Genomic DNA, 70,677 nt, shown 5'->3' with positions numbered 1-70,677 from the left:
ACCCCACCCCCTGGACCTTGAGGGGCGCATGGGCTGACTTCCACCCCAGGCCTGCCGGCATCTTTGCCCAGGGGCTTTCTCCACCCACCAAAATCCTCATCATCCACTCACACAGCAGGCAGGAAGTGTGGGAAATTAACACCCTTGGGAGTAGCCCAACCAGTGACTGATGGGAATGGGTGTATAGATACCCCACCTCCCTCACCCCGCTGGTGGGATGGCTCTGAGGTCCCTGAACTTCACGGTCTCCCAGAGCTCCCAGTGGGATTGTGCCCCCCAGTTGCCCGCAGTTCGCACCTTGCACTTGAATCCTTGTCTCAGGATCGGCTTCTGGGAGAGCCCAAAGTAAGACAGAACCTCAGCAGGACACGGTAGGAAAATCTTGGGGCAGAAAGGCTGAGTGGTTCCCGGTTCTTTGTGTGTAAGGAATTCTCAGCCTGTAGCAAGCTTCTGCACAGGTTGCTTGAGCATAAATTAGAATAGTGTTTATAACACAGCCCGGGGCATAGTACAATACTCCATATCACCCACCGATCTGAGTAAACACCACGCTGATAACCATGCTGTTTGGCCGGCTTCAGGCTCGCAGCTGAAAGCATAGTCCACTGATTTGTCATCCTGCGCTAAATATAAAAGAATTGTGGCCTGAGTCAGAGTTATTTTCAGCACTGTGTCTTACTTTGCAGCCATTGAGGGATGCTATTCAGAGAGCCACCTTCCTGGAGCCTGAGGTCAACCCTGGTGGCCCCCACATTCCGAGGACAACTGTCCAACTCCTCTCCCGGGGGAAACTATCTTCTCAACAAATGCTGACTGATTGCCCAGCCTCCCCCGAACCCACCAGGTCTCGGCTTCTGTTCCTGGCTCCTCTCCAGAGCTGGGAGCTGCGTCCCTTCCCGGGGCTGAGTTGTCCTCTCTCAAAAGCCACAGAATAGGGAGAGGGGAAATAAAGACACACCAGTGTTTTCATTAAGAGCCTGCTAAGTCCTGCCTCTGAGATGTATTAATCTTCACAAATCCCTTCCTAGGAAATATTCTTTTGATTTACTTATTTTGATTTTTTTTTAATGTTTATTTCTTTTTGAGACAGTGACAGAGCACGAACGGGGGCGGGGTAGAGAGAGGGAGACACAGAATCCAAAGCAGGCTCCAGGCTCCGAGCTGTCGGCACAGAGCCGGACGCGGGGCCCGAACTCACGGATCTCGAGACCTGAGCTGAAGTCGGACGCTGAACCGACTGAACTCCCCAGGCGCCCCGAGAAATATTCTTGTATTTCACAGAAAACGTGAGACTTGGATGGCCAAATAACTTGCTCAGGGCTGCGTGACCACAGTATGGGAGGCCTGTCCCTCGTGTTGCTGTGTGACCTTCCTCTTCTGCCACCACCACCGTGTCTCTTGGTACCAGGAATTCTCCCTATGGCGGGAGGTGGGTGCTGTGCAAGGGCTCCCGGGTCAAAGAAGGGGGCACGGTGCCTCTGCCCCCTCTGGAGGGGACCCTGCTTGTTTTTCTTCGGGGGCAAAGAGAAGAGAGAGCGGGTCCCCTGACTTGTCAAGGACCCCTGCCCCTGGTCTGCTCAGCCTCACGGGCACCCACCCACAGCTTTTGCCTGCGATGCCATGCTCTCGCCACCTTCCCCCTCCCCCTGCTGCTGCAGAGGATGTGAGCATGAGACGGTGGCTTTTGCCTTCTGGGTCGTGCCCTCACATTTCGTCAGGTGCCTTTTGAAGAAGTGACTCGAAAGGTCCGTGGTGGGGATGCCAGGGGAGAAGTTTGTGAGGAGGGTCTTTCTGACACAGCTCAGATCCTAGTGCACCTACTCCCTCCTGCCTGGCGCTCTGCTCCCGCAAAGCCATGCTCAGAGGCTTGCCTGACCACTTCCGCTGAGACAGCCCCCCTGACCTGCATTCCAACAGCCATGGGCATTGTGTTTATTGAGCCTTAATTCTAGGCTCTGTCTCTTGCCTGCTTGAAAATATCCATGACTCCCAACTACTCACAAATAAATACAGAGATTCCCAGCATTTTTTTAAAAAATTTTTTTATGTTTATTATTTTTGAGAGAGACAGAGCACTAGCGGGGGAGAGGCAGAGAAACAGAGGGAGACACAGAATCTGAAGCAAGCTCCAGGCTCCGAGCTGTCAGCACAGAGCCCAGCGTGGGGATGGAACTCGTGAACCTCAAGATGATGACCTGAGCCAAAGCCGGATGTTTAACCGACTGAGCCACCCAGGCGCCCCTGAAATTTCCAGCATTTAAGGCTCTTCACCATCTGTCCCAAATGACATTTCCTCGGCGTATCCCATAGGACACTCCCAGGCCCCAAAGTTTTAATCCTCTTACCCACCTGTCCCCTCCACTCCTAACACCTGCTCCTCGTCCCGCCAGACTCCAGTCCATCCTGTGAGAACCCTGGCAGCCCCACCCCCACCCCACATGCTGAACACTGCCATCACCCCATCTTCATTCCCTTGATATTTTATGCACATAGCTACTGAGAGAACCTGGCCATGTTTGCTGTGAGCCCAGCGCAGTGCCTGATGTGGGGCAAGCCTTGGTCAACATTTAATTCAAAAGTTCTTACCCTTTTTGTGCGAGAGACTACCTGGGCATCTGGCAAGCTTGTGGAGCCCTTCTTAAGAGTTCTGCTTTCAAATGCATAAGCTAAAACACAGAGGATTGCAAATAAAACCGATTTCACTGAAAACATCAAGATATTTGTGAATGAAATCTGTGATCTAGTAAGTGATGTGCTTCTGGGTTAAGGCATTAAATAGTAGGGCTATCTGGTGGTGGGTTCTGATGATTGTCGTTTCCAAATAGGAGCATACACAACATTGCAAAGCATCTGCAGCAACTGAATGTGATAGGAAAATATCTGCGGGAGCTGTAATCTTAGGTGGAATCATGTGAAACTGCCAAGCCAGCACCAGTTTTGAGCGACAAGAACCGTGATTTCCTATGGTTGGGTCTCATTCTATTCGGGTTTATTGGCTACACTCATCATGGAGGGAAATGCTCCATATCAGGTAGAAGTGAATAAAATGGAAGATGATTTTTCCTCCTCCAAGTGCGTGGACCCTTCGAATTCTCTCAGGGACCCCTTGGGGGAGATACGTTGAGAGCCCCTGGTGGATGACCTTGCGCCTGAGGGCATCTAACAGGCGTGGGTCTCTGCCCCCTCCCTCCCCGCAGGCTCCCTGTTCCCGCAGCTGAAGCCCTCGGAGGGCGTCTTCAAGGTGATCTTCTGGCTCGGCTACTTCAACAGCTGCGTGAACCCGCTCATCTACCCCTGCTCCAGCCGCGAGTTCAAGCGCGCCTTCCTCCGCCTGCTGCGCTGCCAGTGCCGGCGTCGCCGGCGCCGCCGTCCCCTCTGGCGCGTCTACGGCCACCACTGGCGGGCCTCGACCGGCGGCCCGCACCCCGACTGCGCTCCCGGCCCGGGCGCCGCGCCTCCTGGAGCCCCGCTGGCCCTCACCGCACCCTCCGCCCCCGGCTCCCCGGGCACGCCCGAGATGCAGGCTCCTCCTGTCGCCGGTCGTCGCAAGTCGCCCTGCGCCTTCCGCGAGTGGAGGCTGCTCGGGCCGTTCCGGAGACCCACCACCCAGCTGCGCGCCAAGGTCTCCAGCCTGTCGCACAAGATCCGCGCCGGGAGCGCGCAGCGCGCAGAGGCCGCCAGCACCCTGCGCGCGGAGGTGGAGGCGGTGTCCCTGGGAGTCCCCCACGAAGTGGCCGAAGGCGCCACCTGCCAGGCCTACGAATTGGCCGATTACAGCAACCTCCGGGAGACTGATATTTAAGCACCCCGAGCTAGGCCCTGAGCTAGGCCGGGGAGCGTGCTGGGGGAGGAGGAAAGGGGCTGGGGGTGCGGTGAGGGGAGGGCAGGGAGGGAGGCTGGCTTTGTTCAAGAGGCCGGTGCGGCATCAGGGACCCGGACACTGATCAGGGCGGCTGCTCTCTGGCCTCCCTGAGGAACTGGGGCCGGGGTAAGGCCTTTGAAAGTTGACAAGTTTTGGCCCCCTCCTGACACAGGTGCCCGGAGCTCCTTCTTGAAGAGGAAGGGGCTTCGGGCTCCGTGGGGTCACTGGCTCCCAATCCCTGTTTGAGAAACACTGTCCCATCCCTGCTCTGAACCCTGGGTAGACAGCCTCAAGTATGGCCAGGCAGGCCTGCCTCTCCTGGGGAGGAAGGGGCACAGAGGCCCTGCTTGGCTCTCTCCAACGCCTCCCCTGGGGAAAAAGTCCGTGGGGCCAAGGCTGCTCAATGGACACAATTTCTCCTTACTGCCGACTGGAGGAACCCAGTGGACCTGCCAACACCACCAACAAACTTTGGTGGCAGATTGGATGACCATCGTACAAGCCTGTTGTATTGACCCATGGACCCACTCCCCCCTACAGAGGCTCTATCATGCATACCCCATCACCCGGCCCTGCCCCTCATTATGTCCAAGGGCCTTACTGTTTACACTCTGTACATAGTGCCTGTGCCCGTCACTTCTTGCTGGGATCTGGAGCCATCAAACGGGAAGAGCTTTGTCATTTTGAGACATATTTATTGGTAAGAGTACTTCTATTTTGTCCAAACTGTGCAAACTGTCCCTCTTTAGCTTGTAACCCATAAAGAATTACTTTTTTTTTTTTTTTTCCTAAAATCCTTCAAGTTCTAAAGCCCCACAACAGGATAGATTGGGTCTGCATTCACTTTCTAATTGCAACTTAAGGCCTCTTCAACTGATGGCTGCTATCCTCTGGGAATTTTAGCATGACCAAAGGACTCAGGAGTTTGGTGGCTTTTAAAATTCACATGATTAGTCTTGGGAATCAAACAGTAATCATAAGCATAAATTTTCGCTTTGTCAGTCTCCCCAGATGTATCTGTGATGCTCTGAGGGCCTCAGTGAGGAAGGTGGCCATCAGTTAAATGGGTGAAACATTACATGAAAAAATATACAAGCCCATGTAGACAAGTGTACATGATGAGTGAAAGAACACCTACCTAGGAACCATACTTGTTAGCTTTGAGTGAAATGTCCAGCACTTGTCACATTCTCAAGAGACTGCAGGTAATCTAGTCTTCGGCTGGATAATATCAATCACATACATACAACCAGAGTGGGGGTGGTGACTGTGGTCCCGTGGAAAGCTGGTTAGGTGATACCCCAGGGTGTCTGGAGTGGGGATTTTCTAAAACTGGAAGAGCCAGTTGCTGGGCCCCATGTGGACCAGTAGTTTGAGCCAGAAGTTTCCATCCTGTACTGAGGAAGTAGTCTGAAAGGTGCTTGAAAGGTCACCACAATTTTAGACTTCTCACCCCAATTTTATAAGGTAAAAAGACTGCCATTATTGGTGCCCAGGAGCAGACATTTCATACTGTGGGTCTACAGCAGGGTCTAGATCCTCAGGCCTGGCATCCCCCGAAGGCCCAGGAAGGGCAGTTTAAGGTGGGGATGCTGGGAACATGCTGCAGACCCCGAAGAGGGCCCACTTTACAGCACATTGGCCACGCTAAAGCTGGGGACACTGGGGGACAGTCCTTGCTCTTTTCTCACCAAGGTGGGGGCCATTCCTCAAATCAGGGGTCAACGAAGGGACAGACCCCATTGTCAAAGAACTGAACATTGGGCTCCCGGGCAGGGGTTCAGTGGCAGGGGAGGATCTCTGAGCAGGTAAACATGGGCTCCCACATGCCAGGGCAGGTAAGCCCACAGGAGGCCAACAGCGGGGACAAGGGAGCACGCTGGGGAGGGAGCCTTCATAAGGGGAATTTTGGGGGGTCCTCCCTGTCCTGTCGTGGTTAACCCATTAGGCATGCAGGCAGGTGGGGCTGGCAGCTTGCCCAGTACTTTCTCCAGGCACAATGACTAATCAGCAAGACATGTCTGATGTTCAAGTCTCAGCTCCCATCTCCTGGGCACCGAGGCCCTCTGCACACAACTGTTTCTTCCTATACCCCCATACCAAGCCTTCAGGAGATCAGGGAGAGCTGCAAAGCCCCCAGAGAGGCTGTGCCACAGCTAACGCACTGAGTTGCTGACCTTGGTGTCAGGACATGCCAAAGGGTCATAGAGTAGACACATCTGATTAGAGATACTGTCTCTTCGGTACATAGAGAAATGAGGACGTCGTCTCCGGGAGGCCCCCAGGAAAGGTCAAGGTGGCTGGGAGAATGGGAAGACTCTCAGCACTGATTAGAATGGGAATAAGAGTTCCTTTACACAATCTTCAAGAAATGGGATGAGGCCTTCAGGGAGTTTGTGAGTGGGAAATGGATGGCCCTGTGAGATGGGACAGGGCAGAACGAGCCTCCAAAGACACTGGCATTTGCCTAAGCCCTTTGCCCCCACCATCCTTAGAAAGTCTCATTCCTGCTTCCCACTCCGGGCCCCAGTCCAGTCTGCCCGCCCTCCCCATTTGAGCTGGGCTCTTGCCACCCATCTTGCCTTGCTTCCCACACTCTTTCAGGGACCTCTGTCCCCAGCATCCCCCAGAGCCGCTTTTGCAAGTCACCTGGGACGTCTCATTTCCCCGACCTCCTCCCTCTGTCTGCCACAGTCCACGCTGGTGGCTGAAATGTTCTTCTCCGCACCCAAGCCACGCCCCTGGGATCTCTTCTGGTTCCCTGGCCACACACTCTCTCTCTCTCTCTCTCTCTCTCTCTCTCTCTCTCTGCCTCCTGCGCAGGCGCCTCTCTCTGCCATTATATGTCCCCCAAGGTTTTCTTCTTCCTCTTCTCAACTCTCCACATGATCTCATCCATTCCAAATGATCTCAGTGACCACTTGTATATAAATGGCTCCCAAGAGTTTGTCTGTAGCTCCAGATGTGTGTTCACCCTCCACCCGCCTGGGTGGATCCCAGACACCCCAAATACCAGGCCACTCACCTCCTGCAAGGTCATCTCCTCACCTCCATGTGGGCAAGACAAGGCCACTGGTGCTGAGGCCACAGGCTCCTGGAAGCCCTGAGCCTGCCCACCTTCTTCCCAAGATCTTTCCAGATCCCCTAACCCAAACGAACCCCCACGTATCCCTCAGCCTCCCTGGTAGCTTGCACCAAGGTCATCCTGGCTTCAGACCCACTGCTAGAATCCGTACTTGTGCATGGGGAGAAGGCCGTTCCCAGAACTGCTCAGGGCTGGGTGTAAGTGTTTGTTAAATCCTGGATTGATGGAGCTGGCCAACTGACCCTTCCCTGGGACACTGCCCCATTGCCCACCTAATACTCAACACCACTGTCTCACCCCTACTGGTTCCGCCCATCCTCACAAGGCTGGAGCCTGTGTCCTCCCCCAGCCAGACAGCCAGCTGTGCCTGGACTTCTGCAGGAACACCCGCTCTATGTGCCTTCCGACCCGCCACCCCTCCACCTGGAGCCCCACCCCAAGCCTTTAGTGCCTCCTGCTCCAGGCGCTGACAGGTCCTGGCAAAAGGTTTGGGACCTTGGTCGCCCTCCCTTCGCGACCTGTCAAAGCCCCGACTCTTCAGTGCCCTCCTGACCCTGTTTCTATTTCCATCCTGTTACACCCCCAGGGACTTACATGTTCACCGTCTACTTGGAAAGAATTTCCTTTTTTTCTTCTTCTTCTTGTGGCTCCAGCGAAGCACAAAACCAGATGCTGGTAAAGGCTAAACCGCTCCCGCAGCCTCTGCTCAGAAGAGCTCTCTGGGAGCCCTGTGGACTCAGGTGGTGTTGGAAGCAGGGTCTTTGGGCAGAGAGGCTGCTCTGGACTCTCCTGCAGTTTGGGGCTGGCTCTCTTCCCTTCCCCACCCACCCCCTGGCAAGAGCAGGGAAACAAAAGGCATGCTGGACAGGACCCCAGCCTACATCCTCAAATTGCTCTGGTCTGGGGAGGAACTAAGCAGGAAATGCAGGATGCATTTGGAATCCAGAAGAACTCCAAGAACTGGGGCCATGACAGCCTGAGCTCTCAGAGCCGGGATCTGGAGGGAGGGATGCATGGGAGGCAATTCCAGGGACCTCCCCCATGACATTTATGGGCGTTCCCTCCAGGGGTTCATCATTCACATGACTCCACCATAGCGTTGTGTCAACCTCTTTCTGTCCTGCCAGAAACCACAGAAGGGGTCCTCAGAGGGGCCAGATTGGCCCCACTCACCTCTTGGGCCAAGCCCCAGAGGTCATAGGTCACTGGCCAGCCTATGGATTGGCTAATTTGGGGTCGAGTCTGATCAGCTGGGCAGGCAGGCAGAAGTGGGTCAGATCACGTGGTATAAAACACAGCTGTCCAGGTGCCAGTGTCCATGGGTGGAGTGATATTCCCAGATGGGCCGGGAGCAGACAGCCATGGACATCTCTAGCACGCTGGAAAGGTGAAGAATGCAACTGCAGGTAACGAGGACGCTGAGGGACAGCTGCTTAAACATGGGGCGTCGTCTTTCTCACTTGACAAGTTACAGGGTGGGTGGCTGCGGGCATTGTTCATCGCAGACACAAGCTCTGCCTCTGCCTTCTAATCTCTGCTGTGTCGACTCACATACTCTCTGTTGCCTGATCATGATCAATGTTTCCAAAATCCACATTCTTATTCAAGACAGAGAAAAAAGGAGAAAAGTCTGCTTTTATCAAGATAACAAAAAGCTTTCCCTGAGCCCTTCCCCCAGCACACCTCCACTCAGCTCTTATGGGCCAGAACTGAGTCCTATGACCACCCTCCAAGGGAGACTGATGAAGTCAAAATAGGTTGGATGCTTGGCAGCGAAGGTCCACACTCACGTGATTTTGTACAGCCCACAACCTAAGAATGAGTTTTACATGTTTCAGTGGAAGGGGTAGTAAAGTGGTTGAAAGAATATGTCATGATGAGAAAATTACGCAGAAGTTTCCTCTTGGCTCACAAAGCCCAAATTTTACTATCTTGCCCTTTACAGGGAAAGCCTGTCAACCCTTGCTTTAGGGCAACAAGGATCCCAGCCTCCCACTGGGCACACTGCTATTCTGAAGAAAATTGGAATTCTGGCATTAGGAAGAAGCAAAGAATCACTATCCAGCAGTCAGGCTCAGTGCCCACTATCTATGCCAGTCAATACGTTTCAAGCCCGCATCCACTTCTCTAATCTGCAACAGCATAAGCAAAGAGCTCCCCCTCTCACTAGGAACCTGACAGAAAGGGGTTTTTCTGGAAGCCCCCAGCCTTGAGGACATCTTCCCAGACTGGCCAAATGTGTAGGATTTGGAAAGAGACCGGTGAAAAGGAAAGGGAGCTACTAGGCAGGATCAACACTGGCTGTGTCTCAAAAGGCTCAGTGGGACATTATTTGCTCAATGAACTTGCCCCCAGCCAAGGTGCCGGTTCTTAGTATTACAGGTCTAGAAAATGGATCCAGTTAGGGCTCCACAGTTACCAGCCTCCTATAAGCTGACACAGACAACCTAACTCACTAGGACATGAAGTTCCTAAGCCCAAGACCAATGTGCTCATTTTTAATGGAAAAATATAGCTGTATGTTTACAAGCCAGTGTCCTCGTGATGACAAATGAACTTGTTGGGAAGCCAAACTGTGGTCTGAAAGTCCCTTAGTGCATTCAGAGGCTGAGCAGGGAAGTTAATAGAAAGAGCTGTTGATTTAGTGCACCAGGCATAGGGCTCCATCCTAGTTCACACATTCACCTCCTTGGGCATCCTGCCTGTTTCCATGATACATCCCTCTTCAAGCACCCATCCAAACGACTCATGCCTCGATCCCAGCCTTTTGTCTTTCTCTGTGCCTTTAAGTTCACTTTACCTATCTCCAATCTCATCCATCATGGACCTGTTTCAGTCTGGAACCCTCAGAAACCAGCTCTCAGGGAACATCCCATGGTCGTCCTAGTGGGTCTACAAGCACCAAATGCCTGGACCTCTTATAGATCAGGTGGTTGGTGTTCCTCTAGCTTCAGATGTGAATGGCACAGGTGGGGCCCACATGCCCTCTGATGCGTTTCAACCAGCTAGCACCCACCAGCCAATAACAAATGGCCAGGCAATGGTCATTGAACAATGCATGCATTTGATAATATTTACGGAGCACCTACTGATGTGCCCCGTAGATGGGGAGACATCAGTGTACAAAAGAAAAAAATTTCTGTCTCCACAGAGTCCTCATTTCAGGAGACACAGAAGCGATGGGTAATAAACAACATAAAATATACAATAGGTGTATATGTATGTAATAGGTGGTGACAGGGAAATGTAACAGGGGAAGGGAACAGAAGTACTGAGGATGGGGGAGATCGCCCTTTTAGATCAAGGACGCAGGGAAGTCCTCAGATAGGAGGTGATGTCTGAGAAAGGGCCTGAAGATGATAAAGGAGTGAGCTATGCAGACCTCTGGGAAAGAGCATTCTAGGCAGAGGGAGCAGCAGGTGAACCAGTCCTGACTGAGGAGGGGAGCTGGTGTGTTCAGAGGTTCGCGAGGAGGGCCGAGTAGGCAGAGCGTATCAGGCAAAGGAGGGGAGCAGGGGCTGAGGGTGCCAGACGCAGCAGGTGATGAGTGCCAAAGCGTGCAGGGCTGTGTAAGTCACAGCAGGACCCCGGCCTTCCAGGTGCGGAAAAGTGAGTCGGGTGGTGCCTTCGGAGGGCTTGAGGAAAGAGGAGACAGACAGCATTGGACTCTCGGTGAACAGGTCACTCTGACTGCTGTGTTGGGATAAAAAAGCAAAAGGACCAGAGCCGAAGCAGGAGACCAACTGGAGAGAGGTGACGGCAATAATCCGGGCAGGAGATGATGGTGCTGTGGCCACTGGCCACAGGGATGGAGAAGAACAACAAAAAAAGGTAGATTCTAGAGATTCTGCAGATGGCAATTCCACGTGCCACACCCACACTCAACATTCCCAAGCTACCATCTAGACCTGCTGTCTTGTCAAGAGTCCCTAACAACTCAGGAAAGTTGTTTTTTCCTGCCCCTCTTCTATCTGTCTCCCTCTATATTTAAGCACATTCTCAAGTCCTATTCTTGGGTTCCTTTTCTTTCCCTGTTGCCATCCACAGGAACATCCATGTGCCAAATTTGCATTTCCAACCCCAACACTATCTCTATAAGGTTGACTGTGGTTGTCCGTACACAAATTTTCTCCTGACTTTACTGCTGAAAGTCATACACACTGTTGGTGTGGGAAAGACTTTTTAAATAAGTACAGTATTTCCAACTTAAGATGGCATCCTGTCAAGCCCTTAAGAGCCCTCCCCTTAAAACACCAACAAAGACCTAAAAAGAGGATAGAAATTCAAAACAGATCTGTAGAGTAAGGATATCAGTCAACCATTTGTAAATTCAGCAAAGACTTCATGCTCACTGGACTGTCCAGGTTTGTGGCTCTGGGGTCAAAAGAGACCTGAGAGCAGAGTAGGACAGCAGAGCTTCTCAGATGTTCCATTTGATGGAAGAGGAGTAGCCATCAGCTCTGAATTTCTAGAACAAAGTTCTTCCTCATTAGCTGAGAACTGGGTAGTTTGGGATAGAAGATCTCTCCTCAGTCTGATAGAACAGAACTAAAAGAATGCCCACTGACTTCTGTCTCCTCCAACTCTTTGAGCCAGAGTCAAGCCATGAAATGCATCCTCCAGGGAACTGAATCCCTTGGCCCGTTTCTGCCAGGCCCCTTTGTGGGACTGAGCCACCCTTGTACCCTGGGTGGCTCCCCCACCTATGGGCCCACTGCTTGTTCTATCATCAGTGCCTAGAAATATCCCCTTTGGGCTGAGTGACTCCCCAGAGAGAGGTGTATCAGTCAGCTATTGCCACAATAATGCTGCAAAACAAACCACCCATAAATTCACGGGTTACAAGAGCAAGCATTTGTATTTCTTGTTCATGTGTCTGTCTGCAGGTCCTAGGTTTGGTTCCAGGCTTCTATGGACACAGATCTATTCCATTTTTCTCCATACTCTCCAGGAAACATCAGCTATCAGGGGCACATTCTTCCCATGACAAATGGCAAGTGCATGAGAAGTGAAACCCAACTGTGCAAACGTTTAAAACTTCTGCTCATATCACATCATGTCATGTCTGTTCACGTTCCACTGGGCAAAACAAGTCAGATGGCCAAGCCTAAAGTGATTATGCAGGAAAAGAAACTCTGCTCCCAGAGGGAAAGGAAAGTGATTGAACATTTGCTGAATAATCTTCCACTCTATCACAAGTGGCTGGGTTAGGACATCAACATATGAATGTTTGTGGGGGACACAATTCAACCCATAGTAACCTCTTTAGTGGGAGGAGATACAAAGTCACGTGGCAAAGCATGGGGTCACAGGGAGGAGGGAAGAACTTTTGTCATCATCTACCACAGTGGCAATACCAATCTAGTTCTTGCTCTGAGCCTGAACAAACAATGGCCCAGACTGGAACACCCACTCATGTGGCCTAGAACAAGGACCCCACCACCCCAAGCCCCAGGTTCCTCCGTCTGTTACTGGGGACTTACATTTTCCATGAGAAGCAAATGAGATCCTATTGTACATGTGTGTTGAAGAAAAGAGTTATAAAGAGAGACTGTGGTTTTCTGACCCAAATAGGGTATCATACAGGCATAAAGGCAAGAGGCAAATATTCCCAGACATGAATGAATGAATTCTTCTTTTAAAACAGTACCCTTCGAAAAAGCCCAGTCAACATAAACACAATGAAAAAGAATAAATCTGAAACAAAAAGGGGCTATAACTTAAGTCCCAGAGAATACTGTGAACAATTTGAAAGCAGTAAATGTTTAAACCATCATGAAAAGGCTGATTTTCTAAGAAAATATAAATCACCAAAATTGCATCCCCCCCCAAAAGTAGAAAACGTTAACAGAATGTGATCATAAAAGAAATTAAAACATCAAAGTTCTACTTCCAAAAAACCCAAATGCAACCAGTTTTGCAAGTAAGTTCTTTAAACCTCCAGGAACCATATATTTAACATTCTATACACACTTTTCTAATGCATATAGTAAAAAGATGCAAAGCTACCCAAATTATTTTAAAAGCCCAAGAGGGGAAGAAAGAAAAGCCCTGGAAAGCCTAAGATAAAAAATCTTAGGTCACTTGTGAACATAGATGCAAAAGCCTAAATAAATATTTGCACGTGAAATCCATCAGCATATTAAAATAATAATATGTCATGACCAGTATGATAGATTGTATTATAATTATGAAAACATTTGCTGCCCCAACCTGCTGGGTACTTTTCTGCAGGAAGATTATATGCCTATTCACTGACATCAAGCAAGTTCAGCCACTGATTTGCTTTGACCAATAAAATGTAAATAGAAATAACATATGCCACTTCTGAGTAGAAATGTTAAGATGTTCCAGTATCTCTCTTTTCCATCTACCATGAGATGCTCCATCAACGTGGGCCCTAGAATTAAGAAGACATGAAATCAATCCTTAGTGCTCATATGTCATGAGCAAGAAATAAACATCTGTTGTAATTCACTAAGATTTAGGGATTGTTTGTTACCAGAGCAGAATTTAGCTTAAGCTGACTTCACACCAAGGTGAAGACGGTCTCCAAAATACAAGGAAAACATTAGAAATATTAATGTAATTAACACATTAACAGATAAATGGAGAAAACCCCTATGATAATCTCAATTGATACCAAAAAAGCATTTGATAAAATTCAATATTCACTCACAATAAAACAGTTACAAACTAGATCTTGAAGGGGATTTCTTCAACCTGATAAGAGGTACCCACCAGAAACCAAAAGCAAACAGCATACTTAGAAACTGCAGAAGCATTCCCATTAAAGTTTGGAACAAGGCTATGATCCCCTTATCGCTCCTTTACTCAACATTGTACCAGTAGCCACACTTAATACAGTAAGGAAAGAGAAAAAGACACAACAGGTACGTTAACAGTAAAAAAAAAAAAAAAAAAAAAAAGGACTATCAAATTTGGCAAGTAATATGACCTTCTACCCAGAAAACCCGAGAAAAGTCCTGGATAAATAATTGAAACTAATAAAAGAGTTTGCATTTAGCCAAGTATAAACCCAATATTCAGGAATAGCCTTCCTATTCCCCAGCAAGACAAAAAATCAAATAATCATTTGATGGCATTTCATATCAGTGGGGAAAAGGTGGACCACCCAACAAGAAATAATCGGGATAAGCAGCCAATCCCTGCCTCATACCACAAGTCCACTAAAGATCTAAACACATAAAATAAACGCTTAAGAACTCTTTTTAAAAAACACAGAATCCTATCTTCACGACTTGGGATAGAAGTGCATATTCTTAAATAGGTTACAGAAAGCACAAACCATAAAAGAAAAGATTCATGAACGTTTGTTCTTTCTGAATTTAAAGCTTCTATATGTCAAGAGACCCCATAAATAATGCAGCTGACTGGAAGAAAATATATGCAATTCATATCATGGACAAAAAGACTAACCCATGGCGGGGGGGGGGGGAGAATTTCTAATAATCACAAGAAAAAGTATCACTAGTTGGGAAATGCAATTAAAACAAAAATGAGACACCTGGTTTTACCTACCTGGCGACAAAAAATAAATAAACACGAATTTTTCATTACACTGAGTGATGGCAAAACGGCGTAGATACAAGTGCTCACATACCCCATCTGTGGGAGTGTAATTTGGCAAACCGCTTTTCAGGGTAATTTGGCGGTGTCTTCCAAAACTGAAAATACTTACACCCTATGATCCAGGGACCTTTACATGGTGCACACTGAGGCATTGTCTATGGTTATTACAGCATTGTTTATAATAACAAATAACTAGAAACAAGAAAACGTCCATCCTTGGCAAAGGGGATACTTAAGTGAAGCATGGTCATACAATGAAATGTTATATATCAGTTACAAGGAATATATAAGATACATAATTTCAACAGAGTTCTCTTTTTGTTGTGTGAACAAAAAGCTAATTGAAAGAGAATATGGGGGCACCGGGTGGCTCAGTGGGTTAAGCATCCAACTTTCTTTCGCTCAGATCATGATCTCACCATTCATGAGTTCAAGCCCCGCGTCAGGCTCTGTGCTGACAGCTCGGAGGCTGGAGCCTGCTTCGGATTCTGTGTCCCCCTCTTTCTCTGCCCCTCCCTCACTCGTGCTCTGTCTCTCCCTCTCAAAAATAAATAAACATTAAGATAAACTTTAAAAAGAAAGAGAATACATACAGGGTAATTCCATTTATCTAAAAATACATACACATACAAAATACTATATAATTTGCATTCACATATTACGTATGTAGAAATGTATTTTTATATTTTGGTAGGACAAACACCAAATTCTTAAGATGGGGGATCAGAATTAAGGAAATGGTCACAGGAAACTCCAGCTTTATCTGTAAAGTTCCTTTATTTTTAGGAGAATATTTTCACAAGTACTTGTGTCACTAAAAACTAATTTTTAAAAATCTGAGAATTTTCGGGGGTGCCTGGGTGGCTCAGTTGGTTAAACATCTGACTTCAGCTCAGGTCATGAGCTCACGGTTCATGAGTTCAAGCCCCACATTGCGTTCCACGCTGACGGTGCAGAGCCTGCTTGGGATTTTCTCTCTCTCACTCTCCCTCTCCGCTCTGCTCCTCCCCCACTTGCGCTTTCTCTCTCAAAATAAATAATAAATTGTAAGAAATCTGAGAATTTTATATCAATTATATTATTACCTTCATCCATGTAATAAACTTTTTTGTAGCCTTGTTAAATACTTGGATGCTATGGGGATATGAAGAGGCAGTCACTGTGAACCACCTAAGACACATGATCGCGTTATTGGCAAACAAGGCAGGTACAATGATGACAGTAAAAAATCAAACTGAAGCGCCTTGGGAATTCAGAAGACAGAAATCTACTTCTAGAAGGGGCAGGGAGTTATGGATAAGACAGTAAAATCACCAGAAACCTCATTAAAGGGGATTACCTGGATGCTGAGTCTTAAAGCTTTGGCAACCTGGGAGAAAACCTTGAGACAAGCAAGGGATAAATGACACCTTCTTGTAGGGAGACACAATCGTAAAGACAGCGGATTTCTCATCAGAATCATGGAGGCCAGAAGAAAGGCACAGCATTTAAGTACTGAAGAAGCTGCCCATCAGAATCGTACATCCAGTGGAAATGTCCTTCAGAATGAAAGGGATGGGAGGAGGCTAGAATGATCCACGTGGTGATGAAGACAACAGTAAGAACTCACACCTAACACAGATACGGATAGGTACATTAAAAAATACTCACAGATGTGTAGATACATAGGTTAGTATACACACAGCTCTGTCAGCCGAGAGGGCCTAGAAGCAATGATACCTCCGTGGCACAAGCACACCTAATGCCCAAACCTTGGTTTCTTTTTTTTTTTTTTTTTAATTTATTTATCTTGAGGGTGGGGGGAGGGCAGAGAGGGAGGGAAAGAGAGAATTCCAGGCAGGTTCTGCACTGTCAACACAGAGCCCCACACAGGGCTCTAACTCACAAACTGTGAAGATCATGACCTGAGCCGAAGTTGGATGCTTAACCGACTGAGCCACCCAGGCGCCCTATCAAAAGGGCTAGGATTCCGTACAGAAATGTCTACTTCTATGACTAGGGCAGGATGTCACAGGATGAGCCTAGAATATCTTGTAGTGCCAGAAAGTAAAGAAGCACTCCAAAAAAGAAAAACAAAAACAAAAACAAGCCACACACACATTGATGGGGGTATGTCCAAGGGACATAGGAGTCCACTGAAAGATTTCCCAATGATCAAAGCTGGAACAATATAATAACAAGATTAAGTAGTATTGGACAATCCAAAGTATAAAATAAATACCCATGAATCCATTCGGATACATAAAAATAACTGAATTAATTAATAAAGGATTGGGATGGGGGGAGACACAATGCTCCTGGGCAGAAGAATCCCAAATAAATTAAGGTAGATACTCTAAAGAAGGGGAGCATCACTCCTTACTTGCGGCTGCACAAAGTGACTTCTTTCCAAAGAGCAGAGCACGGAAAGGAGGAAAAGACTAACTTCCCGGTGCGGAAACCTGACAAACACAACCTCAACCAGTGAGCAAAGCTCATACCAACAGTCCTAAGTCATGTTGATGGTACCTACACTTGACACGATGACATAGAATGGCACTTGACTTCTGTGGTTTTCCTCCCCAAAACCTGCAACCCCAGTCCAATCATGAGAAAAACATCAGAAAAATTCCAGTAGAGAGGTAATCGTACAATATACCTGGCTGCATTCCTCAAAATTGGTAAGATCATCAAAAACAAGGAGAGTCTGAGAAAATGTCATGACCAAGAGGAACCTAAGGAAACGTGACAACTAAATATAACCTAGTATCCTGGGTGGAATCCGAAAAAGGGCATTAGGTAAAAACTAAGGAAATCTGAATCAACTAGAGACTTTTGTTAATAATAATGTACCATCATTGGTTCTTTGGTTGTAACAAGCATACAATATTCATGAAAAAATGTTAATAATAGGGGAGATGGTTGGGGGAGGGGACTCTATATATTTACTTCTTCCTACATCTGAAACCGTTCTAAAATAGTCTACTGATACCACAAAAGAAAAAACCCCTGATAGAACGAAAAGGATACATAAATACAAAATTCTAATTAGACCCTTTAACACTATTCTCTCAACAATTGCTAGAACTATATAGAAAATCAGCAAGGATATAGAAGAAACCAAGAATACCATCAACCAACAGGATATCATCAACATCCACAGAACACTCCATTCAACAATAGCAGAAAACACATCCTTCGCAAGCCCATAAATCATGTACCAAGAGAGCCCATATGCTGGACCATAAAACAAACTCCATAAATTTAGAAGAGTTTAAATCATACCGTCCAACTTTGTTTGGGAAACCAAATAAGTCACATTTCTCTTATTCATTCGTTCACTCATCTACTTAGTGAATGTATTTCTCAAAGCATAATTAAATCTTCTTTGAGGCTGGCATACAAAAGGAAAGCACTAAAAGTCTGGTAGAGAAACGGAAGAGAACGGGAGGGTATGGAAGCCGGGAGGGAGGGAAGGAGGGAGGGAGGGAGGAGAGAAAAAAAATCTCATCTCAGGGCCAACAAGGTCCCTTTTTACTGTTAAGAATGAAAAATAAACGATACTCCAGAATAAGTTACAATGTTATCTTACCCACTTACTCAACATAAATTAAAGGTATTTTCTGTGATTTGTTGGGAGGTCTCTTTGTTGTTGAATTCAGAAAAGACCACAGAGAATCCAGGGCACACACGTTCTCCCTGCAGCCAAGAGGGCTATAGTCCTATATGGCCAGCAGATGGCGCCAAAGGACAGGTTTCAAACGATGAGGTGGTCCTCACTTCAAGAGACCCTGGAGTCAGCAGGGATCCTCCCTGCCTCTGCTAGCCTTAGTGAGAAGGGGAGCCAACCCAGCCCTTCCTGTGTGTGTATGTGTATGTGTGTGTGTGTGCAACCTAAGGATCCCCACCACCAACTGCTAGGGTAAGGATAGTGAGAATGCAGAGAGCAAGTGTAGAAACACTAGCATGAAAGGAAGGCAAGGGAAGGTGGTAGAAAGAGGAGAGGGTGATGGAAAGACAAGAGCATCTTGAAATGTGGATGGGAAGGATGGAGAAGAGAGAAGGGGGAGAGGAAAAGGTGAGGCAAGGTCCCTGAGTTTGGAACATGAGATGCACAAGTGGAGGGTCACATACTTCCTTTGGGGTCAGGGATGGGGGAGTGAGGGGGAGGGATAGGGGTGGTCCCTATAAGGATGGGTGTTTAGATTAGCTATTTGTAGACCTGCAGAGGAAGTTGCCTCCAATGGCTTCTAGTGAGCCTATGAAGAAGGACACTTTGGGAGACATTGTTGTCTGTTGACAGTGAGGAGACAGGGGGGTGCAGGGGTTGAAGGGGAGAACAAACAAGGGAAATCTAAGAGGGTTGCCTCAAAATTGCTCAAATACTGAGCTCATTGAAATAAAACATGCCTGACATTTTGCATCCCCTAACAGAAAGCCAGGGTTTGAACACACCTGCAAAATCAGCGTCCAACAACCACTGCCAAAATCATGAAAGGTGAGAGATTTTGTATCCGCATCTCCAATTAAACAGTGTGAAGCAACCCCTTCCTTTCTTACATTAAATGCCTACCATCAGCTCAGATGTCCTGGATGCCACCTTAGGGCCACAAGTCTTCCGTTCTGTTGAGATTAGATTACCCTGCCCAAATCAAGAGCAGCCTCAACAAACGGCACAGCCAGTCATTATGAGAAAACACGGCCTCGTGTAACTCTACCATTATGTTTGGCAGACCATTAATTAGGCAGGCGGTTCTCTAGAACTGAACCAGCAGCCCACCTCACTCTGCACCTTGGGCTTACCCTTGGGCTCGTCTCAACAGGCCCAAGTAAGTCAATGCAGAGAAACTCAAATCAGAGATGCTTCTCTCCTACCTTTGTACACAGTGCAGACATTCCAAGTGGCTCCCACGAAGTAGGAGCTGTTAACCTGTCCCATAGCAGCAAAGGTGGAGAGGCACGATACTTGCCAAGTACCCAGGCCCCTTGAAGAAACAATTCTGAGGCTTCCACATGGCCACAACTGAAAGCCTTGCTCATGAAGTCACTGATGCCCACAGCACAAGACATCATGCAACTCTCCTACTAGAATCCTATGGCCAGAAAAGAAATTTCCTCTCACGTGACCTTCTCTAGGTGACAGGAAATGTACAGCAGGCGTTGACGTGGGTGTTGGCCCGAGCATGCCACATTTGCCACCACTGATAGAGTCCTTTGAGTTTCAATCAAGGCCAAGGCTGCTTCAGAGACTTAGTCACAGCAAGGCATTCATCCCGTGTTCCCGGTGCATCTAATCTGTCTTGCTTCTGAATGGCCCTTGCATTTATCTGCCTCAAATATGTGTATTTAATGTTTTATTTATTTTTGAGAGAGACAGATTATGAGCTGGGGAGGGGCAGAGACATGGAGAGACACAAAATTCAAAGCAGGCTCCAGGCTGTCAGCGCAGAACCCGACACGGCACTCGAACTCGTGAACCATGAGATCATGACCTGAGCTGAAGCCGGACGCTTAACCGACTGAACCACCCAGGCACCCCTGCCTCAAATCTGTTTTTGAAGCTGCCAATCATAAATGCTACCCACATTAAATGATTGTTTGATAGGGAGGCAGTACCCTGGAAGGCTCTGGCAAACTCTCCAGGGCCACCGCTCCCATACCTGTTCCCACCTTTCCCCCAGAGCTGTTCCCTTCCCCCTCAGATGGCATCCCCTGCAAGCTGCATGGCCTTGCACAATCCCACACTGTCCTGGGAACCTCAATTTCCCCTGCTGTGAAACAGTCCCCACCTCCCTCACATGGCTGCAGGTGCCTAGATGAGGGGACACAGGCAAGGAGTCTGATAAATGGTGACATACTAGTAAACACAAGGCCAGTCCTTATCACCAGGCAGCCAGAGGGACATAAGTAGGTCCTTCCTCCCTTTATCTGCTCTCAGGATGTCATCCCTGTTGCAAGGAGGAAATTTGTTGGGTCAACACAACCGTATATTTTTGGATGGAAGGGTGGAGGGAAGGATGTCCTCAGACTCTTTTTTAAACTTCATAAATTGAGTTATATCACACACACAGAAAAGTGCATAAACCTTCAGTGTGTAACCCAGTGCATTTTTACGAACGTATACACCCATGCAATCACCACCCAGATCAAAATATGGAATAGTTCCGCAACCAGAAAGCACCCCTGTACTCCCTCCCAGGCACTGCTCTGTCCCCTCATATCTAACACGATAGTTTTATAGGTTCTTCAACTTCACAGAAAAAAAAACATACAGCATATAGCCTTGTGACTGGCTACTTTCACTCAACATAATGTCTTTGAAATTAATCAATGTTGCAAATATCAACTTGTGTTTTTCTATTGCTACGTAGTATTCCATTGTATGGAGGTAATACGGTTCGCCTGCTTTACTATGGATGGACATCTAGCCGCTTCCAGTTTTTAGCTATTACAAACTATGTCGCTATGAACATTCTGGTACATAAGTTTGGTGGGCATATGCATTCTTATCCCTTGGGTGGGCACACGCCAGTTTCAGTAGAATCTGCCACAGAGTTTCCCAGTGTGGCTTGCCCATTTCCACTCTCTCCAGCAATGGCCTCAGATTTCTTTCCTTTTCCTTTTTTTTTTTTTTTGGTGGCACCAGCCTCTTCTTTTCATGGTTCAATAAATAGAATGAGCCTGCAATGTGGAGTCAGACCTCCATGACCTTGGGTGCCATTACTTAACTCTTGTAAGACTTGTCTCCTCATGGGGATAAACTGCCCTCCCCAGCCTGAGTTGGCATCCATATCAAATTAAGAGACCCATGCACCCAGCATTAACAACTAGCACCTTGCCTGGCAGGTGGCCAGCTCTAAGTGACTATTCCCTCCCTCCCCGCTACCCACACCTGAAGCTCCCCAGCGTGCAATCATAGAATAAACATTTATAGCCCTCTGACCCTCATAGAGTCCTTTAAAATTCCCCTGCCAGTGAGCCTCAGAATCTACCTATTACTTTCTTCCCCCATACTTATGTGACAGGCCACTTCTACCCATCCCACCACAGTTAGTGGGGAAAATCCAGGACACGGGGAGGGTGCACACTGGATCACTGCCTCCCAAGGCCAAGTTAACAGAGGATGCTTCTTGCAAAGCAACTCTGGGCCAGGAGGGAGATACACCCCTGGACCAAAGCAAGGTCCAAATTTACGTGGTCTGTTTAAGTGTTGTTACGGAATGATCTCCAAGATACATTATGTTGACTAAAACAAGCAAAATGCAGGACAGGATGAATACTTGGTCACTTTTGTGCGAAAAGGAGAGAGCAGGGCCCATCTTTATATTGACATATCTAGAAATGGCACACAAGGCACTAATCACGTGGGGTGTGGGGAGCAACAGTGGTACTGGGGGCAGGTGTGGAGGGAGGGGTCTCCACGGATCCTTTCATGACTTTGAGCTTGAACCACATCTTCAGCTGCTCCTATAATTTTTATACAGTTACAATCTTTTAAGCTATGTGGCAGGCGATTATGAACCCCTGACCTAAACTCCAGGGGGGACCAACCTTGGTGAAGCAAGGACACCTGTTAGCTGTGTGGGCATGGCGGGTGTGCATGCAGGGAGGGTGTGTCGGGAAGTGCAGGTAGGCATGTGTGTAGGCGTGTCTATGTGTTAGACATCTCCACCATAACCCAAGGAAACAGGGGACAGGATGTAGAGTCCTGTTAGGGGCAGTGCCTTCAACTTGTGAGAAGGGAGCCCAACCTAAGTGCACACAGAGTTAGGCCGGGGGAGGGGGGGGCGGGGTGCCGAACCTGGATTTCCACAATTTCCTCCACCACCCAAACCCCCCAAGTCTATACAATTCAAACTCTATCATTAGCAATCTGGAGTCAAATCTGTAGTAATACAATGACTAACTGTTCTTTAAGGTTCTGTGCATGTGTATGTCAATGTAGTTGTGTGTAGCTGTAAGGGTGTGGGGTGCTGTATCTGTGTGGGAGTGAGTGTATGTAGGTGTGTGGATGTACTGTGTGTGCACACAGGTGAGTGTATGCATGTGTGCACACGTGTGCAAGTGACTGTATGTATATGTGATGTGTGTGCTTTCACTCAGTAAATAGCAGAAAAGACTACTCGCCCCCTCTCTGCCCCCCGTAAGTGATAGGCCCTTGGAATACAGCAGGTGAGAAATACTTAGGTATATCACAAAAAAAAAAAAAAAAATGGCCACCCTATCCACCTTCCCAGAAGTCAACAGCAGCCACCCCAAAGGTCAGACCTAGGGCCCCACAGCCAGGTGACACTGACTGATAATTAATGCATCTGAGGTTGGCATGGAGCCACAACAGATGTCCCCTCCCATGGAACTCACCTTCGCTCCATGTGGCCATGCCACCCAGTAGGGCTCTGAGTAGTCCAGCAAAGGGCCGGTGGGCAGACACAGGCCCATCCTGAAGGAGCTGAGCTGAGTAGTGAGGAGCCCTTATCCCTGAGGGGTCTCGCCGGCAGGAAGGCAAACAACCACAAACAGATTGAGGTGAGGGGAGACCCCTTCCAGTAAGGCAGGCACCCTACCTTCTGGGGGCACAGCCAGGCCACAGCCCTCCCACCATCCCCTCATTCAAACAGGATATGCTAACACAAAGTACAGACACACACATAAGAGGCTGAGGTAAATGGAAGAGACGAGCTGAGGGGTACGGGAAAGGCAAGCCTCTTTTATTATCCCAAAATGCAAAGTATTGAAGGCACTTACAATGACAAGGCAGGAGGGGAGGGGAGGCACAGGGAGGTCAGAGGTCAGAGGTCAGAGCACAGAGGTAAATCAACGGGCCCCACCCTGGTCACCACCCCGCACAGAGAAAAGGAAAAGCTACAGGACCAGACCTGAAGCCAGTCGGGGTGTCTAGCTCTACGAAAGGTACAAATCCATTCTACAGTGGATTAGGAAATTAGGAGCACACGGCAGCAAAGGGCAGGGCTGGCAGTCACGAGTTAGTGGCTCTTTAAGGAACACGCTCAGGAGTGAAGAGGGCCCTCAGGTCCCCTGCTGGAAGAGGTCCTGGTACATCTCGATGAGACGGGCAGCCTCGCGCTGGCCAGAGAGCAGAGCACCATGGGTGGTGGAGTAGTACTTGCGGTGAGTGGCCTCACCCGAGAACAGCACCTGCATGGGCTGGGCCAGGGGATGGGGAAGTGAGGGGGGAAGAGCAAGAAAGGCTAGGAGGCTACCTGTCTGCCCCAGGAACCCCCCCATCCGTACTACAAGTCAGAGAGCAGGCACCTGAGATGCAGGTATCGCTGCTTCCACGGGATGAGGAGTTGCCCATCCCACCTGGCCACCTTCCCCTGCTTCTTCCCCAGACATCCAGGTCTCAGTTCTTTCTGCTCTGAGGCTGCTAGGAGTCCCAGATCTGCAGTCTCAGAGGCTCATGGTGCCTCTTACTAGTGAACTCAGGGCAAATGGTTTAACCTTCCTAAGGCTTGATTTTCTCATCTACAAAATGGGTTTATACCACCTACTTCTGATGGTGGTTGTAGGGATTCATTGAAATAATGTATCTAAAGCACTTAGAACCTGGAAGAACATAAGCACTCAATAAAGTTAGGCGGTAATTTAACAAACCTTTATGGAGCCCCTATTAGGGTCCAGGGACTGTTCTGAGCACTTGGAAGATAAAAGGTGACCGGGCTGCTGCTTTGAGGAGCTTCCTTGCTGGTGGGGAAGCCAGACACGAAACCCAATTACTAAACGGCGTCATGTGTGACTTGATGGGTGTTTGGGCAAGGTGCTGAGAGCCCAGAAAAGAGGCCCCCTGTAAGGGGGATTGCACAAAGCTTCCCAGAGGACAGGACCTTTGGGCTGCTTCTCAGAAGATGCTAGGTAAACAAACAGGCAAAAGACATTTCAAGAAGAAGGAAAAATGAGGGCAAAAATGCACCAAAGCAAGGGACAGTGAGAATTTTGGTACAGCCGGGGCTCCACCTCGAGAAAGCAAGCTGTGTAGGTAGGGGTCCAGGCAAACTACAAGTGCTTGCATTCCAAACTTGAGTTTGGACTCTTATCCCACTGCGTCTCAAACTGAATGTGCAAAGGCACCAACTGGGGATCCCGGTAAAATGTAGGTTTTAATTCAACAGGTCTGGGGCGCACTGAGAGTCTGCATTTCTAACACACTCCCACATGATGCTGATGCTGCTGGTCCGCAGACCACTCACTTTGAGAAGTGCAAGCTTTAACCCACCAACAAGGAGCCCACAGAGGTCGTTAAGCCGCAGAGGGGTGGGGGGAGGTTTATCGTGGCAGAAGTAGGCGAGCTGCCTACTCCCACATCCATTCTGCTCTTTCTCCTCGGTAACAAAGCCCTGATTTTTAACTGGATTCATTGCCATCCAGAATAAAAATGACGCATCCCAACCTCTTTAGCAGCTGCTACAGGCATGTGACCAAGTTCTGGCCAATCAGTTTCAAGTGCACTGTGGTTTAGAAGCACTGACTCAGCCCCAGGGGTCCCTCTCTTTTGCCTTGTCTGCCCTGAGAGTGGCAGCCTCACAGCCCTCTAGAACCACAAAGTGGCCTTGAAGACGGAGCCAGGTGCCAATGGTACTGGGTCCTGATACCTACCTCTGGATCTCCCTTTGTGTCTCCGTGTGATAGAAGCAAACTCTGTCTGCTTCAGGCCCCAGTTACTTTCATGTTGTTTTGCTTTTTGCTGGATGCACTAGTCCTAACTTGATGAAGGTGACAAGAGAAGGTTTGCTTTTCAAGAGGATGGCTGTAGCATCTAAGGGCCTTTTCCTCTCTCCCGCTGAGCACAACCAGGCATGCCCAACACACGCTGGAAATCTTCTTCACCAATTACACCAAAGAACTGTTTTAAATATAATCCTGCTGGGTTTTAACATTTTTTTTTTTTTTGTATGTGTCTGCTTGATGGGGGAAACTTGAAGTCCGCTTTGTAAAAACAGAAATATATACAATTTTTTTCTCAGATTTATTATGTTTCTCTATTGTTTATTATATAGTTGATATAATTTAGGGGAGGGTCAGTACTCTCAATTTTATTTTCTGAAACATATTAGGGGGGAAAAGTAAATAAAACATATTGGGGAAACTTACTCCTACCGAATGAGCGCTGTCCAACAGAACTTTCCATGGTGCTAGAAATGCTCTATAGCTACACAATCCAACAGCCACTAGCCGCACGTGGCTATCAAACTTGAAATGTGGCCAGTGCGACCAAGGAGCTACATCTTTAAATCTATTAATTTAAATCATAATTAATTTCAACTAAATGTAACTAGTGGCTAGAGCATAACATGAAATGGCTCAGCTTTTACAACCTCAAGAAAGCTTTTAATATCTGTTTGATTCCATTTTTTCTTCCAGATGTGAAGTGCACGTGACCTTGCTTTCTCCTTCATCATCTCCTTCATCACAGGAGCTACACCGTCTGCCTCAGCTTGTCGTCACCCCTCGGCGGAACACCACCCTCCCCCTCCCCCCCCAACCAAACCCCCATACAAAACCCCTGCCCCCCCCCCCCCGCCGCCCCCCAGGACCTCCTCACCCTGCACCCCGCTCACCGCCAACTTGGAGCTCTCGGTGTATGGCAGGGGCTTGGCCAGCTTCTCCACATCTGCCCCACTAGATCCCACCTGCGTGTACGAATAGGAGCCTCGGAAGTAGGGGTTGCTGCCCCAGGCCGAGCGCAGGATTCGCCGAGGTTTTGGAATGTTGGGGTTCCCTGTTGGGAAGTCGCAAGAGCCGAGGGGAAGGAAGATGATAAATAGCTGCACACAGAGGACACCCCTGAGCGGACAACTGGCACTCCACCTCCCTGGCTGCAAGGCCAGCCCCCGCCAGCAGGCAGGGGGACGCAGGAAGAGGGGTGGAGAGGCTGGGGGCTCTAGCTGTTGGCCCTTCAGTGCCTCCCTGCGGACCGCCCAGCAAAACAGCTCATCTCTCTGGGTCCCTCGATTTCCTATATGAAAAACGTTCAACTCAGAGGATCTGACAGTGACACACAAATGCATCTCACAGCAGGGCAGTATGGGTAGGAAATGGGCGATCGGAGGTTTGGGGGTGATACCTGAGTTTTTACCGTCAGCCCTTAGAAGAAACACAGCACCCACGGTTTTCAGGGTTTCAAGTTCCAAAGCGCGTGCGGAGGCGGGGGGGGGGGGGGGGGGGGGGGGCTCTCCCAGTGGGCACGCCCCTCAGCTGCACCATCTGGGGATTCGGAAGAGCCACCGCAGGCGCAGAAGATGCAGAGGGTGGCAGAGGACCGGGAGGGGGCAGCGGGCGCCGCGGCGCGGGGACACACCTGTGAACTGCCGCAGCATCTCCGTGCAGATCTCGGCCACCGCCTCGTCGTCGCACTTCTCCATGACGAGGGCCTCCTCGCCGCAGATCCAGCCGCTCAGCACGTGGCCGTAGCGCTCGGGCGGGTAGAGGACATCGAAGCCGCAGATCTTGCGGTACCAGAGCTCAGGCGGGTAGGTGAGGGTGCCGCTCTCCGCCTCATCCTCCCACACAAACTGTATGCTGTTGCACTCGGGGCCCCAGAAGGGCTCCTCGAATTCCAGAAAGATCTTGTCGGTGGTGCCGATGCCCAGGCGGTGGATGGCGGCCACCTTCTCGGTGGGCAGGCCCGGCCGGAAGAAGCTGGTGTACTGCCTCTTGAGCACGCCCAGCGACACGGTCACGATCACGTGGTCCGCCGGGATCACCTCGCAGTCCTCACACTCCACCAGCACCGGCCACTGCTCGTCCTCATCCCGCCCATCCCCCCGGGGCTCCTCTCCCCCCTGGCCGCCCTCCCCGGCGTCAAGGTTGTGGTCACCCTCGCCCCGGGGCTCAATCTCAGGACCCCGGGGGCGAGCCGAGGCCTGGTCCCAGTGCACACAACGGACGGGTTTCCCCAGCTGGATGACGTGGGCGGGGATGCCCTCGGCCAGCAGCTCCACAACCCGAATGAAGCCCGAAGGGATGATATGGTGGGCCCCGGGGATCTCGGTCCACTCCCCAAAGGCACTCAGGGACACATCGTCCATGCTGTGCGAGCTACTCTCACAGCTCTCCACCTGCGGGAAGAGCCAGAGAGGAGCCGGGTGACCACCAGGTCTCAGGCAGGGGTCAGAACGGGACCTCAGAGCAGCCCTGCCCTCCTCGGACCCAGATGCCCCAGGATCCGTCTTCTTCCCTCTGGCATCTGTATTCAACAAAGTTCTGAGAGGACAAGGATACCTTCAGGTACTGCTGGATCATGGCGAGTTTCAGGCACTTGGTGGCCTCAGGGTCGTCAGGGTCATCCCTGATGCGGTTGCGCACCTCCTCCCGGGTGAACACCCCCACGCTGTTCTGACTCTCAGCATTGACTGGTTTACCATGCCGGAAGAACTCCTGGGTCAAGTTATAGACCTGCCAGAGAAACCCCAGGAGACTGAAAACACACCTCTCTTCGCACCTCCCTCCATCTCAGACCAAAGGACCCCAGCTCAGAAGTCCCCATGTTCCCGATGCTCCCGGATATGCTGAGCCCGTGGCTCCTCATCCTTGGTGAATCAGTGTGGCACTCCGTGCTGCGCTCAGGCTACACCAACAGGGCCAAGGTTCAGGGCTGGCAAGCCGTCCTGGACAGCCAGCCAGCTTACTTGCTTCCAGATCACCATCTAAGGCCCCGTGGGTCTACGAAGGAGGGACGGAGCCCTGGAGGCTCTCCTGCAGGGCCCTTGCTGAAAACCAAGTAAAACGTTTGGTGCCTGGTGGGAAAGGAACCGCCCCCTCAAGGGCGCTATGTCCCCTAGCAGGCCACCCACTGCAGAACCTGGGTCTGCACACCTTTCACTTTTCCAAGAACCAAATGCCCAAACCCTCTCCCTGCCACTCCTGCCCAAGCGTACCCTCTCCCAGGAGGGCAGTCTGGAACTGCTGCCTGGACAGTGTTTGGAGGAGAGGGAGCAGGAGGAGCCCTGAAACCTGACCTCCCAGGAGCCCCTCCCTGGCCCTGCTCAGGTCCACACAAAGTGCCCCTTTACTGCAGAACTCAGACATATTTAAGCAAGATGACCATGTTGGGGCAGGGCATGTGGTGGGGAGGGAGGCTCCAGTGTCCCAAGGAATGAAAATACATTTCACAGGTGTATTTTGGCAAGAACTCCAAACCATACCTTATCAACAGAAAGCAACAGACAGTCCCTTAGAGCGGGGTCCTATTATGTCCCATGCCTGCCAGGCATGTAACTCCCACCAAACACTAGGCAGATCTCCCTGAAGAAACTAAGCCAGTCCTGGGCCAGTCATGGCATCCCCAGAGGGCAAGGTCTGAGTCCCAACATTCACTCAACAAACTTTTACGGGGCCATGCCAAACACAGATTGTAACGGTGAGGAAGACGGACACAGCCCTGAGCCCCTGCCTTCACTCAAACTGGGGAGATCTCATAACTGGGCTGTTTCCACAGGATGCGCTGTGACAGGAAATAACCCTCAGGTTTTGAGATCAACACAGATGACCTTGGACAGTTGGCAGTGAGAGACAGAGGAAAAGTATTTCAGGAAGAAGGAAGAGCATACTAAAAAATGAGGGCGGGGAGAGAGAATGTAAGTGACTCAGTCTTGCTGAAGAGGGCAGCGAGGAAAGAGAAAGTTACAAGAGATGATTTTGGAAAGGCAGTCAGGGGTGGGACATGAATGACTAAGAGTCACGTCAAGGACTCTGGACCCTGGCATCACTGAAGGGCTGTGAGCATGAGCACACGCCCTCTCCCTCCCAGGACACTGGCAACAGGTGGGCTCCTTAGCCAAACATCTATGGCTGGTGCCAATTAGCGGTGTGGTTCCCTTCCCAAAGCGAGTCTGAATTCGGTCAGCACATGTTCACGGGAATCACGTCTGCCCTGTAATCCAGCCCTGGTAGAGGCCCTGAGGCTGCAGGGTAGAGAAAGGAAGGTGACATTACCCATCCCCTACCATTCCACTCTGGGAAAAGCCTCCACATGAGATAGAAACATGAATTAAACATGTCTCTGTAGCATACAGTCTAAAGAAGAAGATGAGTTAACTTGTTCACTTTTCCTCCCTACAGTCACACGATGCTGGGCGTTTGGCCTTAACTGGAGTCCTCAGCAAATTCCTCACCCAGTACCACGGCCAAGGAGTCAGGCTTTCAGTGTGCCTCCTCCTCCCTGGGTTTTCTTCCTTGAGTGATAAGCAACATGGTAGCCAGTCTTTAGCTTATGTTGACCAAAGGCCGGAATGTACAGCTGAGGACAGATAAATTTAGTCCATCTAAACAGGATTCTTTGTGTCCACCACCAACTGGGACAGCCTGACCTGCACACGGGGTTGTCCTATGGGTACAGTCTTCTGTCCTGGATTAAATTACATCTTCCCAATGTGACCAAGGGAAATGGCACAGGCCTGTAATAGTTAATAATATTCACCCCCAATTCTCATTAAGCACTTTTCATCAGGATCTCATTTAATCCTCGTGACATTCTGAAGTGGGTTTAACTATGTCTGTTTTACAGGTGAGGAAAGTTAAGACTCAGAGAGCCCCCAACAACTTGCTCAAGGCTACACAGCTAATAAGTAGTAGAACTAATATTTGAATCAAGGTAGTCTTGCTCTAGGGACTAAGCTCTATATGACACAAGTGCACGAATTCACTTATTTGTTAACAAATGTAACAGATTGAAATGAGTAGCCCTTCGAAGTCACCTCTGGAGGGAGGCTGAAGATTTATTGTGAAGTCACCCTCCGGCAGGGCTTCATATACTTAGAGCATATCTCTTCAGAATGGCCTCCAGCTTTGGTTAGGAACCACACACAAATAAATCGATCACTTTCCTCAGGGTTAACACCTTCTCCTGCCAACCCAAAGCATCACCCCTCGGACTGATAACCCATTTTATCCATGCTACTCTCCACAAGTCACACTCTTCGTTTCAAAAGTCAAACCCACAAGCGGAAACTGATGATGATCTACTTTTAAGTTTATATAAGAGAATAAGTAAGTCATGGACCCTGAAAAGTCATTCTCAAGAGGCATCCATGCTGAAAGCACTCACAATAACCTGGATTTCAGGACGTGACTAATTCCCAGTAGACCAGGAAGGTCTACTTTGAAGAATACTAGCTCTTATCTGCTCGTTAACAATTCAGTCTCCTAGCACATGAGTAAGAACATGCAGTACCATGGGACTGCATATAACATACCTTGTGGGTGTACACATATAAGTCACAGCATGCCTGCCCTCCACTGAACAAGGACCATCCCCAAAGCAAGAGTCATTTCTCCTTTTCCATACCCAAGAGCCAGAAGATGTACAATAGGTGCTTTTTGGCCAACTTACTGACCCGGAGTGAAGGGTCGTTATACTACAAATGACAAGCAATCAGAAGGCAAGACCTACATGCTACCTTGCTTGTTAAGTGCAGTTCGCAGCACCACTGAAAGATACTAAAAATATGAACATTTTTTTTTTTTGAGAGAGATAGAGAGCACACAAGTGAGCGAGGGGCAGAGAGAGAGAGAGAGAGAATCCTGAGGCAAGGCTCAAGCTCACCTGTGGCAGGGCTCAAGCTTACCCAATATGGGGCTTGAACTCATAAACCGTGAGACCATGACCTGAGGGAAAGTCGGATGCTTAACCGACTGAGCCACCCAGGCACCTCTATGAACAGTTTTATAAAAACCTGAACAAGACAAGGATGCGTGTCATTGCCACTTCTATCCAACACTGTACTGGAGATGCTATCCAGTGCAATACGGCAAGAAAAGAAATAAGTGGTCTTAGGCTGTGCTGTCCAATACAGTAGCCACTAGACATTTGTGGCAATTTAAAATTAAGTTAATTAGCTCCTCAGTTTTACTAGCTACATTTCAAGAGCTCAAAAGTCACATGTAGCTAGCAATTACCCTACTGGACAGTGCAGGTCTAAAACATCTCCATTATTGCAGAAAGTTCTACTGCACAATGCTGGTGTGAGGATTAGAAAGAAAGAAAAAATTCTCATTTTTTGGTATAGTATTATAGACATAAAATTCTAAAATATTATTAGAATATAAATTAAAATAATATCTTAATAGGAGGAAAAAATTCTCGTGTTTTGGTATAGTATTATAGACATAAAATTCTAAAATACTATTAGAATATAAATTAAAATAATATGTTAATAGAAAGAAAAAATTCTCATGATTTGGTATAGTATTATAGACATAAAATTCTAAAATATTATTAGAATATAAATTAAAATAATATGTTAATAGATATAATATTAGCATTAAAATAATACTTCATCAAGATAGCTAAAATCAACATGTAATATAATCAGTTATAGTTCTATATATTGGGGAAAAAATTGAAAATAAAGGGTTTTTTGGTTTTTGGTTTTTGGTTTTTTAAGTTTATTTATTTATTTTAAAAGAGAGAAAGAGTGCGAGTGGGGCAAGGGCAGAGAGAGTCCCAAGCAGGCTCCATACTGTGGGGCTCAAACTGATGAACCATGAGAGCATGACCTGAGCAGAAGCTGGACACTTAACCGACTGAGCCACCCAGGTGCCCCAGAAAATAAAGTTTTAAAAAATTACAACTTAAAAGAGTATCCAAAAGCAACAACAACAACAATCACTACCCAAGTACCCAGTAATAAATCTAATAAAAGGTGCTTAAGGCTTTTCTGAAGACATATGTAATCATCTGTATCAGTGACCTCTTACCTCGTACTTCTCCACCCCTCACCTTCATCCTGTCCTCAAACTGTCCTGCTTTTCCAAGTACGGGGCCCAGAGAGTGTGCAAAGACATAAATAACCAGGATCATAGAAGACCCCAGCAGGCACTCAACTCCCCCCACACTGCCGGCGTGCTCCCCGCCTCCCACACCCATGGGTCCAGCTGCCCTGCTAACACCTCACCTCGTTGTATAAATCACTGAATTCCTCAACCACGTCCTTGGGGATCCTGTGGCCACGGTTGGTGAGGTAGCAGGCCACGCCATTCTTGGAGTAGAGGCTGATACGGCCCACGCTGCGCTCCCCATCAGTTGTCTCTTCCAGAAGGCCATTGGCTTCTGCTAGATGATAGATGGGATTCCCATGGGAGCCATGGATCCAGGTGGCTCCCAACTCAAAGGTGGCGTGTCCTGACGGTGACAACAACAGGCCCTTAGAGGGGCAGGGATTTCTTCACAGAGGGCCAGAACACTGCCTCAGCCTTCTTCCTCCAAGAGGATCCTTCCATCCCCTCAACAGAGCAGGAAGGGGAATTAGGGCCCTATCAGGCAACCAACCAAAGTCTTCAGTGAAAAGCTCCCAGGGGAAACTACATGTGGCACAAAATGGATTCCACTTTGCAGCTGAGATAACTGCCACCCTGAATGCCTTTGTGATTTGCCCCAGAGTCGCTTCACTGGACTAGTTACAAGGCTCTGCTTTTCCATCCCACCTTTGTCTAATACAACACCAGACCCTGAGCCCTCCTTTTTCATTGATGGCTCTCCCTCAGGAGATACTGTGTGGGCACCTGAGGGTACAGTGGTCCCAGTGAGGGGAGAGAGGTTACCTGAGGTCCTCTGGCCCGAGGTCCTCATCTGACTTTACTCCAATTCCTCAACATTCTCCAATGGCCCCGGAGTCTAAGCCCCGATCCCAGACAAAAAGTGGCCCCCCTCCCAGCTCAGTCTGAGGCAGAGGAGGGAGGGCAAACATTCCAGGTTGGAAGACTGCTCCTGAAGGCAGTCTCAAATAGACTTCCAGAGAAAACTAAACTCTGTCTTCCTAAGGCAGAAAAACCTTAGGTGGCAGAACCCCAGGAGTCTGTCTAGGGCAGGGGGCAACTCCTGGACCCAAGTTGGGACAGGGCTAGAGCTGGTGCTGGTCCTACCATCCCATCCAGAGCCAAGGTACCAGATGCTCTGAGGCAAGCTGCCTCTGTGCCTGGGCCTCAGTTTCCTCTTCCGATGCTATAGGGATGGTGGCACATTGTCTCCTTCCCTGCCTAGTTCCCAAGGAAGTTGAAGCAAAGCAAGGGGAAGAGAGAGGAACATTTTTTTGTGTTTTGTTTTGTTTTGTTTTGGAGGGCTGAGTCAAGATATCAGGTGCAGTTAAGTTTTTTGCTAAGACGGTCACAATAATTCCTCTTCTGTCCTTGTACACATAGCCCTTTGCAACGTGACCTTGCCAGTCCTCCCATCATGAGGTAGAGTCCATTTCCCTACCCCTTGCATCAGGGCTGGCCCTGTGACTTGCTTTGATTAACAGAATGCAGTGAAAGTGATGTCTGCGGCTTCCGAGCCCAGGCCTCAAGAGATCTTGTGGCTTCCACTTTCACACTCTTAGAATGTGACCACCATGGAGAGGTTTACCCTGTTGGAGACATGTGGCCCAGCCAAAAAGCCAGTGCCAACCACCAGACAAATGGGTAAGGCTGTCATAAACAAACCAGCCCCGGTCAAGCCACCGGATAACTGCAGGCGAGTGGGAGATTCCAGGCAAGACCAGTGAAAGAACCACCTGCTTGAGTCCTGCCCAAATTCCCGACCCACTGAATTTAAGCAAATAAAATGGTACTGTTGTAAACCGCTACATTTTGGGGTGATCTGTTACGCAGCAATAGTTATCTGATATGCCATAACAGACAACAATCACCCCTCACCCCAGGAACTGGCCATTCTTTTTTTTGTGCATCCCCTCTCCTGGCTGTTTCTAATTAAACCACTAGTTACTAAAAATAGCCCTGTATATATGTATGTGCCAAACAGCAGGCAAGGGAACAAAATGGTCAACCTCGTGCTACCGCCAGTGAGACAGAATTTCCTGAGGTCTCTGGGAGAAGATGCAGGAACGTGTATGTCCCTTTGTCCAGAAAGGTGGGCAGATGGGATGGCACCAAAAAACTAAAAACCCAGTGCCCTGCTTCCAATGGGTTCCTAGTGGGCATTGAGAGTATTTATTACTAATCCTCCTTTAATTCCTCAGGCTTGGGGTTCCCCAAAGTGTCTTGCCTGGTTTGAGCTCCCAAGAGAGGAAGAGACCTCGGGGAGGGGCCTGGACCCTCCCCAGGGCACGCAGGGAGCTCCAAACCACACAGTCACTGGGCAGTGACATCCAGGCGTGGGACAGCACCCTTCCTGGATGGACATTTGGCAAAAGTAGGAATGAGGTGAGGAGCTTGAGGTCGGCAGCAAAGTCAGCACCCCACCCCTATTCCCCAGGCTCTGCAACAGGGCGGGTGGGCAGGCCCTGGTCGAGAGATATTTCCTGCCCTTGCCTGCCTGCCCCTCTATGACTGCGATCCTTGTGACACCCCTGCACCAGCACCATCCAGTGTCCCTGGGGCTTCTGGCCCTCGACGCCTGCCCCGACCACTGAGATTCAGAGCCACCGCCTCACACCATAGCAGGTCCGCCCCTGGTTTCAGCCCCGTATGTCTGCACACATAACACACGCAAATTCGCCCTCCCGAGGACGTGCTCTCCCCACTCCTGGCGGAGTCTGCCTTGATCACATACATCACTCCACGCGTATGGCCCCTTCTGCTACCTGCCCAACTCTCCCCATCACCTGAAGTCTGCCCAAGGTCCCCCAAGTCAGGAAGGCCCCCACCGCCAACAGGTCACCAGATCACGCTTCTTCGCAGCTTCCCGCACCCCATCTCTTCACCCCGCCGCCTGTTCCATGCGTGGCATGTCCCAGCTGTCAGCTACCCCTGAGACCGGGCCATTTGTCCTCATCTTCTGTTTCTGCGTCATACACTGAATGTCTTATCAAGACTCAGGAACCACAGTGGGAGCTGTCCCTTCCCTAAGGCTCCCAGCCAGCCAATCACATGTCAAGCGAAGCGTCCCAGGGCTTCCTGCTGGCTTTCCCCAGGTTTATGAGTGCTTTGGATGGCACTTCCATCCCCCCCTGCCACACAGTCCTGTGTGTCTCAGCAGAAGATGGACACAACCTCACATTGCCCTCCAGGAAACGCTCTAGAAGACTCTCAATACGATCGAATGCATGGCCTTGCTACCCCATGTGGGAACAGAGACACAAAATCCTCTGGAGGGTAGCCATCGAGCGTGGTCCCTACCCACTTGGTCTCTCATTGGTCAGACCCCCTGGCTGGGAAGTGCTGACCTCCAGCTGCATTTCAGGCAATTCCCCCACCCCTGGTAAAATCTGCCCAGTCCTGGGGAAAGTCTCTTACCTGGAGGCTTTCTCCAGAGGCCTCATTACTCTGTAACCTGGACAGATCATCTTCCCAGGCAATGCTAAGATCTGCCCATCACCCACAAGGAGGCCCCAAGTCCCAACCACTCTGCTGCCCTGAGCTCCTACTGTCCCAAGACTAGCTCTCAGTCATGATATGTTAATTCACACTCAAGAGGTAATGACTAATAAGAACTTACAGAATTACTCTTCTTGTGAAGCAGAAACTGGTCCACCCACTGCCGAGACACTGGCCTGGGTGTCCTTTCCTTCCTAAACACTTGAACTCTAGGTCATGTTCCAAACACGAAGGCCAGAGCCCCATCTTGCCCACCTCAGAGAGTTGCTCAGAGGGCAAAGGAAGCTTCTGGCAAAGGCCCACTTATCCCAGGGAAAAACCAAAATAATGAGATTTGAGGCAGGGCCAGAGCACTGAAGGACAAAAGGTGACCTTGGCGCGGGTGGAGGGGGGACACTTACCGAGTTTCACGCTCTGCACGCGGCCTCCGATGCAGGTGGAAGCCTCGAGCACAGTGACATCCGTGAAGCCCTGCTCCAGAAGTGCTTTGGCCGCAGCCAGGCCAGCCAAGCCAGCACCGATCACCACCACGCGAGGCTGTCCCCTTCTCCGTAGGCCACGACTGAGAGGGTCATTCGCACTGTCGCCACTGGATTCACAACTTTGCATACCGTCCGCACTGGCCTCCTAGGAACCTGCAGGGGGTGGGGGTGTCACAGCTTACCTGCTCTGCCTTCACTTCCCACCTGTCCCATGGGACACTCATGAGCTCTGCCCTCAAGGGGGCGGGGGAGGGGGACCTTCTTGAGCCCTCCTGCTCTTCCAGAGACCTGGACAAGAGGAGCCATCTCCAAAGGATGTGGCAAGGAGGAGGACAGACAGAGGGAAGGAGAGAGGTAGAAAATATGCACTGTGGGCCCCCACTGGCAAGCAGGACTGCTGGGAACCTACCCTAATCCCCTGGGATCCGTCAATCCCACCCCCAACCTGCTAGGCACACTGCCTATTCCCCAAGGCTGAGACTAGAGCCAGCCAGGAAGGGGATGACCCAAAAAGACCAAATTCAAGAGAAACTATTGACACTGCTGACCCTGAACAAGCTCGCTCTAACACGGCTGCTGTGGTCCAGCTCACACCAATCCCAGATGCCCACACAGACGACAGGATGCTCACACGGACCCCAGGATACTCACACAGACCGCAGGATGCTCACACAGACCCCAAGATGCTCACACAGACCGCAGGACACTTGCACACACAGCGCTGGACCCTCTACTTTCCCTCCCGTGCGTGGCTCTTCCCTGGCATTCTTTCTCCTTTGCCCCTTCTCTCCTCCTCTAGCTTTGTTAGTCTTTCACAGTGTGAATGAAGTGGCAATTTGGTGGGCAGGACATAGTCCCGCCCTCCCCCCAGAAAGTGCCACGAGGCCGGTATCGGACGAGCCTCTGCTATTCCGGGTAGTTCTCTGGTTGTTTTCCCCCAGCCACCCAGCCCCTCAGTCACCGCAAAGCAGCAAGGAGCCCAGGAAACGGTGGACTATGAGGACCCATGGCACCAGAGGCCAGACATCAAATTGACAGTTACACTAAGCCAGCTTGTTCAGAGACGCCAGGCTAGGGAGCTGATGGCTAGGCAGCCAAGGGGGGTCCCTGAATCGCCCCAGTGCTGGGAGAGGCTACCGCCTATTCCCAGAGTGACCACGAGGACTCCAAGGTGCCTGTGGGTCATCCCAAGGGGCCGCTCGGCTCTCATCCTGTCTCTGTTCCCTCCCTGACCCAAGCAACTTCGATTCCAGTTGTCTCTGCTGAGGGTTCAGTGGTAGAACCTACTAACAACAGGGGAGGAAGGGTGTCTGGAAGGTGGCTGCTGGGCAGTGCAGCAGACAGGGGACATAAAACAACTGTCTCCCCTACCTAACAAAGCTCAGTATAACCCTTCCAATGACATAGCAGCCCCACCCCCCAGAGTACGCCCAAGAGAAGCAGGACATAGTCCACCAAACACACATGCTAAGGAATGTTCATAGCAGCTTTATTTATAAGAGCCAAAACAACAGAAGCAACCACGGGAGAATGGATAAACCTACTGCACTACATGCAGCATTTTCATGCATATTCTTCAACAATAAACAGAACCAAACTACTGGTACCCTCCAACAACATTGCATTGAAGGAAAGAGGCCAGAGATAAAAAGTACATATTGTATGACTCCACTTACATGAAGCTCATGAGGAGGTAAATGAATCTGTGGTGACAGAAAAGAGACCAGGGGGAGGAATAACTGAAAACAGGCAGGAGGGAACTTTTTGGGGTGGAAGGAATATATATCTTGATCTGAACAGTGGCCAACAGTATACATACAAAGATCCACCAACCTGGACAGGTAGGATTTGTGTCATTTTTTTATGTATGCGTGTGTACCTCAGTAACCATTCAGATATTCATTCCTGGCAAGGAAGGCAGTCAGGAAGGAAGGAAGGAAGAGAAGAAGGAAGGAAGGAAGGAAGGAAGGAAGGAAGGAAGGAAGGAAAGAGAGAGAGAGAAGAAGAAAAAAAGGAAGAAAGGAAGGGAGGGAGGGAGGAAAGAGAGAGAAAGAAAGAAAGAGTGGGAGGGAGGAAGGGAGGGTAGAAGGAAGGAGAGAGTAAGAGACAAGAAGAAAAAGAGACAGAGAAAAGAAAGAAAAAGAGAAAGAGGGAGGAACAGAGAGAAGGAGGAAAGAAAGGAAGGGGAAAAGGGAGGGAGAGAGGGAGGAAGGAGAGAGAAAGAGATGAGAGAGAAAGAAACAGAGAGAAAGAAAGAGGAAGGAAAGAGACAGAGAGAAAGAGAAAAAAAGAAAGGGAGGGAAGAAAGAGAGAAAGAAGGAGGGAGGAAAGAGAAAGAGACAAGAGAGAGAAAGAAAGATAAAGAAAGAGGGAGGGAGGAAGGAAAGAGAATGAGAGATAAAGAGAGGGAGAGAAGAAGAGAAAAAGGGAGGGAGGGAGGCAGGGAGGGAGAGGAAGGAAGGAAGAAGGAAGGAAGGAGGGAGCGAGCTACATACTGACTTCTTACATCTGGTCTGATCATTAAAGCTTCCCCCACCTTGAATGGCGCCCCCCAACATCTCTTTATCATAGGCTTAGCAAAAGGGTCTTTTTCTAAATACGCTGGGGCTGTTCCTCATGCCTCCCGCCACCCACTCCGCCGGCAGACGCCATACCTGGGCACCTGGGCTTGGACGGGCCTGTCCCCCCACTCCCGCCCCCAAATTCCAGGCAAACCCCCAGACCCAGGCCGACCGCCTGGGTGCCCGGGCAGTTCCCTAGACGGCCGGAAGGTGGCGCCCGCGGCCCAGAGCCCTCCGAGGCCGAGTCTCCGCTGGAGGCCTGGGCTCCCCGCCCCCTTCCAGGAGAACGCGGTGCGGCTCCGCCTTTCCTCCTCCCTGCAGCTCCGTTCCCTCTCCTATCCTTTCCCGGTCCCTCCAGCGAGGTTCCTTTGGGCGTCTGGGAGCACGGGGTTGGGCGGCCTGGGTCCTTTCCTCCCTGCGCCCTGCCACCCTCCCCGCCCCCAGGTTCTCCTTCCGGTGGACTAAATTTAGAGGGGAGGGTGTGGCTGCCGGCACCCGGCTGCCAGGGCTGCCAGCGGGAGGAAGGGTCGCCGAGACGACGCGGGGTGGCGTCACGTTGGTAAACACACTGGGTGCTCGGAGCTGCCGCTGCCGCTGACGCCACCTGCCAGGCACCCCCCGATGCGACGTGGCGCTGCCGCCCGCCCCGCCCGCGTGCCTCACCCCCAGGACTGGGGGGCCGCTGCCGGCGTGCTGGTGTCCTGGCTCCATCAGCACCGCCCCCCCCCTCTCCGGCCGGGGCCACCCTCCAAAACCGCCTTGCTTATACAGTAAAGGAGGGGGGGGGACCGCCGCAGTTCTCAAACCTGACTGGTGCAACCCCTTCTTGAAAATTTCCTGTGGGCTCCAGGTGTGACTGGGATAAAACTGGGAGGGACCCACTCCCCTCTGAAGTCTCCTCACAAAACCCCTAGTTCCCGTGGGGCACCCCGTCTGGAAACCGGGGTCTAGTGAAGCTGGAAGCTATGGGGAAAGGATACTTGGGGCGCAGCGCCTCCCCAGCCGCCTACCTGAACTTCTGGCTACCCTCAGAAGTGGCCAGCTGGTCCTCACTACATTGTTGTGACAGTCGAATAAGGCCTTATGCGGATGTGGCAAGACAGACAATATTTTCAAGAGCCTCAAGTGTGAAAATCATTTGTAAAGTTCTATAACTAAATTCTGAGCAGAGAGCCTTGGGACGGGGGTTCAGAAATGCCCCGTGGGGAACGCAGGTGGGCAGTTGCCTTTAAGATGAACACAGAAAGGACCCTGAGTTCCCAATGTATCAGAGACCTTGCACTCAGCACAGGGGTGAAAGTAGGTAATGAGCAAGGGCCATATGGGTCACCTGCACCCATGACCTCCTCCCCCCCCCCCCCTCAAAGGAATCCCACAGGCCAGTTCCTTCCACGGGTCAGAGAAGCCTTACACAGGGCCCACAGAAGGCAGAGAGCTGAGAAAGCTGCCCCACGGCCCCCCATATGGACACACGGAGCCAACACACCCTGGAGTCCAAACTGAAAGGGACAGAAAAATCATGTGTAGGAACGCCTACTCCGTGCCAGGCCCTCAGCGAAACGCTGAACTGGGCCTTCCAGTGCTGTTATCTCCAGCCAGGGTGGAGAGGAGAGGGTGAGAAGGAACTTGTTTTCTGTTGATTTGTGGCATCTTTTCCTTTCAGCTTTTTTTTTTTTTTTTTTTATTTTATGAGAAACCGGCTTATTGAGGAAGAAGAATCAGTTCATGCTCCTCCGTGCCTGCCTGTCCTTCTCTCGCCTTTGGGAAATAAATAAATAAATAACATCCGCTCCTTGATCTGTATGCACAGGAGAAACAGAACACCCTGTACTTTTTGAGCAGATAAAGGAGAGAAGAAAAAAGTGCTGGCTCAGCCAGGCAGGGAGGAGGAGGGGGGGGGGGGGATAGGGAGGGGGAGGGGGAGGAGGGAGGCACAGGGCAACGGACACTTGTCTTCTTGCTCCTGCTTCCATGGAAAAATGAGGGTGGGAGCCTGGGGCTCCCATGTGCCCAAAGAGGCCAAGCCTGGTAGCTTCAAGAAATCAGGCCAGCCATGGCATGAGTATCCCACCCCTACTCTAGATACCCCACTGCCTCCCCCCGAACCTCTGCTCTGGCCCGCCAGCCAACACCTCCCCCTGCTGCCCACTGCCCTGACTGAACCTGCCCAAGAAGCCAGTCTGGAAAGAAGGCAGCAGCAGAAGAGAGGAAAAGAGGGAAGAAAGGCCCCATCCCTTTGGCAGGGTCACCCAAGAAAGGATGAAGACGAGAAAGCGAGGCGACAGAAATGGGCGTTGGCGTTGCCACTTTCCCACCCCACCTTCTCTCAACATCCCCACCAGTTGCATCATCACCCTCAAATTTACCCTCCAAGAAGCACCTCCAATTGCCAAATACCAGAGACGTACTTTAGTCCTGGCCTCCGACTGCTGACCCCCTCTTGGAAATGCCCAGTACTGAGCAGGGGGCACCAGGCATCTTCTGTGCTTCCCCATCATGATTAAAACCACAGGACTGCCAAGCGGTCCCAACGCTCAAAGCTGAATGCATCCTCAGAGGAAGACCTGCCCTTATCCATCAGATCAAGCCATGTCAACCCCCCAGAATCACTATCGCCTCTCCCCTCAATTTCCCCCCACACGTCCCTGCCTCCTCCATCTGAACTGTACCCCTAGAGAATTGCTGGGCCTGCCCCAAGTCACGCCCAGGCCTCTCATAGACCAGGAACGTAACCCAGCAATTCACTGAGCTAACCGTGTACCAGGCATAGGGAAGGCCTCGGCATATCGGCCCTTTGCCCTCTGGACTCAGCTGACCTTTCTGGCTTCAATTCTCACTCAGATGCCCCCAAACATACACACACACACACACACACACCCCAACTTCACTAAAGTCTTGGGATCCCCGGCACTGCCCACATGAAGGCCTCATAGGAAATATCCCTCCCTCACACATGTCACAGAAGCCAGCTCTGGATTCTCTTGACACGCACACCCTTGTACGGAGTAGTGGTTATGCAGCTGTGTGACTGCACGGCTGTATGTTGTTGGACCCACCAGCAAGGTCTGCTCCCACTGACCTTTCTTGAAGCACCCTGGAAAGGGGAGTTCCTTCCACTGGCTGGGCTCTGCAGTGATCCCCCACGTCCCCACCCCCGTCCTTCTTCCGTTCCCCAAGCATGGACATCTCACCCCAAGAAATTCTATTGTCTGTTATTCCGTAATGAGGTTGCAACCCCACAGTCACGGAGCAGGGCGTGGTCCCAGGCTACACTGGGTGACTCCCCGCCCCCCCCCCCCCCCAAGCCCTGGGAGTGAACTGCGAGGAAGGGTCAGTAGCCCAGTTCACTGCAGGGCGCCCCTTCCGCCTCAGGCTGGAGTACACTTCAGCTCTCTTCAATCGGCAGGTCACTTCCCTCCCCAACAGCAGCCACTATAACAAAAAACCGGCTGCCACAAAGGGCCAACTTCCCAGGTGCCCCACCCCCTCCCCAAGTCAGCCTTCACAAGAAACAAAAAAACTCTACCCATCCTTGGCTCCCCTCTAAACACAGCCTACTCTTGGGGCGCCTGGGTGGCTCAGTCGATTAAGTGTCTGACTTCAGCTCAGGTCATGATCTCACGGTTTCTCGGTTTGAGCCCCGCATCGGGCTCTGAGCTGACAGCTCAGAGCCTGGAGCCTGCTTCGGATTCTGTGTCTTCAGATCTCTGTCCCTCCCCCGCTAGCACTCTGTCTCTCTCTGTGTCTCAAAAATGGGAAAAAAAAATGTTACAAAAAAAAAAATTAAACACAGGCGACTACTCTCAAATGTGTCTGCCTGTCTTTTTCTCAAGGTCACCTCATTCTGAGAGACCCATTTCCTAGAGGACAAGAAGATGGCCAAGGCAGCTAGCCCACCCAGCTCACCTCACCTCACCCTTTAGGATCCAGACTCCTCCAGCTGAAGTGCTCCACTTCCCACCTCCAAGCCCCATGCTTCCTCACAGGAGCCCTACCCAGGGCTCTGGGGGCCATATGCACCCTCCCCCAACCAACTTTGGGGACTTACAATCCTTTCCTCTGAACAGATACTACTAGTGCCCAAGGGCAGCAGCCCTACCTCAGTTTCCCTGGAGGGACCCCTCTCTGCTTCAGGCTTCTAACAGATGGGAGGGAGGGGCAGGGAAGCTGGGGGGCTGGCCCAGGGGAATCTCTTTGGACTGCCTGGCAGGTCTGGGGAGGGATTTGGATTCTCCTGGGCCCCCCAGACAATGCAATTATTCTTCAAATGTAAAAAATGCCCAGAAATCCCAGACCAGCTGCTTTGCACAGCCTCGGAGACAAAGGGGCTCTGTGTCTGCATGTGAGGCCCCTCCCACTCCTCAACCCCAGGGAGGGGCTGGGCCCCGAACTCCTCCCCACCAGACCCTCCCCAGCCCTCCTCGCCCTGGCCAGCCAGCCAGGAAGTGAAAGAGGCTGGGCTGCTGGGCCAAGCCTGGCCAGCCACAGGGGCATGAGGGTGGGCAGTGAGAGGGCATAAGCATGGGGACAGGGCAAGGGCAGCCTGGGAGCCCAGACCCCGGCTCAGTCTTTTCCTTACCAGGTGACCTGGACTAGTGGGTTCCCTTCTCTGGGTCCCACCCGGCCAACACCTCTGAACTTAGCCCAAAGACACAGCATCTGTACCCCACCTCCTGGACACACTGGTTTAAGCCCCATCTGATGCTTAATGGCCTCCTTTAGTCTTCCAGCTTTCCCATCTGTAAAATGGGCATAGGGACCTCTACCTGGTAGGACAGCTGGGAGGAGTAAATGAGACAGCACCTAGCAGGGCCACCTCTGAGACAGCAGGAGAGGGAAGAAGACCCCTGAAGAAACCAGTACAGTGGCTTCGCCTGGGACCCAGGACTCCATCTCACTTATAGAAGAACCCCAGCCAGCATCTGAGCTCAGACCCAGGCCTCAGCCTATGGCTGCAACCCTAGTATCAGACCAGACCTTAACCCTGACATCAATCAGAGTGCATGGACAGCCTGTGTTTGACTGGCCCCAACTCTGAGTCAGCCTACATCCTACCCAGTTCTGGAGGGTCGGGTATCAGACACAATGGTCATTAGGCAATCCCAAGCTCATAAAAGGGAAGACGTGGGAGCCTCATTCCACAGAGCCCACCCACCAGCAATGTTCTCTGGCTGCCACAGGCCCACGTGGGCAAGGGGCTCTGGGGGCCCCATCTTCCGTCCTGGCACTCAGACTTCTCTCCCAGCACAATGTCTTTGTTACCCACATCTCCTCCTCACAACTAGATGCATAAAGTCAAGTCCCTAAAAGCGCAACTTTAAAAGTCTTTGTAAGCCTTTTCAGAAGAGAAGCGGGAAGCCTATACTGCATCCTGCATGGAGAGAGGCAGCCCTTGACTTGGTGTATGGGGGGACAGAGCCAATGGTACAGCCCACACAGGCACTGGCGGGCAGGAGGGAGAGGCATTCCTGGAAAGGTGAGCTCTGTGTCCCCACCCCTACCTCCCTTGATGCTCCCTGGACCCAGGAGGATGGTTCCAGGACCCCAGTTTATAGCCGCCTACAGAGACAGGCCTTGGAGATAACCCAGCCCAGGCTAGAAGCCTCGCTGGGGGTGGAAGAGGGGAAGCAAGCATGGAAGGAAGCCAGAGAAAGGGTAGAGTGTTTCTGATGGGCCTAACGCTCAGCCGGCAGCCTCCACCTCCACGACTGTGTAGCCAGAGGGAAACAGGTAGAGATGGGCCAGGGCGGAGCCCCAGACCACATTCCTGCCCCCACAGTCACACTGAAACAGCTTTGTCCCACACTCCACCCTAGAGATCTCACCCTGAGCACAAGTAAGTGAGTGGCTCACACTCTGATCGTAGATCAGGTCAGGGGCCAGTCATGACCACTTCTAAACACTCGGCCATGAACCTCTCCAAATCTGGGCCAGCCCGACCGGCTCAGCTTCCACCTCCGACCCCCGCTCCTCATCCCCCATGCCCTGGGTTCCCATTTTTGTGCGTGACCGCAGGCAAACATCCTCTCTGGCCAGGGGGGCAGCCAGCTCTGTGCCAGCAGGGCCCATCTTCTTCCCCTCAGATCCCAGAACTTTCAGGTGCAAGCAAACCCCGTGCCTCCTCGGCCCAAGGAGAGGTCAGGGGTCTGAGATGTGGACTGTGGACTCCTAGATGCTCCTGGAGAAGATGAAATTACCCAGACAGCCGCCTCTGCCCCCAACCAGTGAGGCCTTGGGAGAGTCCATTAGCACTTGAGCCTCACTTTTCCCATCTGTAAAATGGGAATAATAAAATGGGACTAATCACCCTTGCCCGGAGTGAGGCTAGCCCGGACCCCAGACCCTATTGGCCAGCTTCCAGGGTCCCCCAGCAAAGTCCTAAAGGCACAGGTCTCATTCTGGCTCGCTTCAGCAGCCCTCAGGATAAGACCCCAAGGCCTAGATTTCCTCCCTCCGAGCAGGACCTGACACCCAAACTCTGAGTCCCCCCCCAGGAAGTCATCAAGCACACATGTGTAAGAGACCACAGAACTGATCGCTGTCCTAGGGACCACGCTGGTGCGGGGCTGCCCTTGGTGAGCAGAGCAGGCTGTGGGCAGAGTGGGCCTGAAGGGAGATGGTGCTCACAGAGACACTCCTCTGGGAGGAAGTTCTCCTACAAGGGCTGAACTTGAGAGAAAATTAGCCTCAAGAACAAGGCACCAGCCCTGTTCTGAGGCACCCAAATCACTATGGCCCTTGGGGAACCCCAGGAAGAAACACTTACCCCCCCTCCCTTCCTCCCTCCCTCCCTCCCTCCCCCCTTCCCTTCCCCTACTTCCTCTCTCTCCCCTACTTTCCTTCCTCCCCTCTCTCTCTCTCTCTCTCTCTCACACACACACACACACAATCACAATCACAATCACAAAAACACACTTTCCTATGGTTCACTTGATGACCTAGCTTAGTAAATAGTCCCCTCTTTTGAGAACATGTTCTAGCATCATGGTTTGCATATAGGTTCTCCCTGGGATCAGATCACTTGTTTTTTAGTACCAATGGTTTGAATCTTTGTGACTTATTAGATGAGTGACCTAACCCAATGAGGATAGAGAGTGCCTGCTTCAGGACACCTGGGTAGCTCAGTCAGTGGAGCATCCGACTTCACCTTAGGTCATGATCTCGCGGTTTGTGAGTTCCAGCCCTGCATCGGGCTTGCTGCTGTCAGCCTGTTAGCACAGAGACCACTTTGGATCTTCTGTCCCCCTCTCTCTGCCCCTCCCCTGCTTGTGTTGTATCAACAATAAATAAACATTTAAAAAAAAAAAAAGAGTGCCTGCCTCACAGGGTTGAGTGCGACAATGCAAAATACTTAGCCCAGAACCAGGCATGTAGCAGCAATCGTTTTTATATTTGTTTTCCTACAGGCCCAAGTGCATACTAATCAGGGTCACCAAGGGAGGCCTGGGCCAGGAGACCAAATGTGGCGGGGATGTTGAGCCAGTAGAAAAGTCTCAGACCTTCCTGAAGGATGACTCCAGAGCAAGACCTCTAGGCCTCAAAGAGAACCACCCTAGCCCACGGTGATAACTGCCATGGTCTGATGACAGGGGAGGAACGAAGATTAGGAGAGAAGGCCATCCCACTTCCTGGCGGTGCTTGGACCTCCCAGGCAAGACCTATGAGGCTGTAGGTACAACGAAATGACCACCCATGTGGTCACCAGCCTCCATGATGGCCCTCGATGACCTTTGTCTCCAGTACTTGTGCCCTAATGTAGTCCCCTCCCAAGCTGAGCTGTGTAACCAATAGGATATCATAGAAGAGACAGAGCATGATTTCTGAAACTGGGTCAGAAAACATGCTGTTGCGTCCACGTGCTCTCTTGGACTGCTTAATCAAAGGAAAGCCAGTCACCACCTTGTGATGACACTCCAGAAATCCTATCAAGAGGCCCAGGAGGCAAGAGTCCTACCACCAGCCAAACCATCTTGCCAAGCTGTGAGTGAACCACCAGGAAGCAGATCCTCCAGCCCAGGCAAGCCTTCGGATGAGTGTGGCCCCAACCGACATCTTGATTGCACCTCCTGAGGGACCTCGAGCCAGAAACACCCACCTAAACTGCTCCCAAATTCCTGACCCACAGAAACTCTGAGGATGATGAATGTTGATTACTGTTTTAAGCTACTACATTTGGGGGTTGTTTGTTACAGCAATAGGTAACTAACTACAGTCAGCAATTCTGTCTCCCCAGAGACCCCCGAGGGAGAGACCCCCAGGCAAACTCCCCATTCTACTCTGGAGCCCAGCTCCCTTGTTTCTGAAATTCAGGGCTGTGGCGGAGTAAAAAGACAAGGTGGCCCAGGCCCCACAATTTACAAGCCCACGAGACAGGCACTCCTACCTAACCAGGGATTCACACTCACCTGGAGATTTTCACAAATGACAAATCCCCAGCCCCCATGCTGGGTCATCTAAATCAGACTCTTGGGGCGGGGGCGTACAGGACAGAGTCTAGCTCTCGGTGATCCTGGGGAAGACTCGATTTCCATCTGTGGAACAGTAGTTGCCCTCATATCTGTTCTGCTTTCTCATGAGTCCTAAGCTCTCCAATCAGAAGTCTTCAGAGAGATTTAGATGTTTTCTCTCCCCCAAGATACAGCCCTGCCTGGCACTGCATTAGTCCCTGGGGAGAACACAGCAATGGATTAAAGAGAGAACGTACATGATGTGATAACAGCCGTGATGCTGAAGATGTGATAACAGCTGGGATGGTGAATGCAGGAGAACATGGGCCAGGCACCTAACGGGGGCAGGGAAAGGAGTCAGAGAGGATTTCCAGGGGAGACCTGAGAAAGGAGCTCCAGCAGCACAACGGCAAAGGCTCGGAGAGACTGCTTACAAGATCAACTCTCAACACCGCTTTTCCCTCCCTCCAGGGCTCCTCCTCCAAGCTGCTGGCCCCACGTGGCCGCATTCACCTGACCTTCCTCTGAGCTGCAGCCGCCACCACCTAAGCCACTCTGCAGGCATGATGGGCGCCCCTGAGCTTCCCCAGGTGAGTTGGCCACACACGAAAGCTTGCCCCCGTGGGGGCACCAAGGAGAAGGGGCAGGGTGGCCCCAACACCCCAGAGGGCACAAGACTCCACAGGCAGCATCCCAACCCTCCAGAGAAAGAGGCAGGATGGTCACGCTCGCGCTCAGCAAACAATACAGGCATTGCAGACCCAGCACAGTGCAGGGTGCAGAGCAGTGAGATGTCCCGGTGAGATGCCCAGGACATGGAGCAGGGGTGAGGATGGGGAGGAAGCCTTAGCTGCATCTTAAAGCAGGGGGGCATGTTCCAGGCCTAGGGTGTAGCCAGTGGGGAAGACACTGGAGATGCATGAACAAGGTACGAGAGAAAATGAGGCCCAGGGAGGGGAGGGGTGAAAACAGGGGCGGGAGGAAGCAAGGGACAGACTTTTCATTCATTCATTCATTCATTCATTCATCCGTTCAAAAATGTTTTGTCTTCACACCCATTAGGACGGCTACTATAAAAATAAATAAATAAATAAAATGGTGAGGATGTGGAAAGATTGGAACCCTTGTGTGCTGTAGGTAGAAATGTAAAACAGTGTAGTTGCCATGGAAAACTGTGTGCTGGTTCCTTTAAAAATTAAATATAAAGTTACCATGTGATCCATCAATTCCACTGCTGGGTATATATGTGAAAGAATTGAAAGCAGGGTCTTGAAGACATATTTGGACACTCATGTCCACTGAAGTATTATTGACAATAGCCAAAAGGGGGAAGCCACCCAACATCCAGGGACAGATGGGTAAACAAAATGGAGTATATGCATACAATGGAGTATTATTCAGCGCTAAAAAAAGCGGGGGGGGGGGGGGGGGGGGGGGGCGGGGGACATTCTAACACCTGCTACAGCATAGATGAACCTTGAGGACATTATGTTAAGTGAAATAAGCCAGTCACAAAAGGACAATTACCTTGGGCACCTGGGTAACTCAGTCGGTTAAGCTTCCAACTCCCACCCAAGTCACCATCTCACAGTTTATGGGTTCGAGCCCCTCTTCAGGCTCCAGGCCGATAGTGCGGAGCCTGCTTGGGATTCTCTCTCTCACTCTCTCCCTCTCTCTCTGTGCCTCCTCCACTCACACTGTCTCTCTCTCAAAAATAAATAAACCTTAAAAAAAAAAAAGGACAATTACTACATGATTCCATTTACATGAGGGACTAAGGGTGGTCAAATCCATTGACACAAGTAGGACGCCAGGGGCCAGGAAAGGGGGGAGATGGGGAGTTAGGGTTTAATGGGACTAGTTTCAGTTTTGAAACATTAAAAAAAAAACCTGGAGACAGACAGTGGTGGGGATAGTAGCACAACACTGTGAATGCACTTAATGTCACTAAACTGTGCCCTTACAAACTGGTTAAGATGGTAAATTTTAGGCGATGTCTATTTTACCCCCAAAGAAACCGTAGGAAACAACCACGGCGACAAAAGCGTTTGGTGAGTGCCAAACATTACAGCCGGCACTCAGGGTACAGCAACGACCAGAGGCCTCCGCCACCCGACCCCCCAGAGGATCTAACAGGTCAGGGTGACAAGTTCCACCAAACAAAAGAAGAGCAGGGTGAGGGGAGACGCAGCTGCTCTGCGTGGGGAGGTCAGGGAAGTCTGGCCGATAAGGTGACATTGGAGCAGAGGAAGTGACAGGCAGGAGGGGGGATCAGAGGATGAGAGTGCTCCGGTGACCTCCTGGGGATTGCTGGATGACAGGATGTGGGGGTGAGGGCGAGGGCAGGAGCAGGATGACTTGGGTGACCAGTCATGACACGGCCAATCCTGACAAGTTCCGTGTCAACTAGCTGTCGCCTCTCCCCTTCACGACAAGCCTGTGGGGAGGAAGGGTGAGAAACTGAGGCTGAAGAACTTGGTGCGGGATTCTCAGGCAGGGGGAGGGCCCAGGGGCTATCGCAGCCCGGAGCAGCAGCCCCCTGACCGGGGCTCGTGTCCCCTTGCAGAGATCCACCCATTCCTCGGAGGGACCCTTGAACTTGAAGCCTGGGAGGCGTGAGCGGGCGGCTGACAAGGTGGCTTCCCTGCGGGGCTTCTCCTCTCTCCCTGCCAGGAGCCGCAGCCTCGGGTCTGGGGTGAAGGAGGACAGCCCAGTCAGCACTTTCCACGGACTCTTTCAAAACCACTGACAAGAACCGAGGCTGTGAGACAAACTCAGCCCGGGCACAGTGCCCCCTGGCCGGCCCCTCGTGACTGCACAAAGCCCGTCTGTGCTGCGGCTCCAAGCCCAGGGAGGAGGGAGGTCTCCTGCGAGCCCATCCTCTCTCCTGAGCCACCACGGGGTCCCCACTCTGCCTAGCCCAGGACACCCCGCCCACAAAGAGGCAGCCCCGGTGGCAGGGCTGAGCTGCCCAAGGCTTGCCGAGCCCAGGCAGGGTTTGTGGGGCCGTGAAATGCTTAGCACTGATTCCATACCCCTCCGCTGTAAACTCTTTTCCGGCAAGGCCCCCTCTCTTATGGCCTCCCCGTTCACCACAGCTTATCACAGGCGAAGGTGGCACACATACCATCACAAAAGGGAAAAAGGAAAACATCCTCGAGAAACCCAGCCACCAGACACACTCCGTAGCAAACTTCTCTTTACTGAGCCCTTGGTGTGCCAGGCCCCGTGCTGGGGACTTTCCATTCACTGAATCATTTAATCCTACACGCTGCTGCCCATTTTACAGATGAGGAAACAGGCTCTCAAAGGTTCCCAGATGGGACGAAGGCCACCCAGAGAGAGAGAGAGGGGCAGAGCAGGGCTTGATGACACTGAGCTCATCTCTTTCTGCCCACTGCCTGCTGGGTTCTCAGGCTCCCACTCAGCCTCCCAGGACAGCGGGCCCGAGGGCTGCCCTCAGCTTGGCACTCCCATCTCACCCTCCCCACAGGCTGACACTGAACACATTGTGCCAGGCACTCGGGGCTGGCAGGAGGCATCCCCAAGCCTGGCGGCTCAGCCCAGCTGCCCTGCCAAAACCTAGGCTGCCACTGGGAGGCCACCTGCCTCCAGGCCAAGGTGTTGGTGGGGTATGCTGCGGCCACCCTAGCCTCTCTACCCAGTGAGGCTTGGCCTAAGGCTTGCCAGGCACTACGCTAAGCCGGCCACAGCCCTTTGCCCTTGGTTTTGTCTTCCATAAACACCTGGCCCTGTCCAGGAATGGTGTTCTAATTGCTTTTGCCTACACGATAGAAAAGTCTAAGAGCAACTAACTCGTACTTCCCTCTAGACATTCCCCTCCCGGTAACTTCAGAATGGTTTCACTGTGCTCTTCTAACGAGTCCTAACACAGGATCGCCCAATAAAGGGCTCTCCATAAAGTTCAAGCCTGAAGCAGGACCCCCACCCTCACCCCCGCCCCCGCCCCAGCAAGAGCTGGAACCGGGTCTGAAAAGCCAGTGGTGTTCATTTCAAAATGCACACGTGGGCCCTGAGCCCATGATTTAATCCATAAAACACCTACAGAGTTAAGACGCTGGGCTTGGACAATAAACATATTCTTCAAGTCCTTTTGTTGAGTTCAAAGACAGACTTAATAACTCACCAGCTTTTGAAATCGAGAAATGTCTGTTCTTATAATTCTGTCATCATTATCACTATTTTTTGCTGAGCACATGTGAAATACAGAACACAGTGCTGAGCACTTCACGTAGAATATATCAGTTAATCCTCACACCAACGTGTCCATCCCACAGAGGAGGAAACTGAGGTTCCGAGAGTTTCCATAACCTGCCATCCAACATAATGCGCTCCAAAAATCACTTAGTAAGATATTAATGCTCAGGCTTTACGTTTTAAAACCAAGAGATGAGTCGATTTCATTGTCTTTTCCTGAGATAAATTTTCAGATTAACTCAAAAGTTTTGCATCAATTGTGTATGATTTTTTTGATTTTCTAAAATAAAGAAGATCAAAAGTCATCCGTGTATTTAACATTTAAAAGCCTCGTTTAAAGGGGCGCCTGGGTGGCTCAGTTGGTTGAGCAGACTTCGGCTCAGGCCTCGATCATGCAGTTTGTGAGTTCAAGCCCCGCATCGGGCTCTGTGCCGACAGCTCAGAGCCTGGAGCCCGCTTCCCGCTTCAGATCCTGTGTCTCCCTCGCTCTCTTCCCCTCCCCCACTCATGCTTTGTCTCTCTCTCTCTCTCTCTCTCTCTTTCAAAAATAAAAATAAAATATTTAAAAGCTTTGTTTAAAAATCTTTCCCAAGGATGTTTGCCCATTGGTGATCCTAAGTGTCTCCTGTCCGAATCATCTTTTTTTTTTTTAAGTTTATTTACTTTGGGTGGGGGAAAGGGGAGGGGTAGAGAGAGGGAGAGAGAGAATCCCAAGCAGGCTCCACACTATCAGCACAGAGCCAGACTGAGGGCTCGATCTCACAAACCATGGGATCATGACCTGAGTTGAAATCAAGAGACAGCCACTTAACCAGCTGAGCCACCCAGGTGCCCCACAAGTCACCCTAAAATCTAGCTGACCTGAAGTCTCATCATTTTTGGCCAGTCCAAAAGAAGGACCCACCAGCCTCTCCTCCCTGGGGTCTAGAGTTTGGAGGGCTGGGCTGGCTTGGAGGAGAACTGGCAGTGGGTAGAGAGGCATGGTTGAAGGTCTGGGGACAGGCCCTGTGGGGGCTGTGAGGTAAAGAAAGAACATCACACCAGATGTCCTAGAACCTTGGCTTTGAGACCCAGTCATGCCATTCAGCACTGCCAGTATCTCCATGCTCCAAATGGGGCAACAGCTCATGCCTGGTGCAGCCATGTGGAGAGGACAGGAATTATGGGTCTGCCAGGGCCTGGCACAAAGTTGGCAGAGGGTGGCTACGTTCTTTCTTCTGTTTCCTAATAACTTATAAATCATTTCCAAGTGCTTCTTCTCCTGGTCTTAAATCACACCTTCCTTAACATTCTCCCCCAAGAAGCAACTAGAAGATAAAGGAATGTGGACCGAGGAGGGTGGGGGAGATGGGGGGGCGGGGGTCTTCCCCTCCCCCGCAGCCAGGCCACCCTGCTCTGGCTGAACCTGAATGCTTTTCTTCAGCTTCTGTCCCTCTCAGCCTCTGATGTAGAGAGAGCAGGAAAAACCCTTGTGCCTGCCTGTTTGAGGAAGAAAGAGATGGGGCACCGAAGGACAAGGGCCTGGAGCTGGGCTCAGCAAGAAGGCGCAGGAAGCATCGTCTGCCAGGGCCTCCCTGAGCGCTTCATCACTGCATCAGCCTGTCCGCCCCAGCGCGCCATTACAGCAACTTCTCCTGGGTCACCTTGTGAGCGGCCACACCCCATCTCCTCCGCCTGAGCTACTGAACAAAGAATCCTCACACCAGGGAGGAAATGAGGTTTGGCAAGGGGCAGGGCAGGGTAGCCTCAGTGACGGTCCCCACCGGCCACCAGGGAGGGGAGAGGGAGCGGAAGGGCACAGGGGACCCTCCCCTTCCCCCTTCGGCATGTGCAACACCCCTTCCAGGAAGGTGACATGGTGAGATTCTTAACCTTTTGGAAAAGTGACTCAGAGCTCTGAGAATCTGAGGATAAGGGTCAAAGGGTCAAAGGTCTATAAGGGTCACATAAGCAACCCAGCCCTCCCTGTGCTTTGGGCCAAGAAGGGGCACAGCTATTCTGTGAGGAAACTCAATATGTGCGTTTGAAGGGGGTCCCGCACCGCCACCCCACCATCACTGCACACCCATGCCATATTTCGCACTGAATCATTGTTTTGTTTTTTTTTAATTTATGTTTTATATTTGAGAGAGAGAGACAGAGAGCGAGTCGGGGAGGGGCAGAGAGACAGAGAGAGAATCCAAAGCAGGCTCCAGGCTCCGAGCTGTCAGCACAGAGCCCAACGCGGGGCTCGAACTCACAAACAGCGAGATCATGACCTGAGCCTAAGTTGGACGCTCAACCGACTGAGCCACCCAGACGCCCCTGAATCACTGCTCTGATCCAACCACTGCCCTGCTCAAAGACTCTGATGGCCCAGGAGGCAGGTCCCTGACACCTTCCCCCTGCCCTCAGGGCCCCTGTCTCCCACATGCACCCTCTGGGTCTTCTGACTCCCACACCCAGAGGAGGGCCTGTGAAATCTCATTAGGTCAAAATCTCCCCACCCTGCCAGCCACTCCTCCAGGAAGCAGGTCCTTGCTACCCTCTACAGATTACTCCTCCAGTCTAATCAGGACCCCACCCTAAGCCCCACCAGGCTCTCTAGTGGCCTTTGTGCCTGTTCATGTCCCCAGCAACTGTCCCCTTCCCTGGGTCCCTCCTGGAGACACTGCCTACAGCCATGTCAATCACACAAAGAGCAGCCAACCAGTATTTGCGTGTCACAATGGCCCTACAAGGGAGGTAAGGTCATCCCCATGGTCCAAATGAAGACACTGAGGCACAGAGCAGTTTGACTTCTTGCCCAGAGATCACAAACCCCCTCTCCAAGGTGAAAGGCTGGGAGACCTTAGGCAAGGAGATGGCAGGGGAAGGGGAGGGGAATGGTCCTCCCAGAATCAAACAGACCCCAGCCTGGCGACCGCTGTGTCCTAGGCACCACACACGTCCGCCCAGGTCCCTTCCTCGACCACCCAGTGAAGTGAAGCAGAGCTGTTGCTGCAAGAACCCAGGGCTGACTCTGGGCCCATGTTGCCTTCAGACCAATCCTCCCTCTGCAGTGCCCTTGTCTTCCACTGACTGTCCAAATAGTATCCATCCCCCAAGCCCACTTCCCCCAGGGAGCTACCCATCCATCCTTCTGGGCCCACCCATCTTTCCACATCTTTCCACATCAGCTCTTGCCCACCAGGTGTTTTCCTGGTGAGTGGAACATATTATTAGGACACCTTCTCCCCCCAAAATTTTCATGGTCAAATCAGTTTAGAAAACACTAAAAGGTTTCTTTTTCTGCAGGACTTGTCAGAACCTTTAATTCTCCTAAATGCATTCTGAATCTCCCATAGGCTGATGGAATGAATTTGACAGTTTCTACCCTTATCTGTCCCCAAACCCTTGAGGTTTCTCAGAATAGTCTTTGTGAAATGCTGCCCCTTCCCACCTTTCAGAACAGCCTGGCACAGTAGAGGGCACACGGGCAGGGATCATGGCGGGGGGAGGGGGAAGTGTATCCTTTTAGGACATCGACGGGACATTTGGGGAACTCAGACTGAGAGCCCCTCAGTCTCTCCTTTCCACCCTCCCCCGGATGAGGTGACTGTCTACTCCTGCCAGCATCTGGAGGGACCTCACCTGACTGGGGCCCTCAGATACCACCCCCCACCCCAACCCCACCAGGCTATGTAGGGCCCAGAGAGCAAGGGGCCTCGGAAAATCCCTAAAGCAGGCTGGACAGTTCTTCTGGGCAAATTACTTAATCTACTCCATCATCACTATTGAGTTTTAATATTAAACCAAAATTAAAATGCATTAAGCTGCCATTCTGAGAAGATGCGGTTCCCCACTCAGCAAACCCTGTCACCCTCCCCCCTGCTCCCCAGAGAGGGGACCAAGTCCTTCAGTTAACAGAAAACTAGGGCCTCAGAGGGTAGCAGACACTTGCCTGTAGTGGCCCAGTCAGGGGCAGTGCAGAGAGAAGCATCCAGGCCTCCTCACGTCCAGGTATGCGGGGAGGTGGCCCAAGTGGGATAAGACCCCAACAGTGGCTCACGTAACCATCGGTGGCCTCTACAAAGACTCACACAGGCCAGGGAAAGGGATGCTGTACACACAGGGGGTGACAGCTTAGTAGCTGGGGTGACTTTGGGCACTTTTAGGAGAAGATGGCATGTCTGGGGCTGGAGTCAGCTGTCTCCCCAGTCTCCTCGGCCCCACCCTGGCTGCAGGAAGAGTGCTCACCCCAGATTGGCTACCCACAGGGCCGGGCTCAGCTGTGGGCAAAGATAAGATGCCCTGTATCCCGGCTGTGTGTCACCCTGACTTGGGGCAGTCGCCTAAGACACTTTTCATGGTCTTGAGAGTTCCTCACAGTCAGGCGCTCTGAAAATCAAAGGTCTCAGACCTTTGTCACTGGTCTGAGACCCAGACTCCCAGAGCCCCTTCACCCAGCCCCACCTCCCAGCAGAGTGGCCCCTGCATCCCACACCCTCTACATACTCCCCTCACCTCCCACAACACAGTCCACAGGAGCCAGCATGGTCCCCTTTACCTCTTCTAGATCCCACCTGACCTGCACCTGTCCCTGTACCTACCTGCTTCGGCCCCCGAGTCCCCAGTCTCAACCCTCACTACACAGAGATGGCCCATGGACCAGGTCTGCACCACCCAGGAGCGTGTGGGAGATGCAGAGTCCCAGGCCCTGGCCCAGACCTACTGAATTAGAGCCTACATTTTAACGAGATGCCCATGTGATCCATGTCTATGTTAGAGTTTGAGAAGCACTTTTATAGACCACTGGTCTAATCAAGTCATTGCACCCGAGGCCTATAACCTTCAATGGCTCCCCAGGGCCTAGTGAATCAGGTCTAGACTCAGCAGCTTGGCAGTTAAGACCTTCCCTGACCTGGCTTCAACCCAGTACTCCAAGCATGGGCTCCCCCTGCCCCTTGGGAATGTCATCCCCTCGTCTGTTGGCTAACGCTGCCCAGGACTTGGGGACCCTCTACAAGCACTGCCTCCTCCAGGAAGCTGGTCTGAACAGTACCTCATTATATCACATCTGGAGTGGCTCACTCATTTCCTGCAGAGGAGAGCTCTTGTCCTGTGTAGCCAGTGGCTCCGTGCACCAGGCTGGGGCACAGGGTGCTGACCACAGGTAAGAGGGTCCAGCACCCAGCTGGAATGTCCACCCTCAGCTCCAGCCTGACAGCGTCAGGCTGAGCCCCAGCTTTCATATCAACTCAGTGGATGAGTCTCCCTGCCAAAGAAGGGGCACTCCCGAGACCCATGGGCCTGCTGAACTTCTAGCAGCCATGTGCTTACCCTGTGCCGCAGTTTCCCAAAATGAAAAGAATGCCACCAACTCTGCCTCCTTCTCTCCCTGGGGGACTGGAAGGATCTGCTGAGATAGATGAGCAGATTCCTTAAACTGTGGGGCTCAGAATTTGGAGCCAAGAAACTCCATCCCTGTATGGTCAGCAACCCTTGTTTGGCCGGCCAGCCAGACCCTGGGGAAGCCAAGTGACCTGCCCAGAGGCGTTCTCATGACCAAACAGGAAAGCCTCGAAGGACAGGGCTGCCACACCCACCGCCCGCCTCCCTCCTTCCTGGCCCAGTTCCTCGGGGCTGGCACCTCATGGGAAGTCCTCACTCCTTTATGCTGGGTGTGCAAGAAGCCACTCAAGCATGCAACCTCAGGAGTTGCCAACTTCTGCAACCTCTAGGGAGCAAAGAAAAAGTCTCGCCAATCCCATTTTACAGACAGACAAAAAGAGGTAAGGACAAGACCGACAGTGATGTGGATTAAGCTGAATTCGAGTCCCATTTCTCCGGTCCCCCAGCTCTGCTCCCACATTCAGCCCAGCCCTACTCAAACCTCCACGCACACTCCCCAAGGCCAAGTCCAAAGCTCCACCTCACAACATCGTAAAGTAATCCAAAACAGGCGGTTTATCTGCAGAGCCCCTCCTGACCTCGTGAGCTCTCCAGAGGCACATGAAGAGGGGAAAGGGCCATGCTAAACCCAGAGGGGTGACCTTCTAATGGCATCCCGAGCAGAGAGCTGCTTTTGCACCAGAAGTACTTGACCTCCCCAGCACCCCAAAACCACAACACGCATGACGCCTAACTACTTGGCCTGGGCCTGGAGCCCTTTCTAGAAGAAAAAAAAGGGGGCATGAAGCAGAGGACCTCAGCTGCCCACTCTGAGTGAGGACCCCTTCTACCTTCAGAGTATGGCTTCTTTCCTACCTCCCCAGCCTCCAAGGCCAGGCACCTCTGGGAGTCAGGCAAAAGCACTTGTTAGTTAAGAAGACTTCAGCTGGTGTGGATGTGAGTGGCAGGGGAGAACTGTCACAGTGGAGTGGTTTACAGCACAGATTCTGGAGCCAGGCTGCCTGGGTTCAAATCCTCACTCTGTCACTACTGAGTTATGGGACTGTGCCTCAGTCTTCCCATCTGTAAAATGGGCATGAGACCTACATTCTAGAGCTGTTAAGAAGAGTAAAGGAGTTAATATTTGCAAGGTCTTTAGGCCATTGTGTGGCACCCAGTGAGTATACCAGGTCCCTGGCCCAGCCTCTTGGCCTCTGCTTGATTTTTCCCACCCAGGATATTCTCCTTGCTCCCACCTATTCCAGCTCAAGACGTTCCGTAGGCATGTCAGCCTGACCTTAGATCTGAACCCTTAGCCCCTATTCCATTGTTCCCCTCACAGTGTCCCTTGGCCTTCTATTCAGGTCTCTCCCAGATCTGAGGTCCTCTAGCTCTTAGCTCTCCATTCTGAGATCACCAGCCACACAATTTAATTCTCGGCTGGCTCCTTTGTGCAAAGAAGAGAGCTGTGGGTGGAGAGACAAGGGTCTATAGAAAGATGCTCAGCTCCAGCTTCTTCTTCCAACTCCTGTCCTCCAGGGCTGGGCACCCAGCAGGCACCCAAGGGATAGGCCTGAAATAAATCTCTGTCCGCCCAGATCACCCCCATCTCCTGACTTAGAGAAAACACACACACACACACACACACACACACACACACACACACACACAGCCCTCTGTGGACCCAGCCTGGATTTCAACCAAAGAGAGCAAAGGAAATCATTTATGCCCAACCCACCACAACCCACACCAACTCTACACCCCCCAGACCTGTCCAATCTTCCCTAAGCAGACAGGCCTGCTTTTAAGCCTCCTGTACCCTCCCCATGTCCCTTCTTCACATCCCACTGGCCCTCTCCAATTTTTACAGCAGTTTATACAACTGCTTTTGTGGAAAGAACACAAAAATCCTTGGGGTCACTGCTTCTGCACTGACCGCAATACGCACGTCTTTCTCCCTAACCCAGCCCTGACCTTTCCACCTGGCTCAAGATTTCCTGAGAGTCAGCCAGGGACTGTGTTGGATGCTCTAGAGACAGCAATGGGCCATTCAGTCAAGGTCCGGCACTTGAGAAGCCGGACAAAGTAAACAGATAACTGCAACAAATAGTATGGACTGTGATAAATATAATTAAGAAAGGAAAGAAACCAGGTGCTATGACAAATTACAGGGGAGTGGGGAGGGGGCCTCTACCAAGACTGGGAAGGCACATTTAAGTTGAGACCTGACAATGAGAAGGAGCAGAGCCAGCCCAATAGAAAACCCTGGACGAACATTCCAGGCAGAGGAAACTACACAAGCAAAGGCCCAGAGAAGGAAAAAGTTTAGGGTGTTCAAGGAGCAGAAGTGATTCAGATGCGGCGATCAGGAAGAACGCAAAGGGGACAATGGTCAGGATAAGGGTGGAGGAGGTCAGCAGTGGCCAGATCATGGAGGGTCTGATCTTTCAAATTTTATTCCAATGGCAGTAGGGAGCTATCAAGGGTTTTAAAGGAATGTGATTATGTAATCACTATTTTTCTAAATCATTCTTGCTGTTCTGTTAAAATAGATTTGAGGTGGGCAAGTGGGAATTTGGGGGAAAGCAGGTAGCAGCTACTACAGCACCTGGGCAAGACCCAAAAGGTGGCTTGGCCTGGGGCAATGGCCTGGGGCCATAGCAGTGAAGTCAGAGCATGAAGAACAAGCCTGAGATAGATTTTGCAGCAAGAGTCAAAAGGACTTGCTGTTGCACTGGATGTGGGGAGGGGGGCAAAGGGAGGAGCTGGTACCATCTGGCCCTGCCTTTAAAGGTAGGTGGGTTATGGGCTACTTAGAGAAGGCCCAGGAAGGTCACATTTGGGGAGTGCAGCCAGGGTTCTGTGTCATCCATATGAAGTTTGCATACCTATGAGACATCCAGGATACCCTAAACCATCAGATGGGTGGCTAGCTAGAGAAGCTGCGGCTGGTGACAAAATCCGCTACTTAAAATCATAAGAGAAGTGATGTACATTTAAGATCAGTGTGTTTGTAAAGTAATGCTTGATTTGAAAAATCAGAAGAAAGAATGAGGGCTTGGAGGATAGGTAAACAGTGGGGAGTCAGGAGAGCGGAGGGGCTGAGGACAGAGCCCTGGGATCCCCCAACCTTTAGAGCTGAATGAAGGAGTTGTCGCCAAAGACAACTAAGGAAGGGCTAGCCAGGGAGAGAGGAAGAAAACCAGAAGTCAAGAGAGGATACTAACTCTAGAAAGAGAGATCAACAAGACCAAGGTGTGTGTGTGGTGGGGGGGGGGGGGGGGGAGGGGGGAGGTCGTCAAGGAAGACCTGCTTGCAGGGGCGTGGGAATCACTGGAGACCTTGACTGGGGCAGTTTGCAGTGAAGTGGTAGGACCAAGCCGGGTCAGGTGAGCTGAAGGACCCGAGGGATGTGCTCCAGAGGAGCAAGTGCAGACAGCTCTTTGCAGAAGTTCTGCTGTGAAAAGAAGTAAAGAAGTAGATCTGTAGCTGAGGGGGAATGAAGGATGAAGGAAAAAATAAAACAAACACAAAAAAGGAGCGATAAGTGAGGGGTGGAGGGTATTAAGGCATGTTCTTATCCTGTTGGGAATCGGGGGATAGGAAGCCACTTCTAACCCTGGAAAGAGGGGAAGTAATCGGAGTGTGGGACAGGGAGCAGACCACCTTGGAGCCAAGTGGAGGCATGGGCGTGTGGCGGGAACTGGAATGCTTTCTCCCTGCCCCCCCCCCCACACACACACACACAAGAGGGAAGGGGGGCAAACGTGAGGCCTTCACTGCCCACACTTTCCGATGCACGCCTACTCAACCCTGCATTCGTGCCCACTCCAACGACCCCTGGGGCTTGTTCCAAACACCAAGTTGCCCCCCACGGACTGGCACGGATGTGTCACCACCAGCAGGTTCTGCAAACAACCTGTGGGCACATCTTACCATTCGTGCCAGCCACTGCACTTATCGCGTCGAGGCTCTGGCCCCTTCCTAGCGCTAGCTCAGAGGGGGTCCACCGGCCCTTCACCTGCCCAACCCCCAAGGCAGTGGCCTCCCTCAGTCCCTCCCCCAAAGTGAGCACTCAACACACCCTACCCCTTTCCCAGCCTGGCTCCCTATTTGGCCCTCTGGAGAGAGCGGCTCCCCGCCCCCGAGACCACCCGGACAGCCGGAGGGAGGGCGGCCCAGCCTCTCCCCGAGTCCCGGTCGTCGCCCCGGCGCCTTCTCTTCTGTCCCCAGCGCCCACCCCCCGGACCGCCCGAGTCGCCGCGGGGCGCCCGCGCCAGGCTTTGTCTGCGCCCACCGAGCGCGCCCGCCGGGCGCCCGGGGCTCTCCCCTGCTGCACGGAGCTCGGGGAGGGTCCGGCCTGCCCTCCACCCCCGCGCGCTGGCCTGGCCAGCGCAGCCCCCGCCCCGGGATCACCGCCCCGGGCCGGACCACCGCTTCCCCCGGCGCGAGCGAGGGGGCGCGGCGCCCACCGCTGTCCGCGAGCCTCCGGCACCGCCGCGCACCCCAGCCCTCCCGCGCGAGCGCCGCTCTGGCCGCCGGAGCCCCGGACCGCCGGAGCCTTCGGGGCCGTTCGGAGCCCCTCACCTTCCCGCGGCGGCCGCAGCCCCTGCGGGCGTGAACGAGGGCCGGGGGCTCGGGACGGGGGGGAGGGGGAGCAGGGGGACTGGGGGGCGGACGCGCGGTACCTTTCCCTGCTGAGCCGGGGAAGTGAGTCTGTGGCGAGCGGCGCTCCAGCCTCGGCCTCCTCCTCCTCCTCCCCTCTTCTTCCAGCCGTCTGGCTTCCTCCTCCAGCCGCCGCCGGGACCGTAGGGGCCCGAGCCAGCCGCCGCGGCCTGCGTGGGGCCCCGCTCCGCCTCGCGTCCCCGGCCCACCCCGCCAGGTCCGCCGGGGCCCGGCCCCCTGCTCCGCCTCGGGGCGGGGACGCGCGAAGCTCCTCCCCGAGCCCGGCCCCCAGGGAGCCGGGAGGCGGGGGCCGCGGGGGCCGCGGGGGCCGCGGGGGCCGCGGGCCCCCTGGAGGAGGGGCGGGGGCCCGCCCCCGAAGCCCCCGGCGCCCCTGGCCCAACGCTTCGTCTCTAGCTGGGCGCCAAACGTACTCACTTATCCCCAAAAGGAGAGTAACCGGCCCAGCCCTGCCGGCCCGATGCTGGGCGTAACTCGGGTCCAGGCTGCCTGCCAGGCGACCAGCAGAGCCAGGACGCGGGCCTCAGTTTACCCGCAGAGTTGGAGGGAAGGGGCGCCCCTCTCCTCCCGGAGCTGCCTTCACTCCCACAGACCCTTCGCTGGATCTTAGTTGGGGTCAGTGGGTTCGTCCCCAAGGGCCGCCTCATTTTCTCCCCAACACCCGTTGCCTCCCCGGCCACCGCCACCGCCACCACCCTCTACCCCGCCTCTGAGACCTCCGCGCCTCAGTCTCCAATCCTAGACAGTAGGGGGTTGGCGCAGGGCGCACTCACACCGCCACAGCCTGTCACTTCGCAGCCCATTACGTGGAAATAGCCTCTGTAAGAAAATAGCCTTCGCTGGGACGCGCTGCCTCATCCTTGGTTTAATAAAAAAAAATTAAAAAAAATTAAAAAAAAAAAAAACCGAAGCAAATAGGTGTGAAACCGAAGCAAATAGGTGTGAGGGTCACTTTTTCTTTTCCTTTTTTAAAAAAATCATAGTTATTTGGAAATTACTTGTTTATTCGCCATTTGAGATTCTGCAAGCACTGCTCTGGTCCTTTGTAGAGTTTTCATTTGTGCCCGTTTATGGAGAAGGTCACTTGGTCTCTGACCATTTCATTCTGTGAACATCTCCAGGGCCTCCTGGAGCTGATAGAGACGCAGTCCAAGGTGGGGGGAAGCCTTGGATAGAAGCCAGGCCCCTGCCCTGAACTGTCTTTCAGGGTGAGGAGGGTGCCACATCTAACCTACACCTCACAGCCAGTCCCAGTGCAGAGCATAGGTCCGCATGAGTGGAGGCCAGGAGAGCAGAGGTGACCCTACAGAAATGGGGTTTGATGCTCCCCTGCAAAAGGACCCACTAAGCGTACTGGTTAAGAGGCAAGGACATGGTGCATTTGAGGTGAAGTTTCTTCTCAGTAGAAAAGTCCTGGTCATTGCCCACGCTAGTCCCTTCACCCAGAAAGCCTTTCTGCCCCAAACCCCTGTATCCCCTTCGAGTTTAATGTCACCTTCCTCAGTGAATCCTTCCCTGTCACCAAGGAAGCAGAATGCTTTTGAGTAGGCTCTCAGAATTAGATTTCCTGGGTTTGAACTCTGCCTCCGTGTGGCCTCCCTGTGCTTCAGTTTTCTCATCTATAAAATGGGACTAATAAATAATACCTACTCCAAAGAGTCATTGGATTCAATAAAAATGCTAACGTGGGCTTGACAGATTACAAATGACAGAAAACTACTCAGAATGGCCTGGTGTAAGCGAATAGGACATGTATATGCTCACATAACAGAAGACGTCAATGGTCTGAGATCTGCACACCAAGAGGTTTGAAAACTACTAAGACTTAGTCTTCCTGTCCTTATCTCTCTTCTCTGCTCCTTGCTGTGGCAAGATGGCCGCCAGCAGCTGTAAGTACCAACCTCACAGCTCAAGTCCTTGTTGCTTTCAGCTGTCCCAGCAAAAAGCCAAGGTTACACCAAGTTGGCTCTGCTGGGTCACATATCATTGTTTGGGCCTGAATCACATGCCCAGCCCTGGAGTCAGTCCCATCCTAACCACAGGGATGCGGAGTGAGGAAGGGTGATGTCAGGGCACTGTTTACAATTAGAAGGTGAATGGACCCACAGCTGTGTGCCAGACACACAGAGAGTTCACATAAAAAAAAAAAAAAAAAAAAAAGGCCATCGTTGGGAGCCTTCACCAAATTTCAGGGATGGCCAGTACCTTTTGAACACCCTTCTGTGTTTAGGGAACTTTCCAGGAGCACGAACCCTGCCCCCCCTTCTCCAAAACCAAAAATGCTCCTTCCCAGTCTTCTCTGCAGCTGGGGTGCTGGCAGCAACCAGGCCCTGCAACCAGATGCACCACTGAAGATTATTATGTGGAAGCGAGCATGTGGGAAGACAGGCGTCACCCAGAATCCGTTCAGGAAGATGGTAGCAAGGACGGCCCTGGAGGCATCTGGCTGTAAGGATGACTGTGACAGAGGTGCCAGAACACGTGCCTAAGGACATGTCAGTTGTCTCTCGCTGCATAACAAACCACCCTCAAAACTCAGTGGCTCCAAACAACAATTTCTTATTTCTCGCAACTCTTTGGGTGGACTGGGCTCAGCTAGACAGCTCTTCTGCCACGTGCTTGACTGGGGCTGGAACAATCCAAACAGTTTCTCTCTCCATGGGACCTCTCCTGCAGAATAGCCTGGACTTCCTTACAACATGGCAGCCGGGCTTCTCTCTGGGGTGAAATGGAAGCTGCCAGGCATCTTGAGGCGTAGACCCAGAAGTGCCATTTCATTATTTCTACCATACCCTATTGGCTTAAGAAAGTCACCAAGCCAGCCCCTATTCAAGGGGAGGGTAAGCGGACTCCACCTCTTGATAGGAAGACTGCAGTGTGGTATTAGTTTGGAGGGCTACTGCAGGAGAGTCACACAAAGTAGATGGCTTAATCAACAGACATTCCTTGTCTCACAGTTTTTGGAGGCTGGAAGCCCAGGATCAAGGTGTCTACAGGTTTGCTTCCTTCTGCCAGGGAGAATCTGTTTCATTGCTGTCTCCCGGTTTCTGGTGCTTTGCTGGCAATCTTTGGTGTTCAGGGGCTTGTAGATCCATCACCCCAATCTCTGTCCTCATATTCATCTTCTCACAAGTTCCCCCTGTGTGCATGCCCCTGTTCTGTGTCCAAATCCCCCTCCTTATAAGGACACCTGTGGATTAGGGCTCATCCTAATAATTTCACTTCTACCTGATTATCTCTGTAAAGACACTATCTCCAAATACGGTCATATTCTGAGGTACTGGGGATTAGAACTCCAACATATCTAATAAACATATGGGGGAGACATAATTCAACCCATAGAAAATGAGCACGCAAGAGTGCAAGGAATCCTTGGTAGCCATCGTACAGATAATCTATTACAAAGCAGAAGCCTCAAGGAATACACACCTCTCTCTTATCTTCAAGAATGGATTTCTAGGGTACAAAGTTTCAGATTAGGGCCTAGAACTTATTTTATTTTATCCTATCCTATCTTATCTTATCTTATCTTATTTTATCTTATCTTATTATTTCTTAGAGAAAGTAAGCCAGGGAAGGGCAGAGGGAGAGGAAAAGAGAATCTTAAGCAGGCTCCACGCCCAGTGTGGAGCCCAACACGGGGCTCAATCCCACAACTGTGAGATCATGACCTGAGCTGAAATCAAGAGTCAGAAGCTTAACTGCTTAACTAGCTGAGCCGCCCAGACACCCCAGGGCCTGGAATTTTAAATACCGCTTACACATCCTACCACCACCACCGGCTACCTTGGGTACAACCAATTTTTCTCTACCCACCCCCACCATGAGCCAAGCGGGTCTTTGGAGCCTGATTGGTGCAAAGTGGATTAGAGCTAAAATGGTTCCCTATTGCTTCCTCCCAGAACAATAGGTCAGGTTTAAGCACCGGACTAGCTGTGAGGCCTTGAGCAAGTTCGGCAAAAGCTCCCTTTTGTCCTTCTTAAAATGGGGGTGATGACAGGAGCCTGTGGCTCAGGGTTGTGATGAGGATTAAAAAGGAATAAGAGATATAAAAATCAATATCCAAGCCATCAGGCGCCCTCCAGATATCAGTAGTTATTAGCATCAGTCTCTGCCACATCCATACAACTGATTTAGATTCTGTTTTGTGTTGAAACATTAGTCAAGCACTGATCACAGTGAGACTTCACATGTGTGGAGCACTTTATAGTTCACAAAGCACTTCCACACCCACCACCCCAGGGAGAGGTCAGAGTAACAAAGAAGGGCTTTAGGAAATTTACTAATTATAAGTAATGCTGGTTTCTGTAAGAAAGAGACCCAAGAACACAGTGGTTCAAACATAACAGAAATTCATATCTTACCTGGACAATAAAGAAGTATTCCTATTTCATAACAGCTTTCCTCCGCATTGTGATTCAGGGATCTAGGCTCATTCCAGCATGTGCCTCCAACAACCATCAAGGTCTTGTATTCATCAGCACAAAGCCAGCCACAGAAGAAAACCTTAGCTTGAAAACTAACATTACTTCTACTCACATACCATTGATCAAAACCAGTCTCATGGTCATACCTAACTGCAAGGGAGGCTGGGAGATATGTTCTAGCTGTGAATCCAGGAAGGGTAGAAAAGTGACTTTTGGTGACCAGCCAGCAGTCTCTGCTATGAGGAAGTTTTTAAAAGTTCTGGAAGGGATGGGACATGTAGCCCCAAGGAAGCATCATTCGTTCCCAAGGAGGATATAGTGGGTTGACTTAATGGCCACAATTCTTCACTTCCCGGTGTAGTATTTTGCATCCATAGTCTTGCCACAATTGAGACAGGTGGAGTGTATCTTCCCACCCACTGATGTTAGGCTTGAACGTGTGGCTTTCTCTAGCCAATGAAATGGAATAGAAGTGGTGGTGAGTCTGTTTTGAGCCTCAGCTTTAGGAGTTCCTGTATGTTTCCACTTCCTTTTGTTCTTTCTCCACCTCCATTAGAAACGTTCCCCTGGACAGATACTGCCTTTTAGCCTGGAGCTGCAGATGAACACAAGAGAGGCAGACCAGAGCTCAGCCCAGAGCCAAGAGCCAAACTCACCCAGACCATATCTTGAAGCACCTATCTGATCCAAGCCTAGATCAGCTAACATGCAGCCAACCTGTAGATGCATGAGAGCAGCACAGCCAACCCAGCCAGCAAACATACACGTGAGAAATGAATACTGTTGTGTGTTTCGTGGTTGTTACACAGCACTTTTGTTGCTATAGCCAACTGATAAAGGCAAAGAGCAACCTCACTTACCCGGGCTTTTCATAAGTATGTCAATTTCATGTGACTGAAGAAAGAATTAGAAAACAAGAGACTGTGTGGCTCAAAACCAGACCTGCATAGCCATACAGTACGTGAATATTGCATCTGATGTCAAGGCACACTTCTGTATACTTCTGTCTGTCCTCTCCCCATATCCTGACTGGTGTCCTTAGGTTTCTCCACCAGGACAGGAGTACCTGATCTTCAGCCAACGTCTTTGGCTACTATATGGTTGTCCCAATGGAACGATGATGTATCAATGGAAAGACACTAACAGACCCAGGCAAAGAAGGCAAGTTCCATCATTGTGGGTAAGCCTACAACTTTGTACACCCAGGAGTGGGAGACAGTGCAGCAGGCCGTGATGGAGAGACTAGCACCCATGGCCTTCAGGTCCCCACTGAAGGAAACCAGCCGCTGCTGAGACCACCCCATCAAGACGAGGCTCCCAACAGGTCTGCTAAAGCAGGTCTTCTCAGACTGCAGACAAAGCAACTGTGACAACACAAATTCTGATTCAGCAGGTCTGGGGTGAGGCCTGAGATTTAAGCTCCCAGTTGAATGCTACTGGTCCTCAGGCCAGACTTTGAGTAGCAAAGCTCCAAAGCGATGGTATCAGTCTCAACTGCACACTGGAATAACCTGGGGAGCTTTTAAAAGCACCGACACCTGGCTCCCATCCCCCCACAGGCAGGGGGCCTGTGGAGCACCTGGGAACTCTGGCTATTCCAACGTATAGCCACTGTTCTAAAAGCTCCCTTCACTGTTTTCAAGGGGTGTGCCATCTTGCCCCCTCTCCACTTTTCTGGAGGCTCTGGCTCTCCGTTTGCCCACCCTTTTGCCAGGTAAGAGAAGTCAATGTTTTTAACTAAAGTGATTCCCACGTTGTGAAAGAAGAAACAATTACAGGTGCCTGGGTGGTTCAGTCGGCTGAGTGTCTGACTCTTGATTTCTGTTCAGGTCATGATCTCACAGTTGTGAGATCAAGCCCCAAGTCAGGTCTGGCTCTGCACTGGCCGTGGAGCCTGCTTAAGATGCTTGCACGTGCTCTCTGTCTCTCTCAACTCTGTGTGTGTGTGTGGAAGGAGGAGGAAGAGGAGGAGGAGGAGGAGGAGAAGGGGAAGGGGAAGAGGAAGAGGAAGGAGGAGAAGAAGACGGAGAAGAAGAAGAAGAAGAAGAAGACATATATTGGGGTGGCCGGGTGGCTCAGTCGGTTAAGTGTCTGGTTTCGCCTCAGGTCATGATCTCATGGTTCGTGGGTTCAAGCCCCGTGTCAGGCTCTGTGCTGACAGCTCGGAGCCTGGAGCCTGCTTCGGATTCCGTGTCTCCCTCTTTCTCTGCCCCTCCCCTGCTCATGCTCTGTCTCTCTCTGTCTCTCAACAATACATAAATGTAAAACAATAAAAAACACGCATAAAAAGGCAAGACAGGAAGGCAAAAATGGAGTCCTTTAAATTGAACAAATGTGACCTTTTGAAAATCTCACTCTCCTGCCCTTCTTTTCCTCGTTCCCTCTTGCACAGCACAAACACCCCCAGGTCTCCCTTCCATCCACTGGAAAGCTGGCTAACAGGATGAGCAAGGCTTTAACTAATTCACAACCAAGGGAAAATACACGGGAAATGTGTTGCTTTTTAACTAGGATAATTTAATAGCTGTTTTATATCAACACAAGGATAGGAACGTGGAATTGAGCTTAAATTTTATGGGAATTTTTGAGGTGAAATCCCAGACTTCAGAATAATGCAGGGTTTGCCACTGACGACCTCTGGATGGGGGGTTAAGGGTGGGGGCCAACCTTTGGGGGACTTAGAAGGGTTGCCAGATTTAGCAAATTAAAATACAGGACACTCAGTTCAATCTGAACCTCAGACAAATAGACTGAGTGGCAGAGTTGGGCACCCCCAAGCCCAGGTCTGTCTGGCTCTTCGTCATAACAGTAGATACACAGTCAGGCTATGAGGCAGACCCTGGTGAGCTCCAGATGACCTCAGGAATTCCGAGAATCCTCTCGAAACATCAAGGGGCATCCGCCTAGACTCTTAGCTACTGTGGATTTTGTGTGTTCTTGGGTTTTTTTGTTTGATAATCTTTGTGTGCTTGGGCCCTGGGCTCAGAGTTTAGTAGGAGTCAGGTCCCGGGTAAGCACCCTGAAAACAGCGTCATCTTCCTGGCCTTCGTACCTCCACACCTCTGTTTAAATGCCCATCACGACCACCACCTGTCTCCCCACAGGTCGGGCCTGCCTCCTGCCCCTTTCCCCCACTCATACCACTAACCCCGGGAAACATCGTGGATCAATCCTGAACAATGCCACCGCATAGGATGTGGGGAAATCAAGAAAAACAAACTAAAATGTGTGTCTCAGGTCCCATGAGTTAGGAGGGAAGGGCCCAATCAGGAGAGGCAGAGCCGAGGGGATGCGGGGAAGAGTGATCCATTCCACAAGCCTTTTGCCTTCTCTGCTCCTATCTCCCTCGTGCAGAAATGGGCACGCTGAGCGAGCCGCCTTCTGACACTGTTATTCCGGGCACTGCCCTTCTTGCTTCTGAGACCTCCCCACTCCTGAGGAGTTGTGCACTGGGCACTCAGCTTCCGTGGGGAGATCTTGTCTGAGCCCCGTGTTTGTGCCAAGCACGCTGGGCCATGAACCCCAGCAGCAGAGGAGGTGACCTTGGCCCAGCTGATTGCCCCACAGCATCCCAGACATCAGACCATCAGACCAGGACCTCCTGGCACTGGTAAGGCAGACGGACCTGGTCATGCCTGAGTGTGTATGCCTGTGTGTCAGCACCCTGGTCCCCACCCCACCCTGGGGGGGGCTGTGGACAACCTCACTGACCACAACGCACCGTGTCAGCAATAAGTAAACAGGATGGATTGACTGCTGCCTCCATAAGCAGAGAGATGCCAGTCACCATCTAAACAGGAAAGAAAACAGCCTGTGGGGAGAGAAGCCTTCACTATTCTCTGTGATGTAGGAGACAAGGGGGAGGAGACAAACAGAAAAACAGATGGACACAGGAGTGAAGGAGAAGAAACACTGACGGAGTCAGACCCAGGCAAACAGGCAGCACCAAATCCAAGGTTTGGGGGCTGCTGTGTTTATACCAGCTGCTCAGTGCCCTAAACCCCACCCTCCTCCCCGTGGAGGCCTCCCGGCTCCTCCTACAGGCCCTGCTCAGACTACAGCTTGTCCTAGAAATCCTCAAGGATAAACCACCCCCAGGGATCCCTCTCTTTTGCACAGAAAAGGTCCAAAGGGTGTCTCCAGCCAGACATATTCCCAGAGGCTCATCTCCTCTCCTTTTGGGTCACTGCTGAGTCTCATATTGTAGGATACACGATTTCTCCCATTTTCAAATAGAGACACTGAACCCTTTGTGGGTCCAGCCAAGGCCACCCCCAAGTGAGGAACAAATTTAGCCGCCTGCATCTAGCCTTTCGACGACCCCCATCATCCTTCCTGGTCCACTTATCGCTGACCTTTCTCGGCGTGCCCCACCCCCTGCCGTGTCTTGATGGGAGGACCCAGGGCGGGTGACTCAGGTAGGGGGTGGCTAGGGCTGCTCACTTCGTGGGAGGAGCCCTTACCCATGAAACAGACCATCCTCTGAGTCACTAGGAGATCCTGGAGGTTGGGAGAAGCTGACTCATCCTCGTCTCTATTTTGTCGGGGAAGGAAAAGGCCTCACACACGGGGGAATGGCCAGTTCATCGTTCTTTTCTCCCACATAATTGAAAACTGCAATGGAGCCATGTGGAAAGATGGAGCAGGCCCCAAAAAGGTCCTTGTGACAACTCTAGAAGACGTGACATGGGGAGAGAAAGGAGAGCCTGGGGTCCTTT

The 70,677-nt window shown here is 51.4% G+C and overlaps 2 protein-coding genes across 10 annotated transcripts in view; one reads left to right on the top strand and one right to left on the bottom strand.

Moving 5' to 3' along the window:
* ADRA1D (adrenoceptor alpha 1D) overlaps positions 1-3,855 on the top strand; it is a 19,222-nt gene extending 15,367 nt beyond the window's left edge. The window contains exon 2 of the mRNA XM_047853815.1: positions 3,198-3,855. Within this exon, the coding sequence (XP_047709771.1) occupies positions 3,198-3,802 (605 nt within the window). The 3' untranslated portion in view covers positions 3,803-3,855. The remainder of the gene's footprint in view (positions 1-3,197) is intronic.
* A 7,325-nt stretch (positions 3,856-11,180) lies between these two features.
* SMOX (spermine oxidase) lies at positions 11,181-61,741 on the bottom strand. Of its 9 annotated transcripts, none has more exons than XM_047853844.1 (8): positions 61,538-61,738; positions 36,191-36,424; positions 32,432-32,658; positions 27,759-27,932; positions 26,836-27,595; positions 26,096-26,493; positions 24,135-24,224; positions 23,207-23,684 (listed from the first exon to the last, which is right to left on the bottom strand). In XM_047853844.1, the coding sequence occupies exons 2-8, from the start codon at positions 36,396-36,398 to the stop codon at positions 23,547-23,549; spliced, it is 1,995 nt and encodes a 664-aa protein (XP_047709800.1). In that variant the 5' UTR covers positions 36,399-36,424; positions 61,538-61,738; the 3' UTR covers positions 23,207-23,546. The 9 variants fall into 9 exon arrangements, 8 of the variants coding, with proteins under 8 accessions (XP_047709804.1, XP_047709800.1, XP_047709805.1 ...); XM_047853849.1 differs by having other exon boundaries at positions 26,096-26,256; positions 61,538-61,737; XM_047853845.1 differs by lacking the exon at positions 61,538-61,738 and adding an exon at positions 55,420-55,656.
* Positions 61,742-70,677: the final 8,936 nt, after the last annotated feature.

The sequence above is a fragment of the Prionailurus viverrinus genome, chromosome A3 (assembly GCF_022837055.1).
Source record: "Prionailurus viverrinus isolate Anna chromosome A3, UM_Priviv_1.0, whole genome shotgun sequence".
Taxonomy (NCBI): domain Eukaryota; kingdom Metazoa; phylum Chordata; class Mammalia; order Carnivora; family Felidae; genus Prionailurus; species Prionailurus viverrinus.
Note: the sequence above shows the minus strand (reverse complement) of the source record. Positions and strands in the feature narration are given on the sequence as shown.

Coding starts and splice junctions, on each gene's coding strand:
- SMOX (XM_047853844.1), bottom strand. CDS start 36,398: ATGCAAAGTTGTGAATCCAGTGGCGACAGTGCGAATGACCCTCTCAGT. Junction 27,596..27,758: donor TGATCCAGCAGTACCTGAAG/GTATCCTTGTCC, acceptor CTCTTCCCGCAG/GTGGAGAGCTGTGAGAGTAG. Junction 23,685..24,134: donor CTAATAGGGGCTCCATAAAG/GTTTGTTAAATT, acceptor CCCCTGGCCCAG/CCCATGCAGGTGCTGTTCTC.